The sequence below is a fragment of the Manis javanica genome, chromosome 13 (assembly GCF_040802235.1).
Source record: "Manis javanica isolate MJ-LG chromosome 13, MJ_LKY, whole genome shotgun sequence".
NCBI lineage: Eukaryota > Metazoa > Chordata > Mammalia > Pholidota > Manidae > Manis > Manis javanica.
In genome coordinates, this window is record NC_133168.1 from 27,473,400 (window position 1) to 27,545,488 (window position 72,089).

The window sequence follows — 72,089 nt, forward strand, 5'->3', positions numbered from 1 at the left end:
AATTAGAGACAACTTAAATAAATCACATATGAATCACATTTGAAAATGTGACCTGTAGTGTATTTGTGTTCTATACCCCTAGAAAAAAATATAAGAGCTCCTTCTTCATCCTCAAATTAAAAGTTACCAGAGCTTCCTCTATGCTTGAATACTTGCTTTTTCAATGACCATTGCTCAAGGTCAAGTGGTGACTTGTTCCTCAGCAGCTCAAGTATCATACAGCTCTAATGGATGCTTCAGGATCATTCAAGGCAAAAGGGTTTTTTTCCCCCAAATGGACGACAAGTTCTCAACCTTACTATTTCCAGAAATGTGTTCACTCTGTTCTTGTGTGCATTAAACACAACCAAGGTTTTACAATGCTTTTCTTAAAAACATGGAAATATTTTTTATATATTTAATAATTTATATTAAATTGCCCCCTGCCCAATGTCTGGCCTAAAAAGAAGATAGTCTTCTGTCATAGTATCTGCCATAATATAAACATATATTAAAGATGTAGTTGACCCCTCTGAATGTTTGCAAGAATAAGAGGGTGAAAAACAGTGAACAGAAAGCAAATGGAGTGACCGGCTCCAGAGAGGGAATAAGTCAAGAGCAGAATAGGCTTGTGTGTTCTGTTAACCCAGAGATTTAGTTACCTGCAGATTGGAAAGTTGTTTCCTACTGCATGCCAAGTTCTTGAGGATGTCAGTCATTGGTTTTAGAATGGCTAGCCTTTCCAGAATGTTCTGCATCTCCAGCATACAAAAGCAAGATGACTCCACATGGTTATTTGTTCATTCACTCCATTACAGTTAGCCTCTCATATTTATTAGAACTGTGTTAGTTTCTGTGATTGCAGCAAAGAGTAAAAATGAAATAGCATCTAGACTCCCAAGACTTACTCAGTCTTCCAGTCATTCTAGACACATTCACCGACCACCCGCCAACTACCATTCTAGGTGCTTGGGATATGGCTGTGAACAAAACAAAAATCCCTTCTCTCCTCAGGCTTGCATGCCACTGGAAGACAGTAAAAATAGATGGATAATAAATAAGTAAGTTTTACAAAATGTTCCAATGTGATAAATGTTATGAAGAAAGAAAAGTGAAGGGTAAAGGGAGTCTGGAAAAGCTAGGGCCTTGGGAGTGGGTAGGACAGTGTGAGCTACAATTTCCAGTCAGGATGGTCAGGGGAGCCTTCATTGAAAAGGTTAATTTGGAAAAATACTTGCTATAAGGGAGTGCATCTTAGAGTCATCTGAAGCATGAGGATTCCAGGCCGAGGAAATAGCCAGTTCTAAGACCCACAGGCAGAAACATACCTGGGGTGTTGGAGGAAGAGCAGGGCCCAGCCTCCTACCTTCAATGTGAAAGGGAATAGGTGCTCTAACTGGACATGCTTTTGTAAACTCATACGTATCCCTGCCAGGTCTTTTCCCCTAAATTATTTTAGACCTATTCAAGATTCACTTATTTCAGGAGGTAAAATTATTTCTTTGGAAAATACAGAATATGCTACTATAATCTAAACCCTGTTTTCCTTGAGTTTTGACATGTGAGTTTTCCAATGAAGTTAGAAGAAACATAGCTGGCTATTAGTAGGAACATACTGTACTTTCTACAGTGCCCTGTAGTAACTTTCTTTATTACCTATACAGATGAATGTCACAGCCTCTTCCTCCATATGGCACCGCTCAAGGCATCTGGACTCCGCAATAAGTTATTCTGCACCTTTCCGTTAGCCTAGATAGGAATTGACATCACAACATAGTACCCACAGAGGCTTTATTAATTTACATATATAGTCTGTTCAGACGTTTTTATTACCACACAATGAACATTTGATATGCATAGTGACTTAGCATAAAGCTGATTTGCTTAAGAAGCCAGTCCTTTTTAAACCACATGTAGAGTTACAGCAATATGTCTGATTCTGTAGTGAAAAGAATATTCCTAAGTAAAAAATGGATTAGTCAAGCTCTCCATAATTTTCTTGTTGGGCATCTTTCACTGTTATTTATAAAATACATAACTAGTACTAAGGAAAAGACATTTAAACCCTCACACCATAGCAAAACAAGCCACCTCTCAAGGAAAGATTAAGATGTACACTTTCCTTTAAAGTAAGATTTCTTCACTTTTACGCCAGGAAAACCTAGACCCTGGGACACTTTTGTTCTGTGAAAATATTTCACAAGACTATGATTTGAAGTATCCTCTAAATTCAAGGGTGTTTTAGTCATTGAGAGTCTACTGTTTTCCTTCAGAATTAAAGGCAGTGAGAACGGAGACCTTTGCTTTGGTATCACAGCTCAGCAAATGTCTAAACCTTGAGGGAAAAATGCATTCCAAGCGCCTGTCAGCCAGTTTTTCACTCCAGAATGTAAGGTAGAAGACACTTGTCTTTAAAGCAAGAGCTGATGGTTTACTTTGCACACCTGTGTGGAAGGAGGCTCTTGCATGGTGGCGGCACGTTCCCCACATCTGCTCCTTTCATTGAACTGAGCTGTAAATTGAAATTCCATTGCAATGTTTTCAGAACCAGTTGAAGTAAGGAGACTGTCAGAAATCCTCTTTAAACTCACCCTTATCCAAACAGGAAACTGACCCTTGCCCCCTGGATGTAACAGTACACCAGTGGAAATTTCATTATCCCCGTTTCAGCTGAACTAAGTGAAAATTAATTGTGTAATTATCTGGATGAGCGCATGTGTAAAATTTTACAATGTGCCAGTTAGATTAAGTAACGTGTTAGTGGCATGGTTTAGTGCAGAGTCAAAGCTGTCCTATAAAAATGGAATAAAAAATTCCAACATGGTTGGAAGGGAGAAAAGAATATGTCAGAACAAATGCTTAAACTGAGAAAGTAAAGTTAGGCTTAATTCCATAACCTGATGAAAATCTTACCCTCCAGACCATAGGTAAATCTGACAGAGTTGAAAGGTGTGTGTGTGCACGTGCACGCATGTGTACACATGGAGACATTTATGTAAATGACATCTCCATTTATTGTCATTTTTAAATGAAACTATTAGTAAAATATTTAACCTGCCGACTATTGTATTTATATGTAGTTTTTCTTGCCCAACCACATTAGAAAATGTAGGCTCTATTCAGTAGATAGGATTATTTGTACATAGAATAGAGAACATATTCTCTGTTCACCTGTTCAATGAACTACTCTGACTTTATTTATGGACTTGATTCTTCAAACAAATGATGAGGTAAACGCTGCATTCTGACTACATCATTTCATTAAAATATATAGGCAAATCATTAACCAGCTGTAACATCAGATGCATAGAGAATTTTAATTTGCAGTTTTATTTGCTTTCATAAAGTTTTTTTTAAGGGACTTTTTTCTTCCCCTGAGACTTTGGCCTCCCCCTAAAAAAAAAAAAATACTACTTTATGGAGAAAATTTCCATTTCAAAGTATCTCGAATGTTTACATGGTAGAATTTCTGCATGAAAGATACAACTTGGGTAGACACTCTTTGAAAAGTGAGGACCATCTTTAAACAACATATGAGTGGTACATTTTGATCTTAGCAATTCTGAATGTCAGATTTCACAGTATCAGTGCTATCCTGGCAAATCCAGATACTAATTTGTGTATCTTGCCGATGAAACGGTTCTCTTGTTTTTCTCATTCCTTGTGCTACACAATGTCTCCATAAAGCTATATTTATTGTAAAAGTCTGCTGCAATTTTTCTTGACCATTCTCCTTAAAAATGAAAGTTCCACTAGACAAAAATAGTAACATTCTCAAAGAAAATGTATTCAAAATGTGTTTCAGCTTTTTGTTTTTTAACTTGGCTTAATATAATGCCATTAGATGTTTATACTTTGTGTTACTAGTGCTTTAAGAGATTGTTAGTTCTTTAAGAAAGCTGTAATGAATATGTATGTGTTTAGTGGAAAATATTCTAATGTATATAAACATGATTAAAAGAAAGAAAGTGCCAATGTGATTTATAGAACAGGGCAGTCAAAGGACATTAAAAAATAATCAAGACCATTTAAAGGGAAAAGCAAAGCTTCAGGCAGGGAACAATAGCCTCAAAATGAAAATGAGATTCTGACATTAAACCTACAGTTTACACATTAAATATGTGTGTATATGTATATATATATACATATACACACATATATATAATTTTGCAGTTGTGACTATCCTAACTAGATTAATTAGATTTTTGAAAGTATCTTAATCCAGATTTAAATTTATCACTGTACTAGATATTAACACTTTTTGATGTGTAATGTTTTTGTATATTCCCTTATGAGCAATAAAAGTGTTTGGAATACAGCTCCTAGCACTGAACCACTTATATTTTTCAATTATGTTTTACTTTCACTGATCCCAATTAAGACCATTTTATTGAAAGAAACTTTAAAACCCTCCTTGTCCATTCTACAGGCAAGAAAACCAAGCTCTTAAAGAAAGCTCCTTTCTTATCTCAGTGCTGTTTTAATCAAACATCTGGGGATTCTCTCACCTTAATAGGATGAGAAATAAATGTGTGATTATGTAAAAAGTCAGATGGCTGATTTAATAAAGAAAAGAAGGAAACGGTATGTGAAGTCAAGATAAGCCGAGTTTGAATCCTGATTCCCTGTCATGCTCTCTGTGTGACTTCGAGTGTGTAGCTTCACCTCTCTGAACTTTAGAAAACCTCATTTAGTAAGTGACATCTACTTCACAAGTTAGTTGTGAGCATCAAAATAAACAATACAAATGGAGCTGCCCGGCACATGATGGAGAGCCAATAAAATTCAACTATTTGAGGAGCAAATTTTCAAAGTCAAGAAAGCAATTTATTAAATTTATGGTCAAAAGCACATGAAAAAAATATTTGAAAGCTATCAGGGAGGAAATCAGGTTAGCAGAAAGTTCCTTTCTAATAATATTTATTATACATATCCCCTTAGAAAATGTTTACTCAGTGTGCAAGTAACTTTGATTTGAGCATTTGGAGAACAGAGTCAAAGAGGAGAGGGAATACCTGATAATTCAGGAGGAAAACTGTTGTGGAAAAACACATGTATGTTAATTTTATTATGATTTATTAGTTGTGCCCTCAGTTGCTTCCCAAATGCAGTCAATGTGGCAATGTTATTATATTTTTATTTTCCACTTTGGAAATGTTTATAACATTTTTAATTTCACAAATGTTAGAAAGCTTTGGGCTCTGGTTTTGCAAAGTGTTGATACACTTTGCAAGACCAAACACTCATAGAGAATTGCAGAAAATGCCAGAGAAACAAAGCTAAGCACCTAGCGCCAGGATATAAAAAGTACAGAGAACCAAGTCCATGTGTGTGAGAAACTGCACACTGGAGCCCCCTGTGCATGAGAGAGGGGAAGGAGGTGGGGGGGTGGGCAGGAAGGGCTGGGGGGAGAGGCTGCTTTCTCTCATTTCAGTAATAAAAGTGAAGTTACAGATTTTTTCTTCTTTCTCCTTGCTTGTGGAATTTATGAAATATTTATTGCAAAGCTGAGCCAGAATTTTTCAAAGTGAAAGCTTAAGAAGTGAAATTAATAGAGTTTTTGAAATTGATTGAAGGTTTAAGTCATTTTCTTTAAATACACAAATAAGCTACTGTCCCATTCATCCATTCACCATATTGTTCTTGAGCACCAGAAATACAGCAGAGATAAAACCCAACCCTTTCATTTATGAAGATTCCATTATAGTGGAGAGAGACAGACAATAAATAAGCAAATACAATGTTAGGTGTTGAGTGCTATGCAGGAAAATCAAGCCAAGTGAAGGTGATTGAGGCAGGCGGAGTACAGTGTTGTAAAGGGTGGTCAGGAAAGCACTTTCTCATAAACTACCAAATGGATAACTTCAATTTTATTCTGACAATCTGCACCTCAAAAACTTCTAGGATGAACTGTTTCAGGGTGTATAAGAAAGTGTACTTACTTTGTTGGTTTTAGCTGTGATTATAATTTCTACTTAGAGATACTTGTGTCCTTCAATTCAACATTAGCCAATAAGCCTACAATGTGCAAAAGACACTACCTATATTTTAGCCAAAAGTGGAATCCCATGGAACAATCCAAAGCAGGAAGGAGCAGAGGGGGAGATATTTCTGTGAAAAAAAGTGGAGACTGGGGGATGTAAAATAATACAGTTACCAAAGTTAGAAATAAATGACAGAGTATCTGATCTTAGAAAACATAACATATTTTCTTGGAGAACAGAAATCTAAGACAGCAAAGGGAATTCTTTTCCTTACTGTCCCACTTTTATCCCAAAGATCTGAAGGAGCCAAATGAAAATTTCCTGGCATCCTGGGGCAGTAAAATAATCTTGGTCTTCTCGGGAAACCACATTAGTATGGAGAGGGAACAGAGGCCCTTTGAGCACTCCGAAGTGCTGTGTAAGCTGCATTTTTCCCCAGGAACCCAGGCTTTGTTTATTTGCAAAGAGTTGTGCTACTAATACAAAGAGGCCTGAATGACCCAGGTGACATGCTTACATCTGAATGCTTATCAAAAAAGAAGTTCTCAATTAAATGTTTGTTCAAGAGCTCAGAGAGATGCATCAAAGATTACTATGGCTTTTTCAGAGATGTTGGTGAGAAAGAAGATGTCATTTCTTTGGGGAAAGTGGACTCAAGATAAAACCTTCTCAGAAACACAGAGCTTCATGGAGCCCTGGGTGATCTGCTCCAGTGCTTCCTTTCACCTTCACCACCTTCAAGCACTTAGAGTGACTGACTTTCCCATTAAAAAGTTAGTTTGACTTTTAAGTGACTGACTTGTGAGTATGTGCTTGTGTGTTTGTGACTGTGTATGTGCAGAGAGAGGGGGATGGGGAAAGAGGGAGAAGAGGTTCTTTGACCAATAATAGAACTTTGTGGGAGAGGGAAGATTTCCTTTTACTTTAAAGCTGGTCCCTAGAAAGACTCTATAACGAATATTATAACATCAAGTCCTCAGCTGCAGGAAGTACGTGTATTACTTACCTCCTCAGAAACAGATATAAATACATATAGAGTCATTGGTGTTACTTAGAATCTGATCTCTATTACTTAGGGCCTGGGTTAGACTCACCCACATTCCTTCTTAGCCATAATATCTGAATTAAAGTTTTAACTAATGTTTTCTGATGAATTTAGTGCCATAAAGGAGATAAAGTGATAGCTCACAGAGCAGGGCCCTGATCATAAGAAATGAATTTGTGTTCCTTTCTCCAGTCCTGCTGCTCAAAATCATCTGTGAAGATACAAGGCACCACATCAACCTCCTGGAGGTATGGGATGCGGGAAGAGGGCAGATACAGTCCCAGGTCACCTCCCTTGTTTGTGATCAAACTGCTTTCTCTTGCCATCACCTCTTTCTTTGGTCCCCCTGCTCATGACTTACCTGTCACATGTTACCAATGGTGGGTCTTCTTTTCTTCAGCCTGTCCAGTGGTAGAGAGCTCAAGACACTGCATATTCCAAGAAGGAGGACCAGGAGAATGTCTGCCAAATACGCTAGGTTTTCCACCACCATTGTGGTTTTAAACATTTTTCCCTGCGTCAGACCTGGGTCTCAACCTTGGTTTAGAAGACCTAGTCACTATAGTATTTTGTTGCTAACGTTAGTTTCCCCACTAACTTAAGTTGCAGCTCAAACACTCCTGACTCTGTTCCTTGTCCTGACTTCACCACACAGGCAGCAGGTACCTAGAAAGGCTCCAGTGCCACCACCTCATCCTTCCTGAGTTTTGCATCCTCACTTTCCAGAGCTGGATGTGTAATTTCCTATCTGGCCTTGCATCACTTCTTTTAATATTGCATTTCCTTTATCTGCTCATTTCTGTAGCTGAAATCCCTTCCAGTACTAAGATTTAGGTTTGTAAATAATCCACTGTTGAGACCTCCAACTTTCTGAGAAAGAAAAAGAACAATTACAGCAGGACATAAGAAGCAGGCTTTCCTAATGAATATGTGTGGTATCCTCCTATTCCCAACATATTCCCAAATGATGCTGAGGAGTCTTGGAGGAATCTCTGCTCTATCCTTGGCCTATTCCTTTCATTCTCCCTATGTTTCCTAAGGAATTTAATTTACCCTCTGTTTGGTTTTGTTGCATTTTTAATTTTTTTAATTTTGGTGAAAAAAATCCCACACAACATTAAATTTACCATCTTAACCATTTCTAAGTGTACAATCCAGTCATGTGAAATATATTCACCTTGTGTTGCAACATAGCTCCAGGACATTTTCATCTTGCAATACTGAATCTCTATATCCATTAAACACTAATTCCCCCAGCCCTTTGCTCCACCTTCCAACTTTCTGTTTCGATGATTTTTTTACTACTTTGGATACTTCAGATGAGGGGAATCACACAGTATTTGTCCTTTTGTGAATAGTTTATTTTGCTTAGCATAATGTACTTGAGTTTCATCCACCTTATACCATGTGACAGGATTTTCTTCTTTTTTAAGGTTTCATAATATTCTGTTATATGTATATATCACATTTTCTTTATACACTCATCTGCCAATAAACATTTGAGTTGCTGCAGTGCCTTGGCTATTATAAGTAGTGCTTCAGTGAACATAAGATGAAAATATCTGTTTGAGATCCTACTTGGAGTTCTTTTAGATACTCACAAAAGTAAGATTGCTATATCATACAGTAATACTATTTTTAACTTTTTGAAGAACGGTCATACTGTTTTCCATAATGGCTACACCAGTTAGCATTCCCACCAACAGTGCCCAAGTATTCCAACTTCCCATCCTCTCCAACACTTATTATTTTCTGTACTTGATAATGGCCATTCTGATGGGCACAAAGTGTGTCTCATTGTGGTTTTGACTTGCATTTCCCTAATGATTAGTGATATTGAGCATCTTTGAATGTGATTGTTGGTTTTTTGTGTATCTTCTTTGGGGAAATGTCTATTCAAGTCATTTGCCCATATTTAATTTGGGTTACTTGTGCTTTCTTGCTGAGTTGTAGAAACCACTTATACATTCTTGATATTAACTCCTTATCAAATATATGATTTGCCAGTATTTTCTCCCAATCCATAGATTGCCTTTTCACTCTGTTGATTGTTTCCTTTGACATGCAGAAGTGTTTATGTCTGGTGTAGTCCCATTTGTCTATTTTTAATTTTGTTGCCTATACTTTTGGTATCATATGCAAGAAATCATTGCCAAATCCAATGTTATAAAGATTTTCCCTTATGTTTTCCTGTAGGAGTTTAATGGTTTCAGGACTTACATTTATGTCTTTAATCCATTTTGCATTAATATTCATATATAGTGTAAATCAAGTGTCCAATTTCATTCTTTTGCATGTGGATATCCAGCATTCCCAGAACATTTGTTGAAGAAACCACCCTTTTGTCATTGTGTATCCTTGGCACCCTTTTCAAAAATAATTTGGCCTTATATATTAGCATTTATTTCTGGACTTTCTATTCTGTTCCATTGGCCTATACTCTTTATGCCAGTACCATACCGTCTTAATTACTATTGCTTTGCAGTATGTTTTGAAATCAGAGAGTGTGAGGCCTCTAAATTTGTTCTGTATCAAAACTGCTTAGGTTATTCAGGGTGTTTGGGGAATTCATGTAAATTTTTGGATAATTTTACAATTTATGCAAAAACTGCCATTGGGATTTTAATAGGGATTATATTCAATCCATAGATTATTTTGGACAGTGATAATATTACATCTTCCAATCCACAAACACAGGATGTCTTTCCATTTATATCTTCTTTAATGTCTTTTTTGCCTATCAGTGTGTATAGTTTTCATTGTGAAAGTCTTTCACCTGTTTGGTTAAGCCTATTTCTAAGTATTTTATTCTTTTTGATACTATAGTACATAGAATTTTTTTCTTAGTTTCCTTTTCAGATTAGTCATTGTTAGTATATAGAAACAACTTATTTTTGAATGTTGATTTTGTATCCTACAACTTTGCTGAATTTATTAGTTCTAACAGCTTTGGGGTATAATCTTTAGGGTTTTCTATATGTAAGATAATGTCATCTGTGAACTGAGAAAATGTACTTCTTTTCCCATTTATATTCCTTGTATTTCTTTTTCCTGTCTAACAGATCTAGCTAGAACTTTTAGTATCATGTTGAATAGTAGTGGTGAAAGTGGGCATCCTTGCCTTGTTCCTGATCTTAAAGGAAAAACTCAGTTTTTCTCTGTTGAGTATGACTGTTGTGGGCTTTTGATTTATGACTTTTATTAGATTGAAGTAGATTCCTTCTAATCCTAGTTGCTAACTGCTTTTACCATGGAAAGGTGTTGAATTTTTCAAATGCTTTTTCTACATTGATTGAAATGATCATGTGGTTTTTTGTCCTTCATTGGTTAATGTGATGAATTATACTGACTGATTTTCATATTGAATCATCCTTGCATCCTAACTATAAATCCTACTTAGTCATGGTATGATCCTTCAAATGTGCTGTTGAATTTTGTTTGCTAGTATTTTGTTTAGGATTTTTACATTAGTATTCATCAAGGATATTGGTTTGTAATTGTTTTTCTTTTCCTTGTTTTGTCTTCATCTGGTTTTGGTATCAAGATAATGCTGGCCTTATAGAATGAGTTTGGGACTGTTCCTTCTTCTTTGATTCTTTAGAAGAGCTTAAGAAGGATTGGTGTTAATTTTATTTAATGTTTGGTAAAATTCCCCAGTGAAGCCATTTGGTCCTGGAATGTTACTTGATGGGAAGTTACTTTTTTTCCATTTTAATCTTCTCAGTTATAGGTCTGTTCAGATTTTTATTTCTTCATGATTTAGTCTTGGTAGGTTGTATATTTATAGGAATTTATCCTCTTATCCTGGGCTTTTACTAATTGTTTTTAGTAGTCTCTTATAATCCCTTTTTTTCTGTGTTATCAGTCTTAATGTGTCCCCTTTTACTCCTAATTTTAGCTATTTGAGTATTCTTTTTTTTGTCAGACTAGCTAAGAATTTATCAATTTGACTGATCTTTCTGAAAAACCAACTCTTGATTTCATTGATGTTTCGCCTATTGTTTTCCTATTCTCCATTCCACTTATCTCTGCTCTACTCTTGATTATTTCCTTCCTTCTGCTGACTTAACCTGCATGTTTTTAGTCAGACTTATTCGTATAATGAAATTTAAAAATATCTGTACTTCTAGCCAAGCCCTTTCTTTGGAATTCTGGATGATCATATCAACCAGCTACTGATGACTTCATAAGGATTCCCAATACCAAAATGTCTAAAAGTGAACTCAGCCTCTTCTACTTCAAAAACTTGTTCCTTTCCTATAATAAAAGTGGTAAACACTTTTATAGTACTTTCTGTGTCAGGAATGATTCTAAGTCCTTTACACCTATTTACTCATTTGATCCTCACAACAATCTTAAGAGGTAAATAATATTAATATCATTCCCATTTTACAGATGAAGAAACTGAGGCACAGAGAGATTGGATCACCTCCCAAGGTCACACAGCAGTGTCAGAGCTGAGATCTGAACTCAGGTCACATGGCTGCAGAGGCAATGCTGTGCTTTTAACCACTGTGCTGTCTCATCCTCACACTAGTCACCCAGTGATCCAGCCAGTACGTCCAGGGACCGGCTTTATCACCTCTACAGCTAAGCAGTCCTGCCTCCTTCAAATCCATTCCCCTCCTCTCAGGTACAGTATTCCATTTTTGTAAATCTGCTCAGAATCCTTCAGTAACTTCTGAACACAGAGAGAACAATGTCACAGTTTCTTCATGTGATCTGAGCTTGCCCCTCGTCTCCAGCCTCGCCCTCCCCATTCTCCACCTGGAGCCCTCTGCTCTAGCAACACTCAACTACTCCTCATTCACTGGGAATGCAGTCTTGTGCCTGTCCTACAGGTTCTTTCATGTCACCCTCTTGCCTGAAATGCCCATCCCACTTCCAACTACCCACCTTCTAATTCCTGTTCATTCAGTGTTATCTTTCCAGCAAGACCTCCCTAATACCTCTACCGCCATTCTGTCTCCCTCATTGGCTTGTAGCTCAATCCTCCTTTCTGCCTCCATAACAACTGGTGCATGTTTCCATCGACATCTATCTTAAATTCTATTCATTTCTCTGCTTCTCTCACCAGAACCATTTGCTCCTTGAGGGCTGTGATGGCACTCAATCAATCTGAGATTCTCTAGCACCTAATTTGGTGACTGGAAAAAAGAACAAATTTAATGAATTTTTCATGTGTGGATATACATGAAGAGAAACTGAAAATAAAGGGCCATGTGGTATTTATGAACAGACTAATAATGCGTATCTGTAAGAAAAAGAATGGACAAACCTTGCAAGAATTATTTAGCAAGAATTTACTAAACGCCTGCTTTGCACCCAGCCCTGGTCACTTGCAGTGAATGACAATATGGCAAACAACTGAAACGTATGATCTGAAAATAAGATCATTCCATATGAGAGCCAATAAATGAAATCATAAGAGGGTTTTCTGAGCCTAAGTTCCCCTCCCTATGTGAGCCATCCCCTTACTCAGTGTCATAGCTTCTCTCAAGCCTCTAGAGTTGCAGGTAATACAAGGAAAGAAGAGCCAGTGCACCCTTTTCTCCCACTCGAGGCAGTTGAGAAGCCCCAAGTTCTGCCCACTCTTGTGCTTTCCTACCAGCGTTTCTCCTTGGCAGGTGCACCCTGGCCTGTGGCTTCCCTCAGACTGAAGTGGGGGATGCTCAGATGCAAAGGTGGCTTTGGGATGAAAATAAGCAAAGGAAGCCAAAGCCAAATTAGATTTTTTACCATGCTAATGACATATCCTAGATTACAGTACAGCAGTGTAGCTCACCAGAGTGCTACTTTAGGTATGACCAAGAGCATAATTCTTAATACTTAGAATTTCTTAGAGTTATTTGCATGTAACAGTTAAATCATTCACTTAAACATTTCTTAAGAATCCACATATACCAGGCCCTGTGCCAAATTCTGGAGATATAAAGATCAAGAAGACCCAGGTTTTGCACTCAAAAACCTATGATTTAATGAATAAGACAGACATAAAAAGACATAGTTGCAATAAATCATGATGAGGGGGTAGGTTATAGGGTCTTATGAGAACACAGGAGTAGAGAAGCTGATGTGAAGTAGGGGAGTGGCAAGAAGCAGTGACTATCCCCCACACCCACACCCCACACCCTATAAGACTTATTCTCTTTAAGAAAAGATTGGGAATAACTAGATTGAGGATTGGCAATTTTTCTTCCCACATATTGGTAAGTCATAGAACAGGTGTATGGGTGAAGCTGGGTGTCAAGGATGGGGCATGAATGATCCCGGTGTTATGAAGTTCCAGAAGAGCACTGTGAATTTTCGCCATTTGTGAATAGCATGGAATATTTCAGGGGTTTAATTTATTTTGTCAGCAGCACCAAAAGGGCTTTCTACTAGATGAGAAGGAACATCAGAAGCCAGATATGTGGAAAGTACCTCCCCCTGCTTAGTAAAGGGTAATAAAATAAGAAGATACAGCTTCACTAGATCTTTTATCCCAGAGGACAGAGAAGGTGAGGCCTCCTTTCTGTTCTTCTAAGAACAACAGGCGCACCTTACAAGAGAGCCAGTGCTAGATGCCCAATCCAGAGAGACTAAGAGAGTGAGAAGATTGATGTATGAGGCAGAGAGCCTGTGGACGGGGCTTCAAAGACTAGATCTGAAGTGAAAACAGAGATAGGCATGGCCAGAACACATTCTTAGGTCAGTAACTGTAAGGACTGTGTATATTACACATCTGCCACATGCCAGAAAATGATGGTCCAAAGGGAGCCGTTAGTCAATCCCAATCTCACCCCCAAAATATATAGTATAGGGGAAAATAGTGGGATTGCTCTCCCAACACAACTTCAAGGCAAATTCTTTAGTTATCATCCCCCTTCCAATGAGATGGTGGTCAGAAAATCTCTCCCGTGTGGAGGGTATCCGTGTGTCCATTGCCATGGACAGTCTTGGTTTACACCACCCAGTCTCCAAGAAAAATTATTAATAGCACCCTCTTTAATTCTCAAAAGAGTTTTGATTTGGAAAATGAATCATCACTGTATATGAAGATTTTGGAGCCCCAGTTGTGCCAAGAACGGGGCTCAACACATTTCTTACACTATTAAATCCTCACTATGATCATTTCTATTTTTACAGATCAGGACTTGAAGCAGAGAGTTTAAGAAACTTTCCCCCAATCCTGCAATTATAAAATAAAAATCATGGAAATTGGCCTATCTGAAGCCAAAAATGCAAAGTCTGCCTACGTAAGGCTACGGTTTACCCATGTTTCTACAGCAGAACACTGCTCCCTTGGCAAGAATGTGAAAAGCTGCATCCAGGATGAAACTAACTAAAGAAGGTATGAGAACTAAGTCATTCAAAATGCGTGTATTTGCTCTGTTCCAAGTAACCATGTTCTAATTTTATTTAGTTGGGTCTCAAAGGATGACTCGTTTGACAGTAAAAGGAAGCTAGAAATATGAGGGATAGTATTTCATGTAAAGGAAAGAGATGAGAAACAACACGGCCTAATGAAGAACTTCTGGAGGTTCAGTAAAAGGCAATGGTAGGTTCGGGTTTGCAGACTGAGCGAAGAGCAATCACTGAGCACTAACCGCTTCGTGAGGGCTAGAGCTCAAGCTGCCCTCGTGGGGGCTGAAAGGACAGGTGTGGTCTGAGAGCTATTTAGTGGATGCAGTGGACAGATTCTAGCGTCCAGATGATCAGTGGCCCCGTGACGCAGAGGGAGAGGGCCAGACGCTGCTCAGTCCTGCCTGTGCTTCCCAAACCACCCCAGGCGGTGAGTCTACTGAATCAGAATTTCTAGGTGAGATGCCTTGTGATCTTATTATCAGGTGTTTCCAGTGATACTTACCACCTGGAAAGTTGGGGGAATACTGGGTAGTGGATAGTGAGAAGAGCATTTACGAAGAGCATGAGAAGAATAGAAGGAAGAGCATTCGTAAAAAAAGATAATAAATTCGTTTTGGAAATAATTTGATGCCAGTGTAAATGTTTAACAGATATCTGAAATTAAGGAGAGGGTCATGCTAAAAATTCTTAAAATGTAATTTAGGAATCATCCATGGGTCAGCAATCATAGGTGAAATCACCCCCACGGGACCAGATATTGTGATGAAAGTGAGGCATGAAGAACAAAACCCCAAACAATGGCAACATTTAAAGAACATATGTGCAAAGGGGCACCAATTAGAGAGAAAATTTGGAGGTCAGCAAAAAAAAATTACCAAGAAGGGGCGATGCCAGAAGCCAAAGAAATAAGTTTGACAATGAAGAGGGAGTTGTCAGCATGTCAAATACCACAAAGATAAGGAACTTGAATTTTCCCTGAAATGGGCCCTTCAGAAATCGCTTGTAACTTAACCAAGACAGCTAGATTTCAGTGAAATGTAATGTAAAGTAAATGGTAGTAAGAAAGTGACAACAAACAGCATTAGCCATACTTTCCAAAACCTGGGTAAAGAAGGAAGGATGGGAGAATTAGATGATACTTAGATGATTTGGGGTTGAGGAGAGCTTTTCTTTTTTCGAGTCCCTGAGCAAGGCTACTGGGAGTTATCAGGGAAGCAAGAGATAGAGACTCAGGAAGAAGAAAAAGAGTAGAAGACTATGGCTTGAGCCCCCAGGCCCAGGAGACATGACTTTATACTAACGGGTACATAAGCATTTCTTTATACCAAAGGAAAGCAATCAAGAATGAGAAGTTTAACATGAAAGAAAGAGCAGATAATTAATGGGTGAATGGCTATGAGGAGGTTAACAGAATAAAACCAAGCTGCAGATAGAGTTTTAAAAGGAAGAATGTATTGTTCTCTAAAAAAGGAGGAAAGAGGAAAGAATAGATGAAATCAAGAACTTTTTGATGGGCAAATAAGAATTCAAGGAACACATGCCAGGTAAAGTGGAAAGTCAGATAATCCATTGACAGAGACGGGTAGATATTGGACCAAGAGCCTATGACAACAGCTCCAGTGAGAAACTATAGGAGATTATGGCACACTGACACCTTGAATCAATTGGCTCAAAATCCTTGCTCTGTCCACCAAACTTCCCACCATATCCAAGCCCTACCTCCCACACTAAACCAGAACTAAAGATCCCAACTTTGTACTTACCCTTTTCAGATTCTAGTGAGACTCTGTTGAGATTTTGCTGTCTTAACATGGTAAGCAATAAATCAGCTTCCCCTTATCCACAGATTGTTCTGGCAATAGTTTCGGGAGCCAGCATTCAACAATTATTTCCAAAGAAAAAATTAACAGAAGATAATCAGACCTTTTCTTGATAACTAGGCACCAACCATATGGTAAGACTAGACTTCTAAAAATAGATATTCAGAACTGCAAATGCTGAATAGTTTAAAGATTTCCTGATCAACTATATACATTTCATGAATGAGGATATTAAAACTCAACAAATACAAATGATATGGTACAAAGAGACCAATAAATAAAAACTTAAGCGGAGGCCCCAGAGAACTTCCCTTGCGAGGGTCTCCATCACCAAGGAAGCTGCTCTTCCTCCTCCTCGCCGCCAGCTCCCTCCCCCTACTCACTGTACCGCAGTGCCCGTTCACAAGCCCACTGGCTGCTCTGCTTTCCTCACTAGCCGTGTTCCCCTTTCTGAAAAGACAGGCATGGTAGAAGTGGGGAGAATCTTCTACCAGCAGGCACAGTTCTTAAGGCTGAGAGTAAACTTTGAAATATGTCAGAATTCTAACCTCCAGCCTAAGAAGCATGTCCAAACCGAGCTCTCCGCTTACAAGGCCTCCTCTCGCCCCACATTTCTCCATTCTACGTTGTTCTAGCTCGCTTGCTTACTTTCTTCAAAATATCTCACGTCTTATTGTACCAATCAGTTTACTGCTTTTGTTCATATCACTTAACTGATGATGCAATATGAACATACTCTTTATTTCATTTCTTTCACTCTTTAGGAAAATTCAGTTGATATTTTTGTTGTTATTCACAAGAACACATTTTTTTTCATTTGCTGTATTTCTTGGCTTTCCTATTTATTTGCTATTACGCAGTATATTTATGGTTACCTAAATTTTGGTTAATTTCTAGATAAATTAGTTTTCCAAATCTCTGTCTTACAGCACTAAACACATAGTTAGTATTCAGCAATTGTTTCTTAGATCAAAATAGGAATTTCTTTTTGCTGGACCAACATATAAGTCCATTAACCCTTAACCTATGTAACCCATGAACCAGACTGGTGGATGCTGTAACTACTAATAACAACTTAAGTAAAAGAAATTTACTCTGTGCAAGGCAGTGTCCTAAGATCTTAATTTGGGTTAACAAATTTAATCCTTAAATGAGCCCTAAAAGGCAAATACTGTTATCAACTACATTTGCAGAAAAGGAAACTGAGGCACAGGAAGGTGGAATAATTTGTCCAAAATCAAGTATCTAAGAACAACAGAACTAGGATTTGAACCCAGGTCATCTGGCTTCAGTCTCTTAACCACTGCACTATGCTAATGACCACTATAAATTTTGTGATTAGGAAATGTGAAGAAAAATTCCATAGCAACCAAATTAAATTTGGAAATAGTAATTTTAATTTTTTTCTTTTGTAATAGATTTGTGCATACAACTTTTCAAAAATGAATGGCCATTTCATTTAGCAACTTTTAAAGAAGTATTATTTGATTCTAAAAAATGGGAGTTTAATAATTTCTAAATTCAGTGAACTGTATTTGTGCAAACCTATCTTGCTTGCCTAAATGAACCAAAGTTCTTTCCTTACTTGTGATTAGCTTGACTTTAGGGATGATACACAAGGAGAGAGAGAGAATTTGACTTATTCCTAAATAAGCAAGCTTCAAAGAAAATAAAATTGCAAACATTACAACTAGTGGCAGAAACATTTAAAGATTAATACTTTACTTTCTTAAGAAAGGAAGTGCTCAACCCAGAAAGTTTCTGGCTCCATTTCTCCTCAAACATTGGGGTGAGTTTTCTCTAACCCAATTCTATTTACCCTGGGAAATAGAGAAATCTGGGTAAGTGACTGTGAAATTCTATTTCATTTTTCTTGAAATAAAGTGTGTCTTCTTTGCTCCTGAAGGTACTGCCTGTGTGCTCGTAATTTTTAACAATCCTTTCTTTCTCTGAGTGGCATAGAAAATGGTTGCCAGGACTTCAAAACCATCACAAGTCGTAAGGGATTATATTTGAGTGAGAAGCTGCTAAAATTGTTTCAAATCACCCAATTTCACATACTTGAAATGTGAACAGGGGAACAGAGGTGAAATGTAAGCTTTTAAAGGAATGTTAACTGCTATCATCAGGGAAAGATACCAAAAAAATAAAGACCCTACTGTCAGTAAAAATGTGGAAATGTTCACTAGGATTTGTGGGGGGAAAACCAGATGGGAAAAACGATGGGACAGAAAACAAAAGGGCAGACGATGTGAAATCTCTGTTTAATAAACACAGCTGGGATGCAGCTGAAGCTAAAGAGACACGGAAGCTACCTTTTTACTCACAAAGAAAATCTGCTAATGGTGGAAGTGAAATTGAATATTTGGTGAATGAATGGACATTTTCATGCCAAGAAAAAGGCATGATTATTTATTTCCAACAGCTTGTAGGACTTAACATTAAAGAGAAATTGCAAAAATCGATGACTGCCAGGAGAGGATGTCTGCTGTTGTAGGACCCCAACCTCCCTGAGAAATAAGTTAGCCTAAGAGTAGCCATCTTGAAGCCCAAAAAGCCATTCTGATATATGACTCAGAGGGAACAACTGAAACCAGGTAACTCCTCTGGAAAAACAAGTTAATCAATCATGACTGCTGGCAGCGCTAACCTCTCGGTTAGTTAATCATAAATGCCGACCCTACCTTGCTACACCCCCAGGACGTGGCACTAACCCAGAAATCGTAGGTTTGAAAAATTACTGCCTTTGTAGTATTGTTATCTTGCTATGTAGTATTGTTATCTTGTTATTACAAAACAATCTGTAACCATGGTAATCCTCTAGGGCTGAATGCCTCAGAAAATCCTATATAACCACTTAGTTGTAAGTGCTCAGGGTCCTCGTTGAGACCTGCTGCAACGGGCTGACTTGGACCCCAACTAGTTGGCTTCCGAATAAATTCCTCTTGCTTGTTGCATCAAGAAACGTCTTTGGTGAGTGATTTGGGGCGGCGCCTTCCTCAGGGGAATCCAACACTGTCTTGCATGGAAAGCACATTGACTATAAAAAGAAGAAATGTGAAAATCTTTGCAGCCATAAATGTACTCAAAAAGGCAGCTATTGAGAATATCCTGATGCACTTGGGCATTAATACATTCATGATATTCTTTACTATAGAATATAAGCATTTTTTAATGCTATGGGTAAGATTCTTTTATGACCAAATGATTTTATCTATGAAACAAATCAGGTAACCAAAAGTAGTGCCTTACTGAAATATAACTATTAAAATATAATTTCATAGATACAGAAGTTGTAACATTTATAGACAACAGATCTTCACTCAGGGTGTTCAGTTATTAAAATGTTGACTGGAATGCAAGACACTGGAATTCATTCCAACTGTAGCTTTTATTCTGAGACACTAATTTGGTTTTCACCTACCTTGATAATTTAATATGGTAGGCTTTGTTAGCAACATGAATTCAAAGACTTTCATCAACAATTATGAGATATTTTAATATTTTCATCAAGAATACACTCCTTGAAATTACCAGGCTTCCCTCTCTTAGGCCAATACTAATGCTTAACAATGCAAATTTCTCACTATTCAAGATGATAGTTGGATTTTGCATCAGCCTCAAAACCAGCTTAGTGTTTTAGGAACCTCAACTGAAAATTTCTTTACTCAGATAGTATAAGTTATGAACTACTTGAATAAATAAATTATTATACTAGACCTTTAAATACCACTTTATTGTAAAAAGGTTCACTCTACAGAGTCAACCAGATTCTGTCTTTACAAATTGAGAGCAGAAAATAAAGGACCTGTACATTCTTTCTTAGATAATAATCTCTTATTTATTTTATATAACAAACATTTATGCTTCTGGCAGAAATCAAAGAGGAATAAGGCACAGGATCTCGGGGGACTTATAATTAGTAATGGACACAGTATTGAGTAAAGTATGTGGAAAGGGGTGAGGGTACAGACCAAAGGCTAAAAGAGTTTAGTGTTGAATATCCAGTAACCAGCCCCCAAACATTAAGTTGGTATTTTGCTGTGACAGTTGTTGGTTTTGTTTTGGTATGAGTTATTGTAAATTCCTGTCCTTTGCTCAGTATTAGAAGCCATTCTTAGGAAAGCAAAACAAACAAACAAACAACAAGCCACTAAAATTAAGCTAGCCACATAAGCTTGCAGAAGGGGTCCTCATAATAGTATAGGTGGAACTAAATGGCCAAGTGGGAATCTGGAGATTCAGAAGTCAGTTGCCTGTTTAACTTTGAACTAACAATTTAGCCTTTTGGGACCCCAATTTCTCCATCTTTGAGATGATGTTAATAACATCTGCTAATAGGGGCCGTGAGAAGACAAAAATGACAATAGTTGCTGATTCAATGAACTCTGCTTCCTAAGTTTAAGTGGTCTAAAATGCTCCACATGCATCATCTGATGTTGTGTCCTATGCGAATGACATCCCACGAAATCGTTGATTGAGCATTCTGGATGAAATGCCTTTCCCAGGGCAAAAACTGGGATTCAGATCCAGCAGCCTGGCTTGGGGATTTCTGGTCTTAACCACTAGACAACACTGCCTCTCTGAGGCTGAAGAGCAGATGATTCAAACAGAAATGTTGAAAGCACTGGAAATACTGTAAGTGTTGAAACTAAAGCCCACTTACTTCCTAGGGCTGCACAGCAGAGAAAACCCATCCTGTGCAAAGGTTCCTTTCAAGACTTCCCATATTTTCTCAAAGCTCAGTCCAGTTTAATTCAAGGCTTAGTTCCCAAAATCATCTTTCAAGACTTCCCATATTTTCTCAAAGCTCAGTCCAGTTTAATTCAAGGCTTAGTTCCCAAAATCAGCAGTGTGTTTGGAGAAACCTCCTCACTAATAAAAGCACTGACAAGTCTCAACTGAATGTTACAGTGCAGAATGCTGATTCCAGGATATTCTAACCCAGGTGGATGGAGGTAAGGAGATTCCATGTCTATAGGACAGTGAAAGGAGGAACTGCCTCTGACTGGGTCATTCACTGAGCTGTAAGCGTACTGACTTTTTAACACACTCTTCTATTATTTGATGTAATGTAATAAGTAAAAAGAGTCCAGTCACTGTTGCTTCATTTTAATATCTCAAAGTTTCCTTCATAGGGCACTCCGGGGAAGTAATGGATATTCATTCACCCATCTGCCAGTCACTCAAATAACACTTGCTATAATTACTAAGTATCAAACACATTCCAGGTTCTAGGGCTTCAAGATAATTGGGAAATGTCCCTGCCTTCAGATAACTATAATCTGATGACAGTTTGGCGGGGGCGTGTGTGCAGGCTTAAATCAAAAGGTAATTAACACTTTGAGACAAGAACCAAAAGAAAAGAAGGAATCATGTGAGATGAAAACACAGAGGACCAAAAAACTGATCGAGGCTTCCAAGGAAGAACAGCCTGGGTCTTAAAGGGTGTGCACGGCACATTTAGACTTGCCCTTCTTTACGGGGGGGAAACGCTCGCTCCTCTCACTCCCTACACTGAATTAAGGAAAGCAGATGACCTTATCTAGAGCTGCTTTTAAAGGACAGGTGAAATCTATTTATTATCTAAGATGCTAAATGAACAGCTCAGATTACTTATCATTGGTCAGTAAGACCATTAGTCCAATTCAGAGTCAATAAGAGATAATGACGGCAGAAGTGGACCAGGCATGGATGACCCCATTCCAAACCCTGGTCTGTACCAGTTTAGAGGGTAATCTGCAATAATACGAACTGATAAAATGAGAAGAAAATTAATTTCAACTGTAGTTTGAGCTGAATCCTTAGGAGGTATTGAAAATGACGTTTTGGAAAGAAGTTCTTCGTTTGAAATGAGGGAAGGGGGGCAGAGCCGCAGGGCGGCAGGGAAGGAGGCCGGGAACCGCGGGCGGCGGTGGTGAAGGGAGGTCCCCGTGTGAAGTCAGCACGGGAAGCCATGGACAGAGAGAAAGGCAAACGGCCTTCATTTAGAAGTCAGGGCCTGGGGGCATGAGGTGGGAGGCGCTGCAGATGCCACAGAAGGCTCTCGGCAGAACAGGCGGGCCATGGGGGGGATGGCACAGGCAGCTGCGTGGGAGGGCAGGGCAGGTAAGAGACGAGAAGTCTGTGTTCACCGCTGAATCGTTTCCTGTGGAATGCGTGCTGTTACCTTGTGCTCTGGGGGGAGGCAGAAAGAAGGGGGATGTTCATCAGGGGCCAAAGCTGTCAGAACTTGGGAGCAGGAGCCGCATCGCGGTGCCCACCCTTGCATCCTGGTGCTGGGGACTTCCGTTGTGGGGCTTCCATAAGGAAGAAAGAGTTTGTGGGAAAGCTGCGTATCTGGGAGTGCTGATTAATATGGTCATGGTGAAAAATAACCTGGTAGTATCTATTAAAGTAAGATCGCACATGACCTTAAAGACAGCAGTCTCACTTTTGGGAAACTATTTGCCAGAAATAAAATTACCAGTATGAAAGAATTTGCATACAGAAACGTTAATAGCAGCATAGTTGGGAAGTGGCCGGGAAATAAGAACCACCTGAATGTCTGTCACCAGGAGAATGGCTTATTAAATGATGTTTGGCTGTGCTGCCGAATACCAGGCTCTATCTGATATGTTGATACATCTAAAGTGTAATGCATCATTTATGTGTATTAAGCTAGAAAGCAGAACATAATTTAAGTGAAAGAAGGCAGGTTTCAAAGCAATGTGTATGGGATAAGCCTGTATTTTTAACACAGGAAAAGAGGGAAGAGAAAGAGGATGAGGAGAAAGGGAAGAGGAAAAAGCCAAAGAATGAGACAGGACTCCAGCTCTGGAACCAGCCTGCTTGCGTTGCAATCTGGGTGCCACCGCTCCCTGTGTGACTTAATGAATTATTTAGACTTCCTGGGACTGAGTTTACTCATCTGTGTATTGATGATAGCATCTACCTCACACATTTGCCATAAAAGACAAAAAAAATTCACATAGCATACTTAAAACAATCCTTTGCACTTGATAAACATTCTCATTGTTATTATTTATTATTATTATTTTTTGGTCATAAGAACATACAGAAAAGTGCAAACGTTTATTCACCAAACTACAAATCTTGTTTTCACAGGTGAGTGGGACTAGAAAGTGGAGAGGAAAATTATTAACTTTGTGTATATACCATGCTGTGCTGTTTAACTTGTTATAAGAAGTGTGTGTTAATGTAGTAAGTTGAAAATCAAATACAATAAAATATTTTAAAAGGTTAAAACAAAATGAGGAAAAAGTGTTGAGGTTGGAAAGCACTACAGCATATTAAGAAATGTTACTGAAATGGAATGGTTCTAGTAATTAAATATATTCCCAAGTAATAGAACAGAAAGATCTGAAATAGACCCCCAGTAGATATAAGACTTCATTGTAGGTTAAGGTTAGTACTTCTAACCATTACAGAAATGTGGGATTATTAAGAAATGGTACAGAAACAGTTGGTTAGCTCTTTGAATAAAATAATGTTGAATTTCTCTGAATAAAATAATGTTGAAATAAATACCAGGTATATCAAAGAGTTAATTATTTCTAAAAAAATGAATAAAACATAAAGTGATATTTTCATATCTTGAGGTAAAGCGAGTCTTTTAAGCATAAAACCAAACAAACAAATCATAAGGAATAAAATAGAATTGACTGTATAAACATTTAAAATTTCTGTACATCTCCTATCTCCTTTATCCAATTAAAAAATGTATAGATGAAAATATGAGGTAATAATTCTTAAGTAATGTGTGAAAGGTGATCCAGTAGAAAAAGAATGGGCATGAGAAAGGACAAGACAGTTTACAAAAGAAATATCCGTGGACGTGTGGACAGCCAGTCAGTTTTCTCAGCGTGCATCTAGCTGAGAACATACCACTTTTAGTTAATCAGATCAATAATGACATTTAAAGGTTAACATATAAAAGACTGCTTTAAGTTAATTCACTCCAAAACGCAAGTGACACCATCCAAGTGGCAGCCATACCATCTGTTGGTGGCAAATAGGAGCCCCACCTTTGCTCTGAGGCATCGCTTCATTCCTCTCCATAAGAGCTTGTAAATCCCAGGGACCTTCTGTACCTGTGCGGTTTGGTGTGCGGGGAAATGGCTCTCGCACTCAGTGCTGTGCGGGAGGTAAGATGGTACAATCTATGAAGGGCATGTAGCAAGAGGCATGAAAACCATTTAAAAATATATATGTATGTATATATATGTGTAGATCAAACACACTTTAATTTAATTACTTTATATGAAATTGTAATAAAAAATTATCTCAAATGGAGGAAAACATTAATCTGAAAGCATTTCCACTGAAGCATTGTATAGACTAGCAAAAGAATGAAAAGAATCTGCTCAAATGCCAAATGATTTCCCTCATTTGTGGAGTATAACAACGAAGCAAAACTGAAGGAACAAAATGGCAGCAGACTCACAGACTCCAAGAAGAAACTAGTGGTTACCAAAGGGGAGGGGTGGGGGAGGGTGGGGGAGGGAGGGAGAGGGGGACTGAGGGACAGTGACTGCACTGGGGTATGGGTGGGGACTTGATAATATGGGTAAACGTAGTAACCACATTGTTTGTTTTTTCATGTGAAACCTTCATAAGAGTGTGTATCAATCATACCTTAATAAAAAAATTTTTAAAAAAAGATAGCCGCTCTCCCCTCTGCACCAGGCAGGATGGAAGGAGCAAGAGACTGAGCTGTGAGCAATAAAATCCTTTCTCCCAAAAAAAAAAAAAGAATCTGTCTGCTATCAATAGCGGATCTTTTAAATAAATAAATCCATGTGATGAATTCACTAAAATGGTGACATATAAAAACAGGAAAAATATGCGCTGCAACAAGCTAAGCAATGTGAAGGAGAAGAAAATTACAAAGCCCTATTTGGCAGTCCACTTTCTTATTTAAAAAATCTGGAATTATATTGAATGTGGTCATCTCTGGGAGGTGGTTTTAAAAATGTTTTCATTTTCTTGTTTCCTTTGTGAGAGTGCATGTATGTGTGTGTGCATGCTCTATGTGTTTCATATTTCTTACAGTAAATACATACTACTTAGTAATCAAGAGAGGAAAATTCCTGAAAAATGACCAGAGTTGGGGGCAGGGAAGAAAAAGGGTCTACAGATTTTCCAAGATTGTTCAGTCAGTGTATTAGGTGAAAGTAATGAAATCAAGTTGCGAAATGCTAGAAGCTCTGCCCTGGCTGGTCATCAGCCCCACCACCGCCCTGGAGCCCCCATCAGCCCTCATTCAGTTCTCCTCTGCACACGCTGGACCGATGGTTCTCTCCAATCCAATTTTATGGAAATCTCTAGCATCAGCTCCTTGTCCATCCACCTCTCTGGAACAAACCCTCCCTATTCTCCTGCCTGCCTTTAATTCCCATGTCAAAGCCTGTTTTCTCTAAATGCTTCTCCTGAGTTTGCCCAGCTATGTTGTACTATCCACTAGAACAATCTCTGATCTTGTGCAAATTAATTAAACTTTCTGTGAATCAGTTTTCCTATAAAATGGGAGTAATAAGAGTACCTACCTGTATCACAGGATTGTTGATGATCAAATGAGTTAAAACATGTAAAATGCTGAAAATAATGTGTAATAAATAGGTGAGCACAATAAATGTGAGTTATTTGTATTAGTGATGTTCTTAGTTTACTACTTTTCCAGAGTTTTTCTATGGCAACCTTGTCCTGTAAAGAATTAATGGTACAAGATTATAAAAATAAATCCAAGTACGTGAGGGAAGGAAGCATCAGCTACACAAAATTAATAGGGTTCTTTCCTGCAAAATTAATAGGAGCTGTACTGACTCTGAATGAGGGAGAGAGTGTGGGGAATTTTTCAAACTTCCATTAAAGAAAAATCCCCTGACCCCTCTTCTTAACATCTTAATGAATGGTTCTTTTTTTAAAGGCTAATATGTTTGTTTGTTCATTGCTTATCATGGATTTGTCTTTCTCCCCCTCTTCACGTCTAGTCAGTAACTTTCAGACAGAGACCTTTTAAGCCAATTCATTGGTTCTTCTGAAAGCACTTTGGTGTAAGAATTGTATAAATGTGAGGTGATGGCTCCTTTCTAAATGGTTTGCATTTCTGAGGCATGAAAATTTCTTGCCTGGCTTGTATGGGTGTGAAATAAATTTTTATTGAATGGAAGAATGAGCAGATGGATGAATAAAGCAGTGGTTCTAGAAAGGGAGGCTGTGTTCTAATATGAAATGTGTGGACTACACATATAGTTTACACTAAACTACTGTGTGTTTTAGAAGTTTAGCTCAAGAAAGGCTCGTAAGTAACTCAGAAATACAGCAGCACATTGTGCCACAAGGACTGCCTGCAGAGCTCATACAGTCGCACACACAAGAGCAAAGAAGGCAGGGATCCTGACTGTCCTCTCTGTGTTCCTGACATGCTGTGATCAGTGAAACAAAACCTTCCACGGATTCCCAGTTTGAGAGGAACACATGCAGGTGGTCTGAGCTTGTCAACTGGGAGGCTCACCTGGTCCTCGGTTCACAGTTCACTGTCTTGTGCCTTCACCCGTGGGTAGACTTTTTGGTCTGCTGACTCCTCATCACCCAAACAATTGCGTTTAAAGTCAGGATAGGAGTTCTATCCAGATTGCAGGATGCTTGGAACTGCCTGCCCTCTGTGGATGATGGATGTACATTAGCCGATCTAAACAATTAGTTAAAGAACAATCCAGTCCCTGGTGACAATTAGGATGTTTAAGACATCTTGCTAACAGCTGTGGTGACAGCAGATGGACAGTAAAACTATCCCTCACTGAAATCATGAAACTGGGCCTTTCTGACTTACAGGCAGGTTGTTGGTGTTTGTGTGTCTTAAGGGTTTTTTGTATGGGCTTTTAAAGGACTTTTTAAAGGACTTTAGAAATGACTGAAAGGATTGCTACATAGTGAAAAATGTAGAAATCACAACCTGTAATTCTAGCTGAATCATTTCTCAGATCCACCTCTTCAGAGGATTAAACTGACAGGAGAAAACAGAGAAAGCTGGCCCTTTATACTTTCCCTGAGTAAGTCAGTTTTAACATTAAGACAAGTACATGTGAGGATCCCATCTTTTGAAATACAAAAGTGTTCTGCCCCTTACAGAGCTGTACATTTCTAACCTCTACTAAAAAAATTTTGAACAAAATGGTTTAGAGAAAATACTCTATTTAGGGAATCTAGAAATCCTAAGATGTTGACAGACTACTACTGTTTTGCTACTACTCTCAGAAAAGGAAATATTTTCATTATAAATGCTCTGAAGAAAGAATTAATTTTTTAAGTTTAAACATTTTTGTATGTTTACATGGGATCTTTTCTCAACTCCTCCACCAATTCAATAAGCCTGTGAATATGCTGCAAACTGATTCCTTCCCTCTAGAAAAGCACATATTTTTCCAGGAAGGATTTTAAGGAATGTGTCCAAATCCTAAATTACTTCTTCCCCATGAGAAAACGGGGAGGGAATCAGGACACGGATTTCTATTCCAACTCTTCCTTCTTAGATCTTTGAATTACAGGATATTAAAAATAAACCTAGAAGACACTGCAATGAATTTTTAGAGCAGCTGGAAAAGAAACCATAAAACGAGTGATTACAATCAGCAAAGTGTGATAACAGCTGAATGCATTAGACCCGTCCTTAAAAAGCCAGATCCCACCTCCAGCCCCTCCAGGGCCTTTTCAGTAGAGAAGGGATGTCACGCAATACAATCCAAACACGTTCTCTGTCCATATGGGGTTAAGAAAACATAGTGCTGGGCATTGTCAGACCAAATGACAGACATCCACAGATGGAGAGCGGCAGGTTCTGACTTCCACAGTGCCCCTCATTCCACAAGGCAGATTCTGTTAGGGAAACACCCACCTGTGCTCTGGCCTGGCACTATAAAAAAAAATCTCAATTGTGATCACTGCCCTCTAGAAGCTTTGATAATTTCTCTTTGCATGTTTTCCTTTGGGTAATGTAGTAAACGGAAGGCCCTAAGAATATATAGCTTCTCTTGCCATCAGGACAGACTCAGTTAACAGAGTCTTGTTCTTTCTAATACCAAACCCTTTACAGTTGTCCTGTTGAACGAATGTTTTTGTTGTTGTGTCAAGAATAGTATTTTAATTTCCAAGTTGTTATCTCAATGCATTTTAAAGTTGTTTAATTTACAGTGGGTAAAAACGTTAAAGATGAAATTTTGTTCCATGAAAATAGTTGTAGGTTTTTAAACTATCTGCTTTAAACTGTATTTGTTAAACAGCCTAAGTGTGAAAATTTAGTTTTACATTATGAAAATTCTCTTTTATTTTCTCACTGACAAATTTTTTAAAAAGAATGGTTTTTCTTCACTAAGAAATTATGGCTATGATATGTGTAAACAGAAGTCAAAGAAAAAGTGGCTAGACTTGAATACCTCTGAAAAAGTCTATGCACAAGTATAGAAAGAGAATTTCAAAGCAGACACCACCTCTATATTCAAGAATAACCTTTTATATCTTCAGGTTTTCACCCATTATTTTGAGATCAGAGACAAATATCTTCTGTATTTAGCAACCTTCACATGGAAACTCATTTTCAATGCACAAAATCAAATACATGATCCTCTCAAAAAGAACTTTGTTAGGGTAAGGGGCATCAAAGTTTTTTCCAGCAGAGCTCTTGGTTTCCCTTCTAAATCCAAAGGTTTTTGTGGAAAATAACATAAAACATCAGAATGTAAACATTAAATTAGATGTAATATTTTAGATCTGTTGAGTATGTAAACTTGACATTACTTGAGATACTAACAAATAGTTACAAGGTGAGTTTTATATGTCTAGAAATGTAGCATGTTAAAATTGATACTAGTAGGTCTGGTACCAGTTTGTTCTTATGAGTTTAACATCCAAAGCAAAAACAATCCCATGTCTACAGTCAATCAATATTTTATCATATAAGCTTATACTGAACTAGTTCTGCATAAAGAATAGTCTCTTTTTAAAAATCTTTTAAATTTAAGAACAGACTTAAAAGAAAACTTTCTCTAAAAATGTAAAAGCAATTCCTTGACAAGATTGTGCGTATATACCCATAACAATTTTATTTATAATTATTAAGCCATTATTTACAAAAATAGAAAATAGCCTACACAATGATTAATAAGTAAAATTTTAAAAACAGTTATGATACATTGATTAACAATTAGATTTTCTAGGAGCATTTAATAATTTGGGAAAGTGTCCATGATGTGATATTAAGTAAAACAAGATAAAAAGTGGCAGATACGGCATGATCAAAAAACTGTGCGTGAGAGTATTTCTTCTCGGCAATGAAAGTTGCTGATGGTTCAGCAGACCACTGTCAGTGAGAAGGCTTCACTGAGAAAGGAATCACGTGTGTTTTTGTAGCTGTGAACCTTATCCTCTATGCTTTCCCTTTGGAAATGGACTGTTCCCTTTCTTCCCTTTGCATGCAGTAATATATCTGCCCAGTTAAACAATAAAAATGCTTGAGATTATTGGAAAACAGAGTATAATTTGTCGTTTATCCCAAGATTTTGCATATTTCTTTAATACGAGAAGTATTAAGGCATAGTCCAAGGTGCTATAAAACAAAGACGCTAGGTTGAAATCTTCGTTTATTTAAAATGAGGTCCCCTTTCTTCTTTTAGCCCCCCAAAAATGCACACTCTACCTCTGACTTCAATAATAACTTCAAACCACTTTGAATTACTGGCTTTTAAAACTGTATTGCATGGCATAATTTATTAAAAAGGTCAAAGTGAATCCCTAATAATCTAGATATGAGGGTTTGTTTGCTTTTTAATGCACTAAGATTATTTCAGGAAAAAAATTTAATTCAAGCTTTGAAATTATAGTGCTACTATTCTTTTAAAAGCAAAACTGTCATTTCTGTCACCTGTATAAACATCCTGGGGATAGTTAAGAATACAAATATCCAACCGATTTCTAATTAGTTTGCTATCTTCACCAGTGCTGGACAGTCACTGGGTTTTCACTGTAAATATTTCACACGTACAATGAGAAAGCCGCAGGAGTGAGAGCCCGAGAAGGTTCGTTCTCCGCTGCCTGCAGGAGCGCCGACGCGGGCGAGGGCGGGCACTGCTGGGCCTCACAGCGCCACCCCATGGGGAACTGAGGAAGGGCACCACCGGGGTGTGCGCGGCGCTTGCGCTCAGTATTCCCTACCTCCTCCCCGGTGAACTTAAATGAGCGTTTGTTCACTAGATTTATTCAAAACACCAGCATCTCTAAACAACTTGCTTTATCTGCACTAGTGGCTGAGAAGCTGCAGAACTGAGGAACCCCTCTGAACACTTTGTACTCTTAACTTTAAGAGCAGCCTCTATTTTTTCAGATAGAATTGGAAATGTGAGAGGATCTGAGTAAATAAATATTGCCACAACAAAGAAAGCTTTGTGAGGCTGTTACCAAATTCACTCTAAAAAAAAAAATCCAGCCTAATTATCAGTTTCAGTACCTAAAATCAGTGTCCATATTTCTTTAATGTTACTTTGCAAAGAAATCATAAGGTTTACTAAAATTGCCAAAACCAATAAACAAGAATACATGAAATTAAACCCGGTCGGGGTATCAAAACAGAATTTGAATGTGTGTCCTTAGACTTAAATGGATAAGAAAGTTAGGAGCAAAAAGAAGCTATTGAGTAATGACAAATTCTTGAATGAATTAAAAACAATTATTTTTTTCTGCTACACATCCTCTCCATTTTTACCCTAGTGATCTCTTGTATATAAAAGAAGAAGAACATTACCTTTCCTGTGTTCATTCCAAAATTAATTTTTTGGAGTAAAAGGCAAGAATGTAATCACAATGCCACTTTTGTATCCACATTAGCAAAATAAAAATGTTTTCATAACCCTGACTGGAAGGCTGTTTCACATTAACTATTCAAAATTTTTTACCATTGTTACTTTTTTCAAGATTAGTAAGTCCTCAAGACTCCCACACAGAATGGACAAAGGCCATTTACAAACGCAACAAGCCTGGCAGAGGCATTTCTTCAGGCAATTCCCAAGGAGGGCAATCGGGACAAGGGGCCAGATTCAGCATTTCTGAAATCCATACACCCCCTTTTTCCAAAAAATCTTCCAGTTGACTTCACAAATGGCTTTTACAGACATAACTGGGGTGAACACCAGCAGTAGTTGGGGGGAAAGATATAAACTCTGTAAAGAAAAGAAAAAGTTAAATAATGGAAAACTTCCCAGAAAAAGCACTTGGAAAATTGGACAGAAAGACAAGTTATATGGCACTTCTCTGCTGGTGCCCCAACCCTCTCTTTCAGTGACTTCTTTTGTCAACAGAAGAGTCACTTTACTTACCTCTTGGGAGCTCTGTTTTTCAGAAATGGTGAGGATAATGAAGTACTTTTAATGAGCAAAGCTGCCATTGGCCCCTCTGTGTCCTCACTCCTGAGGAGAACTCCCCCGATGTCTTCAAGATGGGGTGTGAAAAATTTTCAACTTAGATGATGTTGCACGTTAATGAAACTGTTGTATAATGACTGACATACAAATGTACAAGTCAAGTGCACTATTGAAATAAAAGATCATATGAAATCGATGGAAGAAAATATAGTCTTTTTTTATACTTCATAGTCCAGGTTAAACCTGCTATCTTTCTTTAAAATTATGGAATATAGCTTACATAGAGAAGAATATATAAAACACTTGTGTAAATAATAATAGTAAACATGTATATAACCTTCTACTGGTTAAAAAATAGAATAGGGCACTACTTTAGAAGCCCTCTAACTGCCCCTTCTTTGTTATATTAAGGGAGTCCCTTCCCAGAGAGGTAACCTTTATACTGACTTCTGTGATATTCATTCTCTTGTTTTTTAAAATACAGTTTTACTACCTATGTAAGTATAAGCTGAATGATTTTCCATGTTTTATCCATTTCCCTGAGGATGGGAATTCCAGAGAGTTCACATCTCCCACCTCTTCTTCATGGCCAGAAGATTCAAGTTTCCCAAGATCCACGCCCCCTTCCCAAGCAGAGTTCAGTCTCCTTATTTCAGTTTACTCTGCGAGGAGATGTGTATGACAGGTGCATGCAGATAGCTGACAACCAGGGCATTCTATGCTCAAAAACTGACAGTCCTGAATGTAGGCCAGTGTGTAGGAAGAGTAGGTGGACAGTTATGCCGTGTGATTTCAAGGCATCAGACCCGTCATCCTTTTATCTCAAAATAAGACTCAAAAGCAGGTTAATGCCTAATGCTACAGTTTGGGGCTTTATTGCTTAGACCTAAGGCTGTGTTTTGAAAGCACATAACCTTAAAATAGGCAACCTAGTCTTCTTTATCAGTATTACTTTATTTATGGTAAAAGACAGTCTTAGACTGGTTTCTGAGATCATGTTTTCAGAAAGGACAGGATGAGGTCATCAAGACAGAAGGGATCACTAATAGGACCTCTTGAAGACCTGCATTTGATGACTAAATAGGCAAGCCAGGTAGAAAAGAGCAGTGCATTGAACATAATGCTCATGTCAGGAGGGGCCTGTTATGTTTGAGCTTTGGATGGTAGCAGTGTTTTTTGTTATGATATATGCTGGCTTCTGGAAGCAGATGGCACTATACCAATTTTTCTTCCCAAGTTTCTTCTGGAGTTTAGTTGTAAAAGGAAATCTGTAATCCACAGAGAAGGTCAGCAGGTGAAACAGCATTGAAAGAAAAGAATTGAAGAAAGGTTTCCTAACACTTGGGACAGCCCAATACAACATATATCACCTCTGCTAATTAACAGGAGCACTTGCAAAAATAGTGCGGTATTCTCAGCAGCAAGACCTGCTTGGGAACTCTTCAGCAATATAGTTTCCCTAACCCTGTCCAAAGCCTCAGCTTAATTTAGGCTTGGAGACAAAAGTTTATGTCAAAATCCAGCCCCATGACAAAGAATGCTTTTGAATCAAGGTCATGAGGTTGGAGCTTGATTTATCTTTTAAGTTTCTATCAAGTCCTGCTTTAAACCCTTCTATTAAACTACTCCAACAGATGAAAGCTGACACAAAGCACAGGCAGAAATGGTGTGTAAGAGTCAAGCACTGTGATTCACAAAAGTGAACTGATGAAACAAGTCCTCTATGTTCCTATATCTCAAATACTAGATCTGATGAACAGATAAAGCCCAAAATTCTGGTTAAATCCAGAAAGCCCAGAGTCTCTATGACCAGCCTCCAGCTGAGCCCTTGTCCAGCAATCCCTAACTTTGTGCACTGAAATCACCTGGGAGCTTTAAACAATACAGATGATTATGTTCCACTCCCAGAGATACTGACTTAGTTGGTCTGTAACAAAGCCCAGGTATTGGGATTTTAAAAGAGAGACTGGGCTGATCATTCTAGAAATGACACATTTTACAGTCTGAAATCAAGGATAATAGAAGTAATTAGCAGAGGCATTTGTCCTGGGCATTGTGTGTAATGGACTGAATGGTGACCACCCAAAAAGATACACCCATGTCTTAATCCCTGGAACCTGTGAATGTGACCTTATTAGAAAAGGCTTTTGCAGATGTATTTAACTGAAGTCTCTCAAGATAGATCATCCTGGACTATCCCTGCAGGCCCTAGATTCAGTGATGAGTGTCTTTAGAAATGATTTGAGATGGAGACAAAGGAGAAAGCCCTCTGAAGGAACAAGTGGAGAACGGAGTTATGTAGTCACAACTCACGGAATGCTTAGGGCCACCAGAAGCAGAAAGAGGCAAGAGACGACTCTCCCCTAAAGTCTTTGGAGGGGGGCGCTGTTCTGGTGATGCTTGGCCCAGTTTGAGATAAAATATTATGGCCAACTGAGGAAACTAATACATCCTTCTGCTGCTTTACCCACATTAGCTCATTTTGTCCACACAACAGCCCCTACAGAGGTGGTATTATTATCCCCACATTAGAGATGAGGAAACTAAGGCTTGGAAAGACTGAACAGCTTGCCCAGGTGCAGAGCTGGTATAGTGTGACTAACAGGTATGTTGAATTCTTAGATAAGCTAAATGAAATGCCTTTTCCTTCTATGCAGAGAGCAGCATGATTTCATATGCACACACACACACACACACACACACACACTCACACAAATGGATTTTTTAAATAATCTTCAACTTAGAGGACAATAATGAATGAACAGATTTTCTTTAATAGTACTCATAATTGTAAATGGTAACATAAGTAGACAACATATGATTTTACACAAAACTAAATATTTGATTACAATTTTGACAAAATTTTCACAGCATTTGGTTGACTAGAAAAGAGATGGTAGTATATAATTATATTAATAAAGTCGCTTATCTGAAATGGAATTTGCTGAATATACTATTGCTTTAAATTAAGATAGTTTTAATTGGAGATAACATGACATCTATACATCTAAATAATGGAGATCTAAACACCCATTGGAATTACAAATAATGCCATTGATGGTTTGAGAGAAGAAGGGATGGGAGTAAGGTCTATGAACATATGCAGTAGCTCACATTTCTTTATGACAGTTTTGCAGCATCTGCACAGACTTAAAATTAGAAATAACCTCCCACATTGTGAATATCTTAAGTTTAAAAAATAAACATCACTGTAAAACAACTGTTTTTGTTTCAAGTGACATTTTCATTTGTGTGTAATTCATTTCTTTGTCAGATATATTCCATATTATACAATTTGTCTAAATTTTGCAATGAATGTTATAAGAAAGAATTATTTTTCTTGTTATGTGAGAATAAAAGCAAACAACTGTTAGGCTTAATTTAATGCAGCAAAATAGGAAACTCTAGTCACATTCTGAAGAAACATACTATTTTTTCCTTATGCAATCCCTTTACTTTTACTTGTGAAACATTAGACCTCAATTCTCTCCCTAGAGTAATCCTTCTTTGGGAAATATCCAAATATTTGGCGTTCTGAAGTCCCTGGAGTGCAGTATCTTCAACGTTCATTACATATAGAGACTTTTTCAGCAAGTTGTCACAACACGGTAGAAAATAAAAAAGAATGTCAGAAATAAACACTGATCACAGCATTATGAAATAAATATGCCCTGGTTTTTGTATCTGAGTGTTAGCCAATACAAACATAGGAGAGAACATATAATGGATATGGATCAGAACCTATTCTTTTCTTAGATAACACTAGGATTACTAAATAGAAATCTCTCAGATCCCTGAAATGATCTGGAGTTTCTTACTCCCTGATTCCCATCCAGGGAGTTACAAACTACTTATTGTTTTATGAAACACACTATTTAGAAGTCTGAAAACGTTATGTTATTTAACAATCAATGTTTAAGTTAGCTGTGAAATGGCCTGTTTGCATTTTCAGGCCTGGACCTGAGTGTGGTTGACATATGAGTTGTGAACAGTGTGAAAAAATGTCACAGTCACATTTCAGCCTCTTTTGTGTTGCACGAGCATTACTTTATGAAACCGCATTTTACTTAAAATCAGAAAAAAATATAATTTTGACGAGAAAATTAATTTGCCTTTGGAAAGCACTATCTTTCCTGTGATCTGCACAGGATTTTCTCTCCAGCATCTTCTCTTTAAGTTGGTTCAAAATTTCAAAGCCCTGCCGTTCTTCTGAAGAACCCCGTGGTTCCCGAAGCAGAGTTACTGCACACCTTCACCGCCTCCAAACGGCTGCTCTTCTGCCCGAAGCACGCCCACGAGGCCCCAGGCCTCTTTCAACAATAGTATCAGATTTGCTTGTAGCTCTGAAGTAAACGTTTCACTGTCAGTCACCTTGGTTTTATTTAAGGTGTTGGAACTAAAGCATTAACCAAGGTTGAAAAAATTCATATAGAGGGTCTGAAATATTTGGAATTCATAATCCCCAATCCCTTCGCACATGTTTTCAAGTACGTAGCATTTCATTTTTATGCCTATGACGCTTATATTTTAGGCACGGAAGCTAGATTCGGGGCTTTTCCTGTCATGTTAGGTGGAGTTTGCCTCACTTGTTCTGGTTAGGAACAAGTTTCCCAGTGTATAATCTGCATATAAAAAGTCCTGCCAGTTGATGCCAGCCAGCCCCAGGGATTTCACAATCTTTTTAAAAGATTCTATTTCCAGAAAACAGCAAACTAGAAACTGATTTTATTAGATTTTTGTTGATTTTTCAGGCTTTTGCAGTTAAGGTTTTTCTTTGGTTATAGTTTAATACTTTGTTATCTAAAACAAATATTCACAGAATTCTCTTTAAAAAACTGCTCAAAACAAAAAACTTGAGAGATGAATATGCAATTATGCTAGATGATATATACACCTGTGTGCAATTTCAGAATGTAAAGTTAACTCTCTTATTTGCACACTGCCTCTACTTCTCACACACACCCCATCCCCTTTATTTTTTCTTAAATGAACCATCCCTTGGAAGCTGAACGACTTGAAAGAAATACATACTTTTTAACAACACAGATTCTGAGTCGCTGAGCTAAATGAAAAATTCAATTAAGCAGCAGGAGCCATCCAGAGCCACGTGAAGCTCCAGGCTGCTGATAGGTGGTGAAACAAAACAACTGTACGTTGCAGGGCTCCCGTGCAATGCGGCAGAATTGTGTGTGGTCTGGGTGGACGTTTTTTTGTCATTCTGCTTGGGAACCAAATTCAGGATCTGTTTCTGTTGGCACTTTGCTCCTGTTGTGAATATATTAGTACATTTCAAAAAGTCTCTGCAGACCTGAAAAGCTGGTAACTTAAGCCCCGTGGCTTTGACAGACAGTGCGCCATGGGTTCAGGCGTGGGTGGTGGGATTTGTTAGACAGGAAGAGACGCTGTCCCAGAGCAGAAGAAACTACTGCGGCAGTTAGCTGTGGGCTCTTATCAGTCCTTTAGTTTTTACCATAAATGTTCAAGAATGTTTTATCTCTGGTCTGGAAAAGTTACGAGAAAATCATGCCTCGTGCTCCGGGCCTTCGGCTGATTTCTGAGGCGCGACTTGAAAAACGAGATGAGAAATGTGGATGCTTCTTTCTATATGCCATAGAACTTCATATCATTGTGAAAGTCACATTTACACCTTCTCTCATGAACTGGTTTTTGCTTTCTTTATTTTATGCTCTTTGGTAGAGCCATTCGAAGATTTTCATTTCCACCCTATCGTACTGAGTTCACTAATATGCAGCTATGTGGAAAGATTCTCTTTATTAAACTCATTTGTACTTAAGACAGCTGTTTCCTCAGCAGTAAAGAAAAAGAAGAGAAATATATATATATACTCAGCTATTTACAAACATATTTCTAACACTTCATGTAAAATCACCCTGCACTAAAGTTTCCTTTTATAACTTAGAGTTAATTATCTCATAAGCCCAAAAGTCCTAGGCTCAAGTGAATGTCAACTGCTCCTTCTTGTGATGTTTTCGTCGATTTTTCTAGATTTGCTTGTTGACTTGTTTCATGCACAGTGATCTATATATACATGTACTGGCATCATTCTTTGTGTTTTCAAGAACTAACAGCAAGCAGTAAAAAAGATTCCACGTGGGAAAATCTTTTATTTTTCCAAAATGACAAAGTCAAAACATTATGGAACATTCAGGTGTCAGCCCTGATGGTTCTGTGTTCATTTTTGCAAATGTTTGCCCTTGTTGAAATTAACTATCCACCTGACACCATAAAACAGTACAACCATGACAGAAGCCATTCACACCAACCACATCTGCAAACATTTCTGCCTCCAAATTTTAGCCCCACTAATGAAGATGTGATTGTTCCTCTGTGACCTCTTGGCAAACTCAAAATCCTGGGAGAAGAGCTGCTTCTCTTCCTAAACCTACCGCACCACAAATGTTCCCATTCACAGAGCATCTCTTATCTCACAATGCTCTTCTTGCCTCACGTTTAAAGGAAGGCTCCCCCCTCCCCCAGATTCAGGACTGAAAATGAAGCGTAAATCTTACGGGCTAATAAGCCCGGCAGTTACTTCAATAAAATGTTACTTAAAAGTCAATAGGCTGCACATGTTAAAGACATTAGAGCTGTTAACAGACCGTTGTAAAGTAAGCAGAATCTTTAATAACCTGCATGTAACGCTGAACCGTTCCATTTTCAGCCCAGTGCAGGCTTAGCTCTGGCACCGAGGCACCACATTCATGCACGAGCCACTCTTGCTTTCTCAGAATTAACAATCCGACAAGACTGGATCCAGGATGAAAGTCCCAGGCCTGTGGAAAAGCCTAAAACCGAGAGGATTTTGCCTTACTTCTGTCTTAAGCATAGAGACAGTCAGACAGCTTGATGCTCAGTATCAGCCCAGCATGTCTAATGCCCGAGTCCCTGAGCCTTCAGTCCATGAGGCAGGAGACACAGAACCGAAATGGGACCTGTCACCAGGGCCAGGTGCAGCCTTCTGGGCAAACTGGACCAAAGCAGGGGCACCCTTGGAGTGCTCTGCCAGTGGCAAAATGGCAGGGTCACCAAAGACCAGTATCGGCAAGTACAGGACAATGGCGACACAGCAAACAGACAAAATAAATTCTGAAGCATATTATGCCCCTTTTCTGCAGAAGGGAAACAAAGCACTTACTGTTTCAGTCTGAGGAAGTTTCTTTCACACTGCCCAAACTGTAGCATTTGTTTTCTAAACAGCTACTTTGAAAGACACCCAATCTTGCAGCTATAGAATAGATGAAGCATAGCCATAGAACATCCTGCTGCTCAGAGAACAGCACTCCTGCCTTTCTGATATTTTTCATTTATTGACTATGCCATTTTCTAGATGGAAGGAAAGACAATGAAGAGAAGCAGATGTTCTTTCTGGTTTAGGTAAGTTTTAATTTGACAAATGAAGCAAAATTTTTTAACTCTGAGTTATTAAAAGAACAAAACTGATTAGAAATTCTCTTCATAAATTTAACCTGATAACCTTTCCCTTATGCCAGTTCATCTTGCATCCTGATCATCGTTTTCATTCAGAGGTGGAATTTATAGATCTTCCAAATGGTAACTGAAAGAAAAGTGATCTCAATCTAAAGTTGAAAAAGCCATGTGAGAAAGGTACTAGTAATTTAGGCAGGGGAGAAAGGGATAAAGCAGAGACTGGATCAAAACTGAGGATTATTAAACAAAGAGAACACCAACTTTACAGAAATCTTTTACATTTGAAAGTTCTGATCATCACATTATATAAACCATCCATATTCTTATTTCACATAATCCATTTATGTTCTTGTCCATAGACATACAAATTAACTGAATAATAAACATAACATTTTGCATTGTATTTTTTCACATGCTATCAAAATTATCTTTCATATTCTCTATCATCTTTATTATGGTCACTTAAAATATTCCTCTCAGTTGAGGCTTCTTAAATTTAGCCATTCTTTAGTTGTTGTACATTAGATTGCTTGTCTATTTTTGTGATCATTTATTTGAAGTGCCTATTGTAAGGTCAGTTTTTCAGATGATTGATGACAAGAGTTAATGGATGTCAAAGAGGACGTGTGAAATGCCCTCCAGATGGTTCCTGCAAAACCACTGATGAGAGAGGCACGGGAGGCAGAAGATCGCGGGGCACAGCGATTAGGAAAGGATATTACAATAATAAATGATGAAGCAGCATGCAAAAGGGAGCATAGAGGACAAAACGTGAGGAGATTCCCACGGTTGCCCACAGGCAGGTTCAGGGAAGGATGGAAGAGAAACCCGCAACAATAAAACTAGAAGAAAGGAAAGAATCCCGGCGTCCAATCGGGATAGAGAGCCAGACGGGGCAGTGAGAGATGAGGCATTCCATGGACGTTTCACAGGGGGACCGACTCTACAACTGGGACAGGCTCCAGCAAAGCCTTCCAGAAAGGGGCTGGAGGGAGGAACGCAAGACCCTCTCTGGGAGCACTTCAGTACTTACTTCGTTATGGAAAACATTTGGTCTCAGTTCCTGAGTAAGTGCGACTAGTTAATTCTGCTGCTCCCTTTGACACAGAAGGGAACACAGTCTTTCCTACTTAACTTCCCCCCAGCTATCACAGGAGTGTAACAGCTGAGCGTTCCCTTGGTCTCTTGTGCGGGCTAATGAGCAGCCGTAAAGCATGATGTATGTGTAATGTGTGGGCTAAAACATTTAACACCTCTCTTGAGAAAGGAAAACCCTAATTGTCCACCTGAAAGTGTCTCCCACAGCGATTAATTCCAGGGTGGGAGACTGACACGGAGGGCTCTGGCGAACCAAGCGAAAGTCTATGAAGGGTTTGGACGGGTGAGGGAATGACATCACCCCCCTCCACAAATCACAAGGCCCTTTGGAGGAATTCCTGCCTGCAACAGACCAGCCAGCCAGCCTGCCCCTGTGCTTTGCAGGTAATATTTTCATAAAAGAGGTTTCTTTTTGCTCAGTTTGTCTGGTAAGAACATTTAGAGAGTAACGAGTAGCTACTGAAGCTAACCAGGGATATTCTTCTACCCAGGGAATTTTCATTATGTTCAACATTTGGAAATTTCAGCTAAAGATGATTGCAGGTAACCAATAGATTTATTCACTCTCCATTGCAGTTTCTTAAATGGGTACTTGTACACAAAAGACCCCCTTCCTGTATATTTCAGCTCTCCAGGAAACAATTACATGAAATTGTTCAGCAGCCAAGTTTGCTTTGTATCGTTTGACTGTGTAAGGACACAGAGAAAGCTGCTCCCTATGGCACTCAAAGCTGCAAATCTTTTTTACCTAAATGTTTATCAGCCACATTCACCAGTCTAATAACATGGCCTCCCACAGACAACATAGTTCACTTGCTTTCACCCTCCTGTTAAGAGCTTACTCAAAAGACCAACTCAGGTCTTAATGTTGATTTGATATTCCAATTAGCTGGATATTGGTTTAAATGGTCCTAAATATTTAACACAGCATGCTGGTCTAACATCATTTGATTTTTTTTGCTGTTTGCGGCTTCCCAATGCATCTATACTTTAGATGTTCTTAGATGCATAATATTTTCATCATTGTGTAGCAAAATCTTAAATAAGCTATGACAAATTTAATAGCTGTAATGTATCTTACACTTCAAATCAGCATTTTACAAATGCTGAAGCACACCAACATGCTGTGTATTATTTCAAGTGTTCCTCAGAATAACTCATTAAATAGACATCATTCTTAATTTAATAAGATCAGAAAATGTCTTATTTGCTTCTGTTCTCTTTGATGATTATATAACAAAGATGGGCAAAGAATTTATTCCTTTAGCCTTCAAGTGCTTGCTGGTAGTGCTTGTTGACTTACTCGTATTTTGGTTTTGTTTTCTTTTTCAATTTGACATTCACTAAACACTGTGTTCCCCACTGAACCAAAACCATTCTCCATATATTATCACATTTAAGCATGGCACAAGTGAAGAATTTGATTGGGGTTTATAGAAACCCTTCAGTTATTTTTCTCCAGAAAAAACAGCAAATGTGGACTTCTGTATAGATACACATGAGAGAACAATAATGCTCTAACCCCACAAAGTTTTTGGCTATAAAGGCAGGAAGTAGAGTTGCCTTCTGAAAGTTAAACAGTAAAACCACAGTAATGGAAGAGAGAGGGTGACTTTAAAAATATATACTTTAAGGATAACAGACTGTCTTCCAGACCAGAACAAGAGCAAGACCTCATTACAGGGATTTATATGTATAAATTTTTAGTGAGCATCAACAATGACATTGTTCAGCCGTGGAAGCTCAGAAGAGGAGATCTACAGCGGTATGTTCAAGGGGAAGGGGCTGCAGGCTCCAGGATGTGACTTAGCCAGTCCCAAGACTAAGGTTACTCTTTTGGGGAAATCATGGTTGCTTGCTACCAAACATTTGGATTACAAAACTAACCCATACCTAATGATGCCATGGACCCCGACCTCTCCTGATGAAGCCATGGCTTCCCTCCCAGATGCTGCCAGGAGAGAACACACTAACAAAGCTGCTATAGGTGCTTAGAGATCTCGGAAAATCATCTTAGTGACTTATTTATACACCAATCTCTGTGATTTCTGTTTATTTGAGTATGCTCCTAAAAGTAGACCCACTAACAATGTCCTAGGGCAGCAAACTTGAGGACTACACACTGGACTGTTAAATAGTCATTAAGGGAAATGCCAGCACTGTGCCTTTTTGGGGTTTTTGGTTTTTTTGTTAAATTTCAACATGATGAAAATATATATTTTTTTAATCCATGAAAGCCTTACCTGTGTCCACATAAGATTAAAGATCGTATTAGGCAATTACAACAAATAAGGTGCTTTCAAGTTATCTTTTTGAAAAAACCTTACAGGAATAAGCATACAACCTTATCTTTTTTAAAGATGAGGAAAAGGAATTCCAGGAAGATTAAGTGACTTAATGCTATTCAGTTAATTAGTATCAGAAGCACAAACAGACCCTCCCTAAGCAAGGTGTTTTTATTCTCCAAAGATATGCTAGTTGCTTTGAGTATTTTCTAGCTCTGGTGGATTTCAGTTGACTGCATTTCTCTTGCATTAGCCAGTCATTCAAACACAGTCATCAGCTACCAGTCTTCCCCGCCCCTTCTCACTTCTCTTATCCCTTTATCCTTCTCCTGAAACCTCAACTGCAAGTGAAATGAGACCCAGTGCTATAGATATACTCAGTCTCTTATTTTCATTCATTAAAAAATGTATTGAGATACTTTACATTATTTCTCTCATGCTAGGTCTCAAAATTGGGTGAGTGTGTCACACTTTCACATGTCTCAGTTCAGACTAGCTGCACTGCAAGTGATCAGGAGCCACCTGAGGCTAGCAGCCACCCCTGGTGTGGACAACGGGCTGTGGGGGCCACAGCGGAGGCAGGAAGGCCTGTCCAGGGGAGAGTGTGGTGGGCTCTCTGCCCTCCCTCAGGTGCAAGCCCAGGCAGGAGGGCCTCAGAATGACCAGCCCCAGCTGACACAGAAGGCAGTGCTGGTCTAGGCACTATCACGTGTCTAGTGCATGGGCCACAGAACAGCAGAAATACTCAGAGCCTTTAGTATGGTAGTGTTAGCTACGCATCTCCGAGGATATAGGATGCGTTACCCCCAAGCTTGTTTGACAAATCTTTGCACAGAGCATCTCATTGTATTGTGAATACATATTTCAGAAATGCTGCTGGGTCCAGATGTCATACTGCATGAGTGTGTGTGTGTGTGTGTGTGTGTGTGTGTGTGTATTTTGACTCAGCCTCAGGAAGTACATGAGGTGGGGGCAATGGAGAGAGTTGAAAGATAACAAGAGTGGTGAGTGGGAAAAGTTAGAGTCATTTAACATGTCTGCCTGTGAAGCCAGCCAACTAAAGTGCTATAGTATTTCTTCACACTGGTCCAGAGAGGATTCATTAATTAACATTTGAAGAACAGATCGTTGGGGAAGGTACCATGTGAATATGGTAATCATCAGCACCATTTGCAAGCAGGTCAGTAACATGTGGTGATGGCATGTTGATTCTGATTGTGAACAGTTGTCGCTGTTGATGAAGCTGTGAACTCTGAATCATTAAATGGGCTTGCTTTGTGGTTTTGAAACTCCATAGCACATGTTATATAGTAGGTTAAGCTGTATCTCAGACCTGTTCCTGGAGTCCAAAGCTAAAAAAGAAAACCATCAAAGAGCCCGGCGCATGTGACAAACAGGTTCTGACAAAGCCTCTCCCATGAGAGCCACCACTGTGAAGCGCTATGATAGGTTAATGCCGTAGTCCCGTCTCTCTTTACCGCTGAAGATTATTTTGCCAGCTCAGCTTTGGGTACGCTGAAGTTCATAGTGGACTGTCAACCTTAATAAGTTTTTCATTAACTTCTATTCATTCTACACACAAGCACTAGAAAAAAATATTGGTGATCAAATACATTCCCAAATGACTCTTCACCCCTTAAAATGGATAGAGCAATTTGAGAATAATTTATAAAAATGGATAATCTTCTGAAAAGTCCCCATGAGATGTTGTCTGCCCATTCCCACTTGCCAAGTATATCCTCTCACAGAAGAGCTATTTTTCACACCAGAAAGGGGGGTCTAAATATAGGAAAAAACCAAAGCACAGAAATATATCTGTCAACCACTGAAGAAAAGTATTTGGCTGGTTGAGAGAGAAAGACTTGTATTGCTTTGACCTCTAACTTCTGTTGTCCTTTGGCTATTGATCTAATTTTGATCCACTCCTTGGCATTTCCAACTAATGCTTCAATCGCCTCCAAACTGGACTCCTCTTCTGGTTCCAGACCCCAAAAGCCTGCACATTCAATTTCTGGATCTTCCCTACCTTCTGATATTGGATTCCATTATCAGTCCTCACTACCAGACACAGGACAGGCATGTTCCATCTGGACTCGTCCCAGCTTAGAGCACCCAGCTTTGCCCCTGCCTTCTTGGTCCTGATTGCCCATTGTATTTTAGTGACCTGCTGACCACAGTCCAGACTTACCAAAAATAAACTCTGAGCTCTCCTCCATGCATTTGAAAAAACACGGGGGAGACATGTGGCTAAGGGTATAGGAAATAATGTTCTCAATATATTTGTGAGGAAGAAGAATAAAGTTGTAATAACATTGCAACAGTAAAAGTCATTTATTAGTGAATATATTGAAGGGTCCTGTGAATCCTCAATTTTTTTTGGACTTCCATGTGATCACAGGAGGTGTATTCTGGTTGTAAGAGAGGTGAGCACCTGTGTCTTTGGCAATCTTTGCAATATTGATCACTTTCAGTGTCCCAGGAAGAAGAGAACTTTGCAAATAGTGCTGCTTGAAATTATAGGGTTGGCTATTTTGTGGTGGCAAATCCTTGGGACAAGATGGCTATTTCTAGATGCTATGCTCCTGTTTTAGCCCCCACTCCCTTATCCCACCTTCTAAAAATGATCTGGTGGAAATGAAGGTGGGTGAGGTTAAGGTAGAAGATGGGGTACAGAGTGGATACTATTGATAATTGACTTCAGTAGTTTCCAAACCAGAGGCCACCTTGAGCATCCCACAGCATGCAAAATGTCCTTCCATTAAAACAATACGTTTTATTGAGTGTGTTATCATAGATCTCTCCTCTGTTCCCTATTTTTTAATTGTTGGCAGGCATGTTTTGATACATGCATAACAATGCCTGCAAATGTTCCAAGCAATTATGGAAGGTGTTTCCAATGTATCTACTGATATTTACATGAAAACCTCATATATTCAGAACTGTGTGGTATGATTTGTGTCTAGATAAAAGGGTCTGTCTCCTAACTACTTCAATGGACTCATTTGCCTGCCTATTTAGACAAAGAATTTAGACCATCCTCAGCTGTGGTTTTTGCTGTTGTTGGGTTTGTTTTGTTTGTTTTTGGTTTTGTTTTCTTTTAGGATCTAGCCATTTGAATATCAGTTAATGTGCTTTAGAATATGAAGTATTCCATTCAAGGATGCGGAAATGTTCATGTCTGTGTGGTTGTGATGCATTCAGAGTGCTTGATTGTGCTTTTTGTTATTTGTCTTTGTTAACTTTTGCTGTTAATAGTCTTTTCTCACGCTCTCAGTTTAAATTACAGCCCTCTCCACCCCAACGCCATCCTTAATTGCTCACCTAATATATTGCGGGTTCAGAAATCTGTTTTGTCACAGCTATCTGCAAGGTAAAGTCGATGGACTTTCTTATGAATAAGCATGACGTTTATGTTTGTTTAATGATGCATGGATTTCATGCTTCCTGTCACCGTTTTCAATAGCTTTTGGGCAGGTTGCTAAGTACTGAGCTGTCAGCTGAATTCTAGGTAGGTGAATTTATTGTATAGCTAACTTAGGAATAGGTAAAGGGTTCATCCACTACAAAGTTCTATAAAACTTTGTGATTCTACTAATTCTGTTTTCCATAAGTTCCCAGGATATAAAATCCTCAGTGCAGGAGTATTTTAAATGTTTACAGTTGAATTATAACTCTTTCACTCATGTCAGTCTGCTTCCACTTTCTCTTTTTCTCTCCTGTCGTGTTTTGCCCTGCCCATTTCTTGCTGTACTTTTTGGAGTATCAGGAGATATAAAAAACATGGGGCTCAAGGGAAGGTAGTGAATCTGCTTCTATGTTTTCTCCTGATTTCAATTTATACCTCCTCATCATGCTTTGTCTTCTAATCTGCTTGATTTTTCTTCCTGGAACTTACCACCTGATATGTATGTACTTGTTTTGTTTACTGCTATAGTCTCAACACCTAGAAAAGCATCAACTATCTTGCTATTTTTTTATAGTAAGCCCCTTAGGTTTCTGAAGCCACTTTTAAGATGAGTTATCATGCTCTGCTTCAGAGAAATTCAGATCACGCATTCAATATCCATCCTTTAATTGGCATTTGGGTGACTTGTAATTTTTATGTAAAGAAGATAGCCAGCACATACATAGTGCTTACTGTGTACACATGCTCTTTGTAATTATTTACCCATTTAATCCTCACAACAACTCTCTAAACAGGAACTTTCATTACCCCCAGTGTATAGATGAAGAAAATGAGGAACAGAGAAGTTAGGTATCTTGCCCAAGATCACACTGCTCTCAGGCAGCAGAGGCAGGAATTGAATAGATCATCTGCCTTCAGTATCCTTGCACTTCATCACTAACCAACACTGCCCACAAGTTCATGCTGGACTGCGTAATCATTTGCCATTATATATTGTCTTCAATTGAGCCGATTTATTATGCTTCTAATGAACCCTTATTTTGATGAAATTATGAGAATTATCACCACTCAGTGTGAACATTTGTAACAGAGGCAAAGCTTTGCCAATTAATCTCCACATTATTCATTGAACAATGGAAGCAAATGATTTCCTATTTTAGTTTCCTGATCAAAGTAGTGAAGCCAAAAGGGAAAATGTCATTTTATCATCTTAAAAACATTTTCCCAACTAAATTAGTGTCTTTACTTTATTTTTGTATACTGGGTATATTCTACCAATATTTTCCCAGTAATCTCAGGACCAACACTGGATAAAATTCTACCACATTTCTCAGCAAATTCTAGGAAAGGCCCAGCAGCAAGTATATACATAACCACATACATATGTATGTACAAATTTACAAGCTACAATATCAGACATCTTGAGGCTCAGCTCATAATTTTCTAAAGCTTGCCAGACTGTAGTAACATTTATGATCTGGAGATTTATTGATTTTAGTTTTTATCCTCTCATAATAGGAAAGTACTCTTTAGACCATTGACCTCCTCTTATAATGAGAGTAGAATAAATATATCTATAATACCATTCTTGGAAACAGGCAAGCTTTTTAAGGTGTTATGAAGAAGTACTGGTGTTGTAATGGTGGTGGTTGTAACAAAGGTTATAAAATAGCCATTTAACACTTGAAAATAGGAGAGCTTATACTGATCAGATTTTTCCCTTGCCTTATTGCTTGAGTAACTTGACCCTGTTTCATTTTGTAACTGGTTGTTTAAACAATTGAGTGAATATATTTCAGAGCCTTGTACTCTAGAAGGCAAATGCTCTTCAAAGAAAATTAGATGTCAAAATAGGCCACTGTTTAGTCCTGAATATGGATTATTCTAGAAGAAATTTTGCTAAAGAGACAGAGACAGAGGGGGATAAAGTATTTATCTCCAGATAATGAAGATATAGAAAGAATCTCTTCTAAAACTTTTGTAGTGATCTTGAGAAGATAGTGAAAAAAAGAAATATAAATGTTTGAATTCTCTTGAATTTAATGGTACTATTTATAGCTCAGAGATTTAGCTATTATAAGGCATTGAACCTCTCTATGGGTAAATTCCTCTATGAAACCAAATAGTCAAGACTGTCCCCTATCTCACAGGAATATTTTGATTAAAAATAAATACATTATAAATATAAGCTGCTATCATTGTTAAGAAAATTTTAAGGATATTAAATACTATCCGTTGCTAATATTAGAAAATTGAAGATGCTTTGTGTCTACCTTCAGATCCCAAATTAGTTCATTGCTTTTATACAATCAGTATGTGTAAAGTAAAACGAAAATCAAAGGAACTTAAGGAGGACCTGATAGAGGATGGAAAGCTGAGGGGTGCCGAGTCTCTCAGCACCCCTCAGCAGTATTTTCCTAAATTATGAAGCCATTCCAGCCCCAGATTAGGGGGCCTCTCAACCCTGTACAAAGGGGCAGCACCAGACCTGCGTGCTGAGTCTTGCACAGACCTCCGCCATAGTCTGCACCTGGTGGGAAGGGTGAGAGCCAGGTAACATACAAGCACTCCACTAGATGAGATCACCAGCTACCATACTCTCATATCAGAGTAGCTCCTATGCAGAATATACTTGAATATACTCAGAACAACTGGCATGGAATTGAAACACCCCAGACACCAGGAAAAATAGTTGGAGATCTCTACTGGCTTTCTACTAACATTATAGTTCAATAGAACCATATGACCTAGTTCTCTAGATTTTTCATTTTGGCAATGTGAGTGGTCTTCCAAAATTACATCCTGATAGCAAAATTTGGTGGTGCTAACACACAAACAGTGAAAGAGAGCTCCTATTTTGTATCATTTATAAATAAATCATAAACACTTAAACATATGGTATCCTTTTAGAACCTTAAAACTATGGCCTCTGTCAAAGTCCTAAAATAATTCAGGACTCACAGAGTAATTTGAATAGTGCTTGTCTGCTGAGAATTCACTTTGCTCCAGGAACTGAGCTACGTATTTTACATGTACCATCTTACTTAATCGCTACAACAACCTAATGCGATAGGTATCAATTTTTTCTCCATTTATAAAATGGGAAAGCTAGGTCAGACAAATTAAGTGATTTACCCTGGGGGCTAAGACAGTAAACGATGGAGCAGGAGTTCTAAGCTGAGGTAACGGCTCCAGAGCCAGGGTCACAGCTACTGCACACACCAGTAGAGACTCATGTAAGGAGTATACACAGATTGGTGTCATGCTGTAAGCCTATGATTAACACATTTAACATAATTTGGATCCCCAGTGTTTGTTAATTGCATCAGGAATGACACATCTAGGATTTGCACACTCAACGTTTGTGGAGTCTCAGCAATTAAACTGAGGAGAAAGCCACATGTTGGTTTTCCAACTTTGTTCCACCCTCAGGTTTAAGTTGTTCCTTTGCACTACACCGCCCTCGCTCCCTGCGGTGGTATGCTACTGTTACCTCTTACTTGGTATTTGTTATCAAGTGTTAAGAAGCTTCCTCTGTTGATCTGATAAAGCCTCAGTCTTATTCACTCCATCCTTCTACCTTGGGGTGTGGTTTTCTCAGTGGTCCTGTCCCTCTTTCAGCTGTAGTTCTGGGCCCAGCACTTATTTCTGAACTTCTCTTTGGCCAAGAGGTTGGTTTCTCATTTATTTTTCTATTCATTTGTCTTTAATTGCAACAGATGTTCAGTAGTATGCTAAGTATGACAGTGCTTGCTACACTTTACATCTTCCCCCATGTGCACACATAGTTCAGAGATTTTTTTCCTTAAGGAAGAATTATTTGGGTGAGGTTTTGTGTCTTTCCAGAGGTGGTTGCTGTTCCTTCCCCCTACTCTGTGCCATAAGGATGCTTTCTCAGGACCCTTGCCAGTCTTTTCTGAGAGCACCTGTGAGCTGCGTGGTGAACAGCCTGCAGTGGATGAAGGCAGCCTTTATATCTGACTCTCCAAAGATTTCTGTCCTTAGCCCTCATTTTGCATGCACTAATTTAATAACTTTAGCTAATCCTTCCTTACCAGTGTCCAGCTGCATCTGCCCAGATTAACAAGTGTTTCTCTCTCATCTATCCTCGAAGTTTATGTGAACTCACTTCTGATGGGTCAGTAAAAGTTATAAATTTACAGTTTGCCTAGCTTATTTATTGTTTTTCAGTTGTATGCATAGGACCTATGCTCTTTTCAGCTTTCTATATCAAAATCAGAAATTTAGAAAGTCCTAAAAATGTTTTTTTTAGGTTATAAAAGCAATGAAGTTTATTGTAGAAACCTGGGAAAATACACAATAATATAAAAAATAAATAAAATCACCCACAACCTCCTTATTTGGAGATGAGTATTTTGGTTTATTTCTCATATGTAATATGTATTTTACAAAGTTTTGACCAGGCTGCTTACATTACTTTAAAATCTCCTTTTCTTGCCTGTGCGTCCTTGACTCCATGGGCAATAGATCACATGAGCTCAGGATAGATACACAGATCCCTACATCTATAGATGCTTTCATAGCATATTCATCTTAATATTATCACAGCTGAAACTCCAGACTGCCAGAATTCAGCATAAATCCTGAGGACAAGAGCCAATTTTAAGCCTTTCCTTTTTCCTTTATTTCCTCCCAGGGTTTCTATTTTCTTTTTATATTGAGGCTCTGCCCAGTCTTTCCTTTCATACCAGCTCAGTCATATATTTTTGAAGATAATTTTTAATACTTTAGCCAGTATTCTTTATTGTTGTTTCTTTGATTAGGATTCTTTGGGATCTCTTCTGCCATGCTGCTGGAAATAGAAATCAAAAGCCATTTAGGTTTCCTGTTCCTCTTCAATCCCCATCCTATTTGGTCTTACTAAATGAAACTACCTGATTATATTGTTAGTCTTTAAGAGATGAATTTTTCTATAAGTTGATTATAATTTATGTGAAAGAAGGAATAGTTTGTGTTTTAGATTCTTTTATAGCCTCTTCAGGGTCCAGCAGAAGAGATTACATGTCAAAGGTGGTCAATAAACAGTTATTTTTAATTGTCATTGATACAGGCACCACATTCTCTCTAGGTTAACGTGTAGACCATCAATATGAATAATGTGAACAATCAAACAATGTGAATAATCAAACATGACAATGAGTTTACTGTTTAATTTGAGCAGAAAAGATACTTTCTTATTGAATATCAACTTAATTTCTTACTTTGTAACATAGCCCTTCAAAACGTATCTTAAGGTTATCAGATACAGCATAATTTAATGGAAAATCCACAATGTTGAAGTTTAACCAACTTGGATTTTGTATTCCAACAATGCACTAACTAGGCAAATGATAAGTGAATAATTACTCATTATTCAATCATTCATTCTACAACATTTATTGAGCATCTGCCATATGCCAAACACTGTGCTAGACATGTTACCAGCAGCACAGACAAGCTCTTTATCCTCATGGTGACTGTAAACTAGTGGGAGATGCACATTAACTAAGTAAACACATGAGCATGAGCTAATATTACTTAAAAATACAATTTGTTTTTATATTCATCTATTTCATTCTCTTCTATCTTTCTCAAAAGAGATCCTTTCCATCAACATTGCAAAAAGGGTAAATGAATACCTTCTGGTATATAGTATTGAATGCCTTTCACTGGTCAAACATAGACTTGGGAGCCTGGAAAAGGCAGCCTGTAAGGATTAGTCCTCCTGTGAAATACAATATAATCAGTCCCTATCCAGAGCAGAGGACGGCTGGGGACTGGATATGAGTAAAAAGCCCAAGAACGGGCACAGGGTCCACAAATATTAGAGTCACAATGGACATTAATCCTAACTGATTTATTACATTTAATTAATTACATTTAAAGCAACATATTTGAAAATAATATGCTATTAGTTAAAATTATTGGGGAAATGACGGCTGTATTATTTAATCTGGAGAATGGAGAAGAAAGTAAAAGAGTCTTTTCCTTCACTAAATCTGAACCCAGATTTGTCTGACTTCAAGACATGGTATCTGATGTCTTTGGTGACCTCTTAAGGAGCTTCCGAAATAAGAGTTTTAGAAAAATAACACTTTAAAAAATAAGAAGAAGTACATTTGCACATGTTCTTGTTAGGTAGTAAACAGTAAATCCTACTTTTAAACTCTAGCAGTATTGTTTTTGTAGATCTGTGGTTTATGGACTTGAAGTGTTATTTAAAAACACTAATTACACTAGAAAAGATGACATTTAACAATAATTTCATCATTACTTGAGGTATGTTTTATAGCTTTTGTGGAAAATCCTTTGCTCAAGACATTTTCAATGCCTTGAATATATTAATTTATATGACTCAGTGACTCAAACTTTTCAAAATAGTGATGATTTCCATTCAGCAAGCACACTGCGTATTAATTTCATAGTCCTTGTGGGATGTGTATTAATTTAACAGCCATTGGTCCATGTGAAGAATTGCTAGAGTTCCCTTTTTTCCAAAGCTTAAATAGAACCTTTAAATAAAATTATTTTTTCCCCCTTCAAGTTTAAAATAGTGTTTTGGAGTCTGTAACGTATAAGCTACTACTGGCATCCAGGTTGTTCATTACTAGATCAGGCATCGGCACATAAACAGACTCAATTAAAATGGACTTATTACACAGCTTGAAGCTCTTCTTGTCTCATAAATGACAGAGAAAAAGAACCAGCCATTACCATAAAGGGATAGACTCAGGAAATTCTTGAACCTCCCCAAGGTCAGTCATACGCACCAAGCTGTTGACTAAGTCCAGGTCTGCCTGAGCAGCAAATTGTTCTGACAGATCTGGGAAAAGAATGGCAGTTGTTCCACTGTGAGACCTGCAAAGCCACAGTAACTGATAGTAGCAAAGTGCATGATGCCCTCGTTATTCTTTGATTCAGAACTCCCCAGCAAGTCTATACATAATATGTATATGCTGAAAATTATGATAGAGAGGCCAGCCTGGGAGAAGTGTACAGCCCTTAGACTCATACTAGTGATAGATAACATTCATGCTAAATGCTTATATGTGTACTTGATACCATTTTAATTCTCACAACAATTCTAGAAACTGAGCAAGTTAGTCAACTCTGGCTCGAGAAATTGAAAAAGAAGTTAGGTACTTGCCCAACATCTTATAGCTAGTAAGATGCAGAACCAGACTTGAACCCATTGTCTAACAGAAGAGAATGAAGCTTAATGTACTACGTTTTAGTGCCTTTCATACACTTATCATTTCAATTGTGTAACAAACATTTATTGAATTAGTCATTGTAATATGTGCTGGGTCAGAGAAATAAGGTTATCTATTACTAAATTGTAAACATATTTAGTTTATAATTTTGAATACAAAATTGAATACATAATCTAGAGCACTTAACTAATAACAGTATGGGTGATTTTTACATTAGTTGATAACGTTTGACCAGAGGACACAGGAATTTCTGACTCTTACTCAGAAAATCATCCTCTTCTTCCACAAGTTTCCCAAAGGAGTTATACACACAAGGAAAGAAGAATCAAAGTTTCACTTTCTTGTTTGATGTGCCCATGCCCCAAATCCTACAGTGCTGAATTCTGATAGTTAGGTTGGAATATGCAGGTTAAAATTTAATTCTAAAATAAACCTCTCTTTCCTTTATGCCAGACCCTCGGTCTTGGGTTCCTGACCCTCTGATAAACCACATGATATAAAGTCCAGTGCAAAGATCTAGCGTGCATGGGAAGGGACAAGGATACGAGGCCCACCCCAAGCCAAACTCTACTTAATAATCACTCACAAAGAGAAAAGCAACCAGAAGATATTTAGGCATAGCAACACATGACCACTTAACACACAGTGACTCCCACCCACAACAAAGATCTAACCCCATTCTCTATGATCTGAATAAATGGATTATAATTCTTTCTTCTTGGGTAGAAGAAAGAAGAATGGAGAAGAGATGTTCCCTAGTTAGGAGGAAGGTGTTGAAAATTCTCCTCTCTCTAAGAAGTCTGTGAATAATATCATCAAACAGTGATGCTTTTGGTCATCACTGATAACTGTTACAAAAGCATCACTGTTAACAAAAACTCAATGAGTAACAGTACGCAAATTAAAACAATAGCATGGAATCCAGTTTCCTGCTCGTCTAGGACAATTAGTTCTGTGAACTGAGCAAGTGAGTTAACTCTGGCTCGAGAAATTAAGTTTTGACATTAAGGAATTTTGTGGACTAATAATTAAGCTCTAAAAGTGTATGATTTCCAACTATAACTAAGCTACTACCTTGACAATCCATGAAATATAGCAACCCTAAAGTAATACAATAAGCAGGAGCCTACGGCCTCTTTCTAGGAAGTTGTTATTGAATCTAAGCTAAGAAGAATGGAAACAATCACCCAAGATTCACAAACAGACAAAAGTGATGGAAGTAAACATACATAGACAAAGTCTATGTATCATTCTTCATGTTTAAAACTAACTTGACAACTAGCAAAGCATATTGTTATTCTATATTGCCAGAGAGATCCTATGCAGAAGTCTTTGGATCTGAATGCTAAACACACTCTCCAATCTCAGGGGATAGTTCAAAATTCCCCTCCCCACCAGCTCTCCCCCCAAGGACAAGCACTGATACATGTCAAGAACATTCCATTGTAAAAAGTAGAGGTTTGGCTATTGTAGTAACTGAGATTTCTTGCTTCTCTCTCTTCCCACCTCCTGTGGGCACTCTTGGTGTCCCGCCAAGAAGCCCTCATGCTGGTGCACCCCTGGCCCAGCTGCTGTGAGTACTGAGCACACAGGGCTCACAGCTGCCTCTTTCTCCAAAGAATTGGCCTTGGCCAAACCCGAGTGGGATAAGACCCTGCCCCTCCTCAGGGACAGCCAGGCCAAGGACTAACTACCTGGGAGTCCGAAAGACCTGAGCAGTCCTCTTGCCTCCTGCTGAAAACAACTCTGTGGTGCAACACCGGGTCCCAGGGCTTCCCTGTGGAACCAGATGGGAGCTGGTTTCCAGGCCAAATAACGTTCTTGCTTAGCTTTCTTCCCTGACCTTCCCTGCTTCCCTCACACCTCTTTTTCTGAGTGTATTCCCTTTATAAATCACTAGAAAAGAAACCTTGTCTCAGGCTCTGTGTGCCCGGTACCCAAGCTAAGACAAACCCAAGGGTCTGGTGCTGCAGTACAGGCTGAAACCCTCTCTAAGTTGGCAGTGGAGGTCTCCTTGCCTCAAAAATGTCACCGGAGCAGGGATGTCCAAGGAAAGGGTGCCTGAGGCTCTGTCCCCTGTGGGAAGAGATTTATTCCTATTCCCTTCTCTGGCATCTTCTCATAATCAGAGTAGAAAGATCCAGAAAACTGAGATCAGAATATGAACCCAAAGGAATGGGGCCAAAAAAACCACTTGATCTATTTCTAGATCTTATGCAAAGAAAAAAGAAAAAAAGGGCTTTTATGTGGTCTTAGTTAAGTGTGAGAGAGAACACACAGAGATTTGGGTTCAAATTCTAGCTGATAGGAAGTGACATGAACTCACCCAGAGGATCTTTAAGTACTAACACTCCCTATATTGAACTGAAGGAGTGGCTGGTCAGAGTCTGCCGATCTAGAGATCGACTAGTGTTTAACTAATACCAAATGCTGCCCAACACCTGGCAGTATGCAGTAGATCATGACTACACAGAGGATGCTTGTGATTGGCCTGGGGATACAAAATTGAGAGACAAAATCTCATGACCAGAGAAGCCTAGACCAGGAACAGAGAGAGTTAATCCGTGTCCATCTGTTTCTATTTTTCTCCAGCCCACTCAGTCAGCCACTACAAAATATTCCCATGTGTTCCTGGGTACTGTGGAACAAGACATCTGGAAACAAGCATTCTTGTTTTTAAACCATGATAACAATAGAAGAATTAGAAAAATTATGCTAAATGCTTCATTATTCTGATGGGGAAAATCTCCAGCTAGAACTGTGTTAAGGTCCATATAAGAAAGTGAACTCCTACATGTCTTGTCCTGGTTTATGAAGATTATGGAGGTGGTGGGGGGCAGAGTGCAAAGAGACAGGACTAGTCAGGTGGCTGTAGAAATAAAAACAGCCAAACAGTGTTCCGAATTAGAAAACCGAATCAAGTCAGGGGTTAAAGACCTCCAGGCTGCCTCCAATAAGTAGAAAACACCAAAGGAATAAAAATAACAAAAAGAGAACATTTTTACAAATAAAAAGACCCTATTAGAGCACACTTGCATGTACTTAGTTCTATTTGTTCCAAGATATAATTATTCCCTAATCTCAGTTTAAGAATAATCATGGAGTCATAGAATTTAAACCTGGGTAGGACTTTTGTGCTTATCAAAGATAACTATCTCATTTTACCGGAAGACTCAGAATGGTTAAGGTATGGCAGACGGGATGGGAGTGCAGGGCTCCACCACCCAAGTTACATTGCCCTGTGCTGTGGAATACAACAACACCCCCAAAGAGGACAAGTCCCCGAATTACCTGGGGTCACCAGCGCTACATTTTAAAACCTAATTAAGGCACATTAACATACATGTATTAATAATATCCTTTCTCAATTCAAATCATTGTATTCAACACCAAGATGTTATCTCTGTTTGTAACTTTCATTTCTGCCTTCTAAATAGAGTGGAACTATCATTTTTCTCCATTGTTACAAAAACTCATAATAAAAAATGCAATGATATTTAACAAAAACTATTTCTTTCAAATTAAGACAAATATTAATGTACTGTGAGCACCTTGATATAGATTATCTTCAGATCAAAGCCAGGGCACTATGAGATGACTGTGCCTTTGGAGACAGGGCACAGTTGAAGGGAGACATAAGCAAAGTTGCCAGCCTGACGATTCTGCCTTCCTTCGGGCCAGTGCCCACAGGGTAACCCAACAGGAAACCCAATCTTCACAGCTTCACACTGGGAAGCAGAACTCCGCCGACCCGCCTCACTAACACGCTGTGAGGATTCCTGAGTTAGAAGAGCGGCCCCACATTAAGGCCTACTAGGGGACCAATGCAATGCCATCCGTGCTCCCCCCTCACCCCACCCAGTGTCAAGTATGGAGATGAGGGTGAAACTAAACTTAACCGAATTCCCCAAATTCCACTCAAGCATCGTGGGCTTTGATTCTGTCTGAGCCATCTGGAAGACCTGGGCCTCCCTGCTGACATCAAATAAAAATGGATTAATTTGCACTTACTCAGGGTTGCCAGGTAACCATCCCTTTTTCTCCCATTCATTAAAAACCCTCCAGATGTGTAAATTCCACCTTACATCTATTCTCTTTCTGTGGCACATTACAAGTCCCCTTTGTGCATTTAAGATGAGGCTGCACCTGGGCACAGCTAATGCTCAAAGTACGGCTTTGAGATTTTCTAGATGGCCAGACACTCACAAGAAGGAAATGGCAGATTCCATTTTCTTCTGCTTTGGAGTCTTGTTTTTGATGGCTCCCACTGAAAAGGGTGATTTGCCCTCAAACTTAAATCAGCTTGCCGCCCTTTGTGAGCAGCATTCTCGGGGTCAAATAAAGGCCAGGAAAAGCTTTTGGGAAACCGATGGTGACATCTCCCTCTGCACCCTCACTCCCCATGCCTTGCTGAGCCACCTTAAGAAGGTGTTGCATTTAAAGTCTTGCTGGGACTGTTCCTTACCCATGCTAGGCAGTGTGTGCACAGCAAGGGACTCCGCCTTTCATTCATTCCATAAACATTTATAGTGTGCTTATGATATACCAGGCTGTTAGGTGCCAGGGGTTACAAGAAGAATCAGAAAGCCCATGCCCACCCAGAGCTTGGCCTGCTGCGTGTATAACAGAGCTCACTTGCCATCTGGGTTTTATTTATTTGCTTATTTCAGTTTTGTGGCCTTGGAATAAGAACGTTTCCATCTCTTTGCCAGTGTATGCCCATATTTAGAAATCCTTATCCCTGTTTTGGGGCTGTATTAAATCAGAAAATCTCTATTTCATGAATAAAAACCTTATTGATGCTTAGCATTATCCCAGTTAGTGGATAAAGCAGGAGTTTGTCTCCCAAAAGGCGGTGGGGCCCCGATGGGCAATAGTAAAGGAGCAGAGCGGCTGTGTTTCCTGAGATGCCCTGCACCCTCGGGGTTGCTATTGGGAATAGACCTGGGTATCTGAGGCCACCTCACTAGATCAGCACGTGGAAGAGAGTAATGCCATGCATTCACAGAATGTTACAGCCTGGCAGGCTGGCAGAGATCTTTGGAGGAGGGTAATCGGGTACTTCTCAGATTGCACCAAATAATGTTGCCCAGTCCAGAGAACCCTGTCCTAGAGGACGCCCCTGCTGGATAAGCTTCTGGGCTGTATTAGTCAGGTTTCTCCAGAGAAATAGAAGCAATAAGATTGATTGACTGATTGATACTAGTTCTTGCGACTTTGGGGCCTCAGGTGTCCCATATGTGCAAGCTGGAGAACCAGGAAAGCTGCTGGTGGAGTCTGAGGCCTAGGGACCTGATGGTGTGCTTGCCAGCCAGGTTCTGGAGACCTGGGAACCGGAGCTCAGGACAGAAGGCCGGCGTCCCGGCTCAGGCAGGCAGCCTGAGAGCCAGCGAAGCCTCCCTTCATCCACAGTTTTGTTGCATTCAGGCTCTCAGTGGACAGGATGCTGCCCGCCCACACTGGGAGGGTAACCTGCTTTATTTATTCTAGTGATTCAAGTGCTAATCTCTTCCAGAAACATTCTTACAGACAAACCAGGAAATGATGTTTAAGTGCATATCTGGGCATCCTATAATCCAGTCAAGTTGACACAAAATTAACTATCAGGGTGGCGTAACTCACACCCTTTCTTACTGGGAAAAAACAAAACAAAACAGAACAAAACAAAAACAGAACAAATGGATGGTGGTCTGCGCCCTACTTTGAATGTGCTGTTCTTTTTGGGGGTTCTGGGTAAACTTTTTAAAAGAAGGCATTTTTTTATTCCAAGAGAGTTCAAATATATTTTTTACAATGTATTTACCCTTCTCTATAAAAGACCTCCTCTGCCAGCCTGCCCGGCTTCCGGAGCCCTCCCGTCACCTCTCCTTTGGGCTAGGGCCCTGAGCGTGTTATAAGAACCCGAACACCACCCAGTACCCTAAAGTTCTGCTGCAGATTAATGGAAATTTATCAATGTCTTCAACTGCTGCCATGTTTAAGTTGATTTCCCTTCCTTCCAAGCCAAATATTTTAAGTGCTGCCAGGGAAAGAAGTGTAAGTGAGGACGGAGTCGAGGCCATGAAGAAGTGAAGACTACAGGATCCTAAAAGAAATCCATCTTAGATTTACAAGGAATTAGGCAGTTATAACAGAAATACAGAGTCTGCTCTTCTGTTACAGTTTCTAGTCAACCTACACATCTTTATAGAGTGTCTAGTATGCTCCAGTCACCATGGGAGACAAAAGCCGCAATCACAGCCCCCACCCTCAGAGGGCGGGTAGAGGGAGAGGAGTCACACAAGGATTGTGCGTTTCACATCAACATCCCCGTGGGCCGAATGCATGACAGAGACAGCCAGTCACACCCCAAACACGGTCCTGCTTTATCTCACTGCCTCTTCCCTCTTACCAACCACCATGGTCCCTTTCCATGACAAGCACAGAAGCTTCCTGACGCCTGTCTTTCATCTTGGCCTACTTCCTATGACGCATTCTCCTCCGAAGAGTCAAGGAGATCCTTCACAAGATCAGACATGCCCGTCCAGCACAGCCGCTTGAAGTCCATGAGTCTTCCCCTTGCTTTCATCCTTAACGTGGCCCACTGGGCCCTATACTCTGACCCCACTCTTCCTCCCAACTTCATCTCCCATATCTCTGCCTCACCTCGCTCACCCCAGTCCAGATGTTCCGGCCTTTGCTCCACTCCATGTGCTTACTGGTTTCAGAACCTTAGGGGCCAGACCACTCCCCATGAATGGAGTGCACTGCTTTTCTTCTACTCCCTCTTCACCCTGTCCTTCGGTCAGGACACAGACTCAGTGTCACTGCCTCAAGGAGGTCTTCCATGATTCCCCATCCTCAAATGGCCCCCATTATCCTTTCTCTTGTGCCTTCCATTCTTCCCTCACATAACCTATCTTGGCTGACTGTATGCTCCAAGAGAGCAAGGGTCATCTGTTTTTCACTCCTTTATAACAAACACACATGTTAGTAAGTATGTGCTCAATAAATATTTCTGAAAGAATGACTGAGCAGGGATATCAGGAGAAGACACCAGAGCACTAGCATTTGAGGTAGTGAGGAAAGACCTCAGGAAAAGGGTTTAGAATCAAGCCTTAAAAATTAAGTAGGACACAAATGGATGGAGAGAGAGATGGGAGAAGTTACAAGATGCATGTTTACAGAGTGGCTTTGGTCACAGTTACTAGGCTTAACAAAACCCAGCAACATTTTTCAGGTTGGTTCCATTTCTACTTGATGTTTTACAGAAACAGTTGCCGAGTAGCAAATCAGTTTTTTAAAAATCAGTCCAACTGCTTTCCCAACAGTAGTCCTAATAAATTCCATGACATTGCTGTCTTCACTTTACATGTCTAGGTAATATTCAAGCAGAAAACCAATATGGATCTTAAATGGTTTCACCCCGACTCCATAGGAGTTGCTTTGCTGTTGATACCACACTCAAATTAGCTGGGCTAAATTGGAAAGAGAAAACATAAAAAGGAAGTAAAGAAGATATTGGTTTATGTGGGCAGAGCCCATGCAGACGGTGAGGCCAAAGTTTGTGGCAAAACTTAAAAACAATTTAAACCAGTCTATTAGGCAGCTTTAAGACAACATGAATTTTAAAAATATTCAACTGATTGAGGAGAGTTGTTGCAAGCTGTTATATATGAGGCTGCAGCATAAGTAGTTGAGAAAAAGGTATCTGTCACAAAGAGGGGAATAAAAGCTGAGTATTCTCAAAAGAGAATTGTAGTTTCAAGGACTAGGGATGGAGACAGAAGGAAAGGATCTGGGAAAAGGTAATTCTTAATTTATCAGACTTTTTATTTTCCGGAGCAGAGCAGGATCCCCTACAGCATAAACTGTCCCCAGCTTACCTATCTGGTTTGGCTGCAGACACTTCCTACCCTCTTTCTTTGGCTACTTGTAAGGTGCAAGCTCCCACCTGACTCTGGCCCCACACACACTTCTGCCCTGTTCCTCAAAGCTCTCCTGGCATCTTCACCTGGCTGACTGCTTCGTGTCCTTCAGGTGTTACATGAGTTTGCCAGAGTTCCCATCACCTTTTATACCTTCCACACCTTTACTCATTTATGTCACCCACCAGGATCCTAAGGCCTTTTGCATGTGGATCCTGAGACTAACTAGGAGCTAAACTCAATATTCTGAAGTTCTTTAACTGCAGTTTAGGGAAGATGTGCCAGAAGCTTTGCAGTGCTCCTCTGGTTTGACTCCTTGACTAAGGCAACGAAGCCTAGAGACTGGTTTGGGGGCTTTAGAGGGATAATGATCAGCTCCATGTAAACCAAAGGAAATGCTGAGTTTTGTTCGTCCTTCTGGGTTCCAAATAATATAGATATCTACTTCACATTTTCTGCTTTTCTAGTTTCCTCTTAAAGGCTCTTCTTAAGTCCTTGCTTGTAGATGACCAAGTCCTGGGCACTGTTCAAAAAGAATAGACTGGAAATGTCCAGAAGAATGATATGTAAATACTTCAGACATGGAAACCTATCCTTCTTTCTTTCTTCCTTCTTTTCTTTCTTTTTCTTTCTCTTTCATTCTTTCTTTCTTTACTATGCACACATTTTTATTACATGTGTATAAAATAAATATATATTTATTCTTAATTCCTGCTCTAAATACAACAAGTATAATTCTTAGGCCACAGACTCAGGCATATAAAAAAAAGTCTTTGTTTTAACCACAATTCAACTTATTTTCTGTTTCTAACTCCATTCTCACAGATGGAAAAAACTCCGTCCCAATAGATTCTATTTTACTTTGGTTCTGGGCTTTTCAGTTGATCAGTATCCCAGGTCCACATATAAGTTCCAGGTGCCTAAGGAGAGTCAAGGGTCAGGGAAGCGGTGGGAAGAACCTCATGTCTGAGTGTCGCCCCTTCAAGCAGGTTGTCTCTGCCTGCAGATGCCTCACATGGCTTTTTCTGTGCATTTTCCCCAGGCCAGCTGGGCCAGAAGTGTGATGGACTATTACACTCACATGGCTTGGTCTTCAAGATAAAGAACGATGGGAGTAGCCATGCAAATGACTTACATGTTCTCAAAGCACAGGAAAGGCATTTCTGGCATATGGCATAGCTTGGGAGAGATTTTGAGACTGACATGAGATAAACCAGTAAAAGGGATACTGGACAAGGAAAGGGACTAAGGGAAGACATTGAAGAAATGGAAGGAGATGGATTTTTACAGAGACGCTAAAGATCTTGAGAATGATTTCTCATGAAAGATGCTGCCAGGGATCTTATGCAGAGAGAAGAAAATATAGTACATGCTATTATTTCTAGAAACATTGAAAACATAAATGGACTTGAATGGCACCAAATCATCCGCTGGTGTCCAACACAGTAATCTGTCCTAGAACTCTGGATGTTTGCCTCATTTGCTACACATAATATACAGCTCCTTAGTTTAGAAGTGTGACATGTTTAGCTACTCAGTTTTAGGTCTATATTTAGATAAATGGTATGGAATAATAGAATGCAAACACCACTTCTTAAGTGAAATGTTTTTGCCTATTTTGTAAAATAGTATTTTTTTCTGAATATTAAAATATAATAACTTCATTGTAGAATATTTGAAAAATACAGAAAAAGCTTAGAGGAGAAAATAAAATCACCTATAATTCCATAACTCAGCAATAACCATCATTAACATTTTGATGTATGTACTTAAAATCTTTTTCTCTGATGAAAGGGAAAATTTCTTATTACAAAAATGTAGTGACACCTCACACACTATTTCTAACCTACTCTTCCCTTCCATTTATTGTGGTCATTTTTCAAATCATTAACTATTCTTCTAAAATAATTCTTAATGGTTGCTCCAGATTCAATTATGCATATGCACCGTAAACCATTAATCCAATTCCCTATGATTCAACATGTAAACTGTTCACAGTTTTTTGCTATTAACTAGCATACAGCTTTCTTTAAAAACAGTATAGAAGAAATTGCTATTGCTATTACCACTGTTTTTTTTCACAACAGTACACAAATTGAAATCACACAGTTTGGGGAATGCAAGACCCAGAAAGAGAGGATTACTTTGGTAGCAGTGTTGAGAATTTTTAGAGGCTGTTTAAACCATGGGTGGGAAGTCCTAATCCCTAGTGGGAGAGAACTGGCATTTGGGCTAAGAAGGTGAGGGCAGGGAGCATCACAAACAAATGTCGTGAAGGAATGTTAAGGAGGGTTGAGGAACAAGACCGTGTAGAAAGCAAAGCAGAGATTTTTAAATGATTTTTAAAAAAATTAACTTGGTTGATTTTAACGGCAATCCCATCAGGTGCTAAAGCTGATGTAAGGAACATGAGACAGTGACACAGACAGCTTCCAGACAAGGACTCCGGTCTCTGTGCTCACAGCTGTGGATTGGGCCTTAGCATCAAGCCGATCTAGTTAACATGCTGACTTGTGGTGGTTACGGACATGAAATTGTACATGCAGATAAGCTAACCCCATAAGTAACATTATTTTGAAATGATTTTTAGCCTGGAGAAGCATTTTCTCCAACTTGAAATGGGAACATGTGAGGATGTAGAGTCAAACAAACACACTGAGTTAGGAAGTGTTTATTCCATGTCAGAACATTCAGCATTGCTCACAGAAACCAGGGATGCCTTGAAAGAGAAGGAACTGGATATAATCCCCCACAACTCATCCTCCCCTGAGTCCACAGCCCCCACAACAGCCCTTTAAGAAGAGCTCTGACCCTGGCTCTCAGGCTGTGTCGTGGTGTCCGGGAAAGGCAAAGGCCACGAGATCTTGGCAGAGACATGTTTGCCTTCGGGGAAATGGAAGTGTTTGTGACATTGAAAGGCAGCAGCCTGTCCTGGCCCAGTTTGTACCACAAGTGACTAGTCCGAACTGCTTTCCTCTAAGGCAAGCAAAAGAGAACGTTGCAAAAGAAGTTTAAGGATTAAGTTTCCATGTGTGTCTCCAGTCACAGCAGATGGCCTCCACACGGACAAACTTCACGCGTTTGGTGATCTCCAGATGGGCAAATAAAATGCCATTTTTCATCTTATTTTAAATTGGGAAAGGGGTCGTTGCAGCCCTTCAATCGAACAAAAAGGAAAATGAATTTTCTCCAGGCAGGGACCCAAAGTTAAAAGCATAAACCTTAAGGCTACTTAAGATTCTACATGTAAATCTGTCTTCACTGAAGCTTAAAGTTTAATTTGTTGCAAGTCTTTAGAGATAAAAATATATGAATAATTATAGAATACCTTTGATAGGTTTTACACATATGGCATACTCAAGAAAAAATTAGTTTTCAACTTATGGTAAATTCTAGTCAGTTCAATATGTACTGTAAAAATAACGGTATGTTAATATTTTCTTTGGATATTTGATTATATAATTGTCTTCCTATTTTCAACATACACTCTTAAAATTATCTTTCTCTTCCTTTCTCTGCTAAGCAATCAAATTTCACTGTCATTCCTAAAATGGTTCCTTTTCTCTTCATTTTCAAAACTAAAACCAACAGCCATATCATCCAGCACCTCTTTGATTTACACAATGCAGCACACAATTGATGTCTTGCCTTTGATTTGGTGTTTCATTCTGCTTCCCCACCTGAGCAGTCTCTCCAATATTCTCCTCAATTATGGGACACCCCCCCATCACCAACAGACACACACGCACACACACACACACACACACAACAAAAAACATCTGATTTGATGGAGCAGCTACCCGGTGATTGAAGCTCAGAGTCTTGACTACCGCAAGGAAGCATAATTATTCATTGAGCATAACAGAGTTTGGTGTAAACTTTAGTTCTGCAAACCAATTGCTCTGCTTTAAAAATGGGATCATGATAATGTACATGTTTTTTATTCTCTAATTATGTTTAAAAATCATATATTTCACATTTTGCACTAGCACACCAAACTGCCAACATACACATATGGAAAGATCTGATTAATGACTACAGCTTTAACTAAAGCAAACAACCTAGTCCAGTGCGAAGCTTATAGTCAATTTTCAGGGAATAATGATTTAAAGATTCTAAGTTATCTATTAAAGTCTAAAAAATGCAGTAGCCTCTAATAGCTACAGTAGGATGTATTGAAGTGAGGCTCAGAGACGTCAGACCTCAGCATGGCCGAGATTCAAACAGCAGCACCTATTGGTGATGGAGCCCAACAGACCAATAGGGTCCAGTTCTGGCTCTTAAAACATCAGCTTTTACCCTGGGAAGTAACCTGCCTCGGCAAGCCTAAGTTTCCATGTAAATTGAATGGAGAAAATAAGAGTATATACAACATGTCAGATTGTGTGAGGATTAAGTAAGATAATACACACAAAGGTTTGACATCTGAGCCCTTGTCCATCACAAGGACCGATTTACCTTCCTTTGGTTGTCTATACCAGTGTCTTCTTAATTTAGCACCTGGCAGTCTCCTTATCAAGGGTTCCTGGGAGATAAGAAGCGTCCTTGACTCAAGGGTGTGGGACACAGCATAGACCTACAGTCCTTGACCACAAGTAGAAATCACCTGGCATCTTACCTGGGTGGGTGCCCATCACTGCAGCCACATTGCAAGTCATGTCTTTAGCACATGACAGGGTCTGCAAGCTCTGAGAAACTCAGAATTTCTGCTCCAATCCATGGAGAACCCACCATTCTAACTGCTTGTGGAACTTACATCACTATCTACCTTACTTTCCCCACAGGGTTCTCATTCATCTGATCTTTTCATTTGCTTTTGCTCTATGCCCACTCTTTATGGAGCAGTCCTATAGAAGAGTTGTCCACTTGATCACCCGCTGAAAAGTCTTTTGACTTTTAAAACCAACATTACTTAAACACTTAATATTTCAAATCTTCTTTAGGATATTTGAAAGGTCCCATGGGAGCTCATGGCAGAATAGAGTAGTGGAAGAAACACAAACTAGGAGTCTTGTGAGCTCTGTGTGATCTGCACCTGATTCCTCACTGTACACCTACAGTGCGGGGCTGTGCTGTGTGTGGAGGGAGATAATGCCCGTATGTAAAGGACCTGGAGCAGCACGTGATGCGTTAGGACCCAGTTCACTTCCCACACCCTCCCCCCCCCCCCCCCCCCCGCTCTACACTGCTCCTCCGAGTCAGGGTCTAGCAAGCTCAAAGGCAGTTCTATATGCTGAGCATCCCCCTGTCACTCATCTTTGGCCTAGAGATCAAGTTTACAGGCAGTATGCAAGGATGAGGAGGCTGTCAGCACTGAGAGTAAAGATAATAATGGGTCCATTCTCCTGAAAACAAAATCCAGCTAAGCTGAAACATTGTGCAGTGACTGTCTTATAGAAAAAGGTGTTCATCTCTTCTTTGTAGATCTGAAAGCTCAATAAAGTTTAAGTAATTTTTAAAGTGATTTTAAGAAACTTAGGAACCACAAAGAATTTCAAACATAGCTTTAGTGTGTCAGAATATGGGAATAACTGAGGGGTACACTTCATCCCCAGAATCATAGAACATGGCTTCTTCTGGAAGGATTGTCTCAATTTGGGCCACTATCATGAAATACTGTAGATTGGACTGGCTTATAAATTTATTTCTCACAGGAAGCTGGAGGTCCAAGAGCAGGGTGCCAGACTGCTGACTTCTCCTTGTGTCTTCATGTGGCAGAAAAAGAGTGAGCTAGTTCTCTTCCTCTGCTTGTAAGGGCACTAATCGCACTCCTGGGGCACCCACTCTCATGATCAAATCACTTTCCAAAGGTCCCACCACCTGGCACCATCACCCTGGGATCACGGTGTCAGCGCATGAGTCTTGGAGGGACGCGTGCATCCAGGCCACTGCAGGCTGGGTCACTTCCTTCTTTCTCTTTCACCCTCATCTTTCTCCTTACATTCTGCCTCCCCGTGGCACTCACTTCAGAAAGAATGTAAGACTGGTTTGGGTGCTAATTTTATGCCATACAGTCTGCCTCACACCTTGTTTTTCAGTCTTCCATCTAAAAATGGCTTCTTTTTATTATCATCCTTTCTTTTCATGCCCCCAAGTGGGCTTATGTCACTCTTAGAAAATATCTTATGCTTAGCACCTTTCCCACCAAAGCTGAAGTCTCAAAATGCTGGGTATTAATGTCAAAGCATTGCTCACCTCTGTCCTGGGTTTGGCTTACTGGTCAGAGGAGATGAGTTTGTGGAAGATAAGGAGGCATTTTGCATGAAAACTTGCAATGTGTTTCTCTGCCACTGTCTCATTTATCCCTGGTTGTGAATGTCTATGGTGACTGACAGTTCTTCAGATTCTTGCTGTGAGCAAAACTTGCTCCTGATTCTGTAGATGTTTCAGATGACAATGAACTTTTCATACATTTATCTGAATATTTCACCCTGGGGCCTAGGATTTCTGTATTTAATAGGAGTGGATTTTTCTTTTAATAAAAGAAGATTGGTTAATGCTCAAAACAGTGTCCTCTCATTGTGTTCTCTACCACTCCTTGATACTGATAGATAAGATTCAAATGGGTTTCCTTGTAAGTTAAATTTATTATGTTTAATATACTAAAAAAAAAAAGTGCAGACCTTTAGCTTTTGAAAGGAAGAAATTATGGTTCTTGCCCATTGTTCTTTTCCTTTTTCTGCAAAGATGACTAGAACCATCTCTGGATTCCCTAGTCTTAGAGACATACACATGCTAAGTTTATAATTTCATGAGTTCTCAATATAAGATATGTACTGTTCTAGATCCTTAGCTCTGAATGAATGCCTCTGAATTAAAATCCCAAACTGTTCATCAGTTTTCATGATCAAGGGAAAACAAACAGGTTATTTTGACATTTTTAACAATATAGTAAAAGTGAAAGATGATCTTGTAGACTCTGTGGTCTGGTCTTGGCCGGTGCAATTATGCCAGGAGTTCCCTGTAAAAGCAATCAGGGTGGTCAAAACAGTGAACACTCCCCAGATTTGATCTTACCAGTGGCCTTCAAATATGACATCAATGAGTTAAATGAGGAAACTTCCAGAGGCCAAACATGGAGGTTTTATGTTTCAGATGAAATTTTCACTTGTGCTCACCTCAGGAAATGAATATTGCATTCATAAATTGTTGTTCTTATCCAGGAGATGAACCATAACAGCTCCACTTAACCCTAGAGTATTAAATTTCTTTAACACTTTGCCACATTAGAATATGTTTTCCATCTGAATGTGATGATGCAATATTTGAAGGGAAAAGCCATTAGCCAAGTGACATTCCATAACAAGCCATAAAAGTTTATGGTGCACATAGTTGGATAATCGGCACAACAGGAATGAATACTTCCTTATGGATAAATTTGATAAGATAGGGCATGTGTAACAATCATAACATTTCAATTGACCAACGATGGCTACTTCAGAATGCATTTATTTTATTGTTTCCATACTGGATTTCACAGCCCCAGCATTGGTTCTACTCTACTAGAAAGACAAAAGAAGGACCATATTATTTTTTCTCCTGCATTTATTTTCCACTGTAATCTTTTGCTTGTGTGTTATACTCCCAGCCCCCTTAGAGTGTTTCACCACAAGCTTTTGACAAACGATTTGTTGAAAATCAAAGCTGGTGGACAGCAGTGTTTTATTTTTCTCCTTGAGTTGGCATTCTTTTGCATGAAGTCCTTTTACTATATTAATTAAATCATTCAAAGACAGTGTCCTTTCTCTTGGGTTCCAAATTTTCTAAAGCTCACACCTGTTTTTCTTTGGGTTTTGTACTGTATCAGCTTATAAGTCTTCCTATATTCCCTAGTATAGCTTCTTATGAAATAACACATTTTTTCCCACAAAACTTTTACCCAACTGTTTTCAATAGTGGCAGTCAAGCCTGAAGTTGTCAATCAAAGAACAGCTTATCAGTCTGAGCTTTTTCTTTTCAAGCTCTTACTCAGTGACTTTTGAGACCTGTTAACACCCAGTTGACTTTAGCCCCAACGATAAAGTCACACTCTATCTCCCACATAGAAGTCTGAAGATTAAATTCTGATGTCATATACGTCAGTCATATTTACATAGGTAAAACTCATAACAAGCAACCCACAGGCAATAGGGTGTAATAAACATGCAACAGAGCCATTTCCTGTCCCCCTTTTTTCTCTCACACTATGTTTTGTACACTTTATTGGATGTGAATGTTATGAAAATGAAAATCATCTGGGAGAAACCTGCTGGCCAGGTCTGAGGTTTAGAAGAATTCAACTGGAGAAGCATATAGAGTTGTAAATGCTTGGCCACCTCTTAGATTATAAAGTAGTAAGACTTTCAACATTCCTTTCCTTTTCAAAAAAAGGAGAGATGGGAGGCCACCGTTATGTGCTCTAACAGTGGATTTTTAGTATCTTCAATTCTTCTACTTATTAAAGGAATGCCACTAACTTAGAGTCAAAAATCATGAAACACCAAAAGTTTTCATTTTTAAACACAAAGCACCTACAGTCAAATGCACCCAAGGTGGACTTTAACTGTGGATGCTATTTAAGATTCAAATCTACCATGGCACTTTAAACTGCCAATTTAGAGAAGTTAAACATTTTCTTGGCACTTGCTTTAGAGCTAGAAATATGGGTGTCATGTTAAAGTAAGAAAATGAAAACCACTGTCTCTGATTTAATTTGAAGCCTCTGTTGCATCAAAAGATTAAATTTTAAGTAAAAATATTGACAAGAAAATAAGGCTCTAATGGAAGCACATTATATAACATGATGTGGATACTTTTTGTAATTTATTTAAAATGAAGCAGAATGAAATCATTCTCTGAATAGTGTTACTTTAGAAAAACTTCTGTATAAATAAAGCTTAAAACACCATTTTGAAATAAGTCGTATTCCTTGTGGAACTGTATTACTCATGTTAAAAGGTGTACACTGGAAGTTAACAACCAGATTTTATCAATATGCTAGAAAACATTTACATTACATTTTTATATGCAAAAGATGCACTCATATTTCTCAAGTGAAACAATACTAAGGAAAATTCAATGGAATGAATATTATTTCACAGAGTCTGTCTAAAAGCAAAATAAACCAAATTAAAAAAACACTGTAACAACATTGTTCATAGAGTCTCAACTTCCATAGCTTCTGTACAAAAATCAGGTTATTGCAATATTTTTATTTTACTCAAATTATATAAGAAGCTTATTTGGGGACTCATTGATTTTATTCCAGCATATAAAGTAGAGTTCCTAGGAGTATTTAAGACACCAGAATTGGAAATGGTTTTTTGTTTTCTTTGTATTGGTTGGTAAAAGATGCATTTACACATTTCTCCCTGTGTGTCTGTGTGTGTGCATCTCTGTCTTGCGTGTGCACATGCATGCATGTACACCGCATGTTCATCTTGTAACTGAGAGAGTTCAGGAAAGGGCTCCATCTAGACCCAAATGCTTCTCCTCATGGCCCATCACTAGGCCTGGGGTTCTGCTAATAAGATCTATTCCTCCTTGGGAGGCATTTTGTCTTTAATAATTCTCAGTTCAAATGAAAACAAATACTCCTAAAGTAAGAGTTTGTAGAGTCCACTTTTTGTATCCTAATGCCACCCTCAGGAGTTAACACACAGACTCAGTTAGCTAATATTGTTTGTTAGCTTCATACTGAGAAATAGTTTAAATTTGATTGAAGATTAATTTCAATTAATTAATTGAAATTTTTGGGCACCTCTTATGTTATAAAATAGTAATACTTTCAACATTTCATTCCTTTTTGAGGGCACTGTTTGAGGCCCTGTGGGAAATAACAGGATGACTAAATGTTGTACCAAAGGGGAAGTGAAAAAGATAGGTGGATCTCGTTAAGGACAAGGAGAGAAGGGAAGGGTATGATGAAAGGGCCAGAGGAGGAGGTGGCAAGAGGCAGAGAAGGGAATTAAAACAGGAAACCAGAAAATGTCAAGTGCAAATTTCTTCTCTTACAGTTTTGTGTCGTGTAGCCAAAGAACGAAACTGCAGCAATGGCTTACAGCACCAACTGCATTTCTCCAGCACCCCTTGTGCAGATGGGAGAGCCTTGCAGAATAAGGAAAATCGGTCACGCCAGTGAATATTTTTTAATTGCAGAAATATCTGACATTTTAACCCAACACATTGTCTTTATGAGTAAAGGTATACTAACCACCTCATCTCTGCCTGATTCACGTGTATGCTAACATACACTAAGGGTGGTGGAACTTTAAAACAATTTCTCAAAACTGTAAATCCTGTCGAATGTAAGCCACTTAGAAACAGGTGATTGGTCAAAGATTATTAGTTTCTTTCAGCTGCTATCAAACATAAGGGCTCAACTCAACTCCTAGTCTCTGATAGCAATTACAGATGGAGAGAACTTCAAACGCTTTGGAGCTTGTGTTTAATTCAGAGTAGCACGTGACATCTTGGACAGATCCCAACATGCTCATGAAATTACAAATGGAGTTGGAAATTTCATGAAATATATCAAAGGCATCACCCTTTAGAAGGTATGACTATGAAATAAAAGAACTGCTTTTTAAACCAACATCGTGGAACTTAAACGTGGAAAATCAGTGTTGTCCTTTAAAAACAATCATGCCAGAGGCTCTACACTCATTCAGTTGCTGCCAGAAATAGCCATGGCTTTTCCTCACCAATGTCAATGCCTCTTCTTTGGAGGGTAAATTGGAAATATGAAGATGGACGAATTTGTGCAGCTCCAGTTTCAGTGAATAGAGTAATTCAAGTGAGGGACAGAATTCAGTGGAGCCATAAATAAATGAACCTTGTTAAGAAAATTTGGATTGTAGTATGTGATAAAAATAGCTAACATCTGAGCTGTTATGAGGTGCCAGATAACTCTTCTAAGCATTTGATATCCGTGATTTATGCAATGTTCACACGAACCCCACAATGCAGGTCGCATCATTACCATTTTAAAGTGAGGGAAACTGAGGCACAGAGAGAGAAAAATGAAGCCTGAGACCACATCACCAGTAAGTGGCAGAGCCAGAGATCCGAGCTTGGGAAATTGGCCTCCAAAAGTCCCTGCTTGTAACCACCATGCTGTAGTAACTCCAAGCATGGTCCCAAAGAGAAGACTGAATCAAGCTCTGG